This window comes from Elaeis guineensis, chromosome 6, assembly GCF_000442705.2.
Source record: "Elaeis guineensis isolate ETL-2024a chromosome 6, EG11, whole genome shotgun sequence".
Classification (NCBI taxonomy): domain Eukaryota; kingdom Viridiplantae; phylum Streptophyta; class Magnoliopsida; order Arecales; family Arecaceae; genus Elaeis; species Elaeis guineensis.
Genome location: NC_025998.2, coordinates 113,241,376 through 113,313,464, shown reverse-complemented (window position 1 = coordinate 113,313,464; position 72,089 = coordinate 113,241,376). Strand labels below are relative to the sequence as shown.

General features: G+C 39.5%; 2 protein-coding genes across 2 annotated transcripts; both read right to left on the bottom strand.

Moving 5' to 3' along the window:
• Positions 1-27,857: 27,857 nt before the first annotated feature.
• LOC105046780 (probable glutathione S-transferase parA) lies at positions 27,858-30,796 on the bottom strand. The gene is made up of 2 exons (XM_010925501.4): positions 30,397-30,796; positions 27,858-28,472 (listed from the first exon to the last, which is right to left on the bottom strand). Exons 1-2 carry the CDS (start codon positions 30,718-30,720, stop codon positions 28,128-28,130), a joined length of 669 nt encoding a protein of 222 aa, XP_010923803.1. The 5' UTR covers positions 30,721-30,796; the 3' UTR covers positions 27,858-28,127.
• An 11,258-nt stretch (positions 30,797-42,054) lies between these two features.
• Positions 42,055-44,131, bottom strand: LOC105046779 (probable glutathione S-transferase parA). Its single transcript, XM_073259624.1, has 2 exons — positions 43,733-44,131; positions 42,055-42,733 (listed from the first exon to the last, which is right to left on the bottom strand). Exons 1-2 carry the CDS (start codon positions 44,051-44,053, stop codon positions 42,389-42,391), a joined length of 666 nt encoding a protein of 221 aa, XP_073115725.1. The 5' UTR covers positions 44,054-44,131; the 3' UTR covers positions 42,055-42,388.
• Between the last annotated feature and the right edge of the window lie 27,958 nt (positions 44,132-72,089).

The window sequence follows — 72,089 nt, the reverse complement described above, 5'->3', positions numbered from 1 at the left end:
TTACATAACAGAAAATAACTCAATCAAAATAAATCATGAATATTCTTTTGGATCTAATCTAATACATTCATGATAAATTTTATAATTGAACCTTTATAATTAAGTCCTTTCGCTGCTTCGTCTACATGGGATATAATTGCTCGGCATCCCTATCGCCATAGGAGAACCCATCGAATGGGAGGAGAGGGCCTTACTTTTCTCCTATGACCGAACGACCATGGCAACCAACCCAATTAGACTACTTGCTACTTGGATCAAGTATATCTAAATATACCAATTTTAAAATTTAAATTTTAAATTTTAAATTTCAAATTTTAAATTTTGAATTTCAAATTTCAAACAAATTTTAAATTTCAAATCTCAAATTTTTGAATTTTAAATTTTTAAATTTTAATTTTTAAATTTTGAATTTCAAATTTGAAATTTCAAACAAATTTTAAATTTTGAATTTTGAATTTTAAATTTTTGAATTTCGAATTTTAAATTTTAAAATTCAAATTTTAAATTTTGAATTTCAAAATTAAAATTCAAATTTCAAATTTAAAATTTTAGATTACTACTTAATCTATGCATGCAAATGTATATCATATTTTAGAACCCACTCTGATACCATTTGAAGTGAATTTCAGTGCAGGGGTAAAACGATAATTTTAAAACTTTTTCAAAATTATAATTTTACAGTAAAAATTATTAATTAATCTAATTAATTAACATATATTAACCCTACACAAGGATCTAAATATGATATATAGCATGTATTTAAATTTAAAATTTAAACTTCTACAGTAAATATTTTACTGTTATGTGTTCAGAACACATTACCTTCATGCAGGTAGTCGAATGCTGTAGTCTGATCACCATCGAAAAGGTTTGATCATTGCAATGTAACCACACAGTGTGTCTGGCCTCTGTGCGGATCGTCCACACAAAGCTCCCAGTCTGATCGGCTCCTCACAAATGCTAGTTCATTGCAGAACCCTTTCGATGGCCGATACTGATCGAACTCCTTCGATCGGTATCTGTCGACTCCTCGGATGCTCTGAATCATCAGCAAAAAAACTTGAGAGATTGATGAAGCTCTTCTTGAAGTTTGGTGGGCTCACGACACTCGTAGCTCACCTTCTCACTTCCCGAACCCTAGGCAGTAACCCTAGGGTACTCTCAGAAAAACCCTGCGCCCTTTCTGTTTCTTCTCTTTTCTCTTCTTTTCTTTTCTTTTCTCACGCACAGAGCCTTTCTCACGCCACCCTCTCTCTTGGATCAGATATTCACATGCTCCACCTTCTCTTTCCTTTTAAAATGGTGCAAGACTGCATCTTTATAGTGTTTTCACTGCGTGAGAGGATAAAGCTAGGTGGTTGCTCACTTGAATTCAAATCGAATTTGAATTCAAATGCCAACCAACCTATCCTTATCCACTCAAGGCGTGAGAATAGAAGGGGCGTGGGTTCTTTGTGCATGGAGAATTTACATGAGAAACTTTTTCTCGTGTAGAGCAAGTGGCGCACAAGTGGATAAAGTGGCGCATGGGATTAGTTGATCATTCAAATTCAAACATCATTTGAATTTGAATGGCCAACTAATCAATCTTTATCCACTCAAATGGCGCACAAGGGAGGGGCATGGGAAGGCTTCTGCGTGGGAGAAAATTCATGAGAACTTATTTCTCATGAATTCAAATAGGCACAGGTGGGTGAGGTGGCGCAAGGAGATAAGTCAAAGTGGTTTCAAATATTAAATCAACCTAATTGAACCAACCTTATTAAAATAGGTTATGCACAATTAGACTAAGTTAAACCCAATACAATTAGGCTTAATTAGGCTCAATAAAATCCTAATCAAATCAGGAATTAACTAAGCCCAACCCCTGATCAGATCAGGGACCAAACCACCTCGACGATTAAGTCAACTCTTTACCTAATCGAATCAAACCCAACTAAATCCAATTCAATTGGACTTGATCCAAAAATAATTACTCAATCAAATTGAGTTAATTAGCGATCAAAATACTAATTAAATCTCTCATAAATACTGAGTCTAAATCTGATGAGCAATCGGGCATCAAAGTCCATCGATATGAAACCTTGATCGAAGAGTCTCAAACCAGTGGGACTCTTGACCCCAGTACCCAAAATGTGTGGAACTCATGATCAGAGAATCCTGATTCTCGATCACAAAGTTTCAGATACATAGGACTCAGAGTCTCTGAGCATTAGGACTCCTAGTCAAAGAGTCCCAGTCCAGTGGGACTCTTCACCAGCCATCAAATCAAATAGGAACCTCTAATGTGTGTGACTCCGCAGGTTCGAATATAAACCAGTAGCACAGGAACCAATTTCTATACTAATTGAAATGACCATCTAGCAAAGGTACCCGATATCTGGATAGGTCGAATAGTCACAATTGCAACACTCAGAACCTACACAAATATGGTTACTGTATAATTCATCTCTTTTGACCCCTATGTATAGGATGACTCAGGGTTAAACTATCAACTCTGATCAGATCATCCGAATTGTGCTCAACTCAATCAGTCCTGTGACTCCTCACTAGGACTATCCTGGTCAAGATTTTGCTAAATTGAAACACGACTGTACACAGCTCCTGAACTGGAGTGGTCAATCCCGTCTTAACACACGCACCGACAAGTCAAGTACTTGACTACACCCAGCAGCCTTCCGTCACTGAATTAAAAATTCAGGTAGTCCAGTGCCTAAGTGCAGTAAGTTGCTTGCAAGTCACCATGGCGGTCTCAGGTCGGAGGGACAGTTATACCCATATCCCATCAGAGCAAATCTTGACAATAGAAAAAGCTCCAGAGTTGATCACGTTCAATGCAGATGTACCCTTACATCTCACCTGTATGCCATACCAGTGTCTCCACACTCCTTGATTAAGAGGACAACCAACCCATATGACACACAACGATCTATGCTTGATAAACGTTGTTGTCTTTGGTAATAACGTATCATTTGGTCGCGAACAGGTTTAAAGACTAAATGACAAATCCTCCTTTGTCGAGTCTAAATAGTCCTAAGAACTTCACAACAACATAGGAGTTCATTAGAAGATGAAATAATTTATGATAAAAAATATCAAAATAATTTTTATTAATTTATAATTCATATACTAATATAAGAAAGAGCACAACCGTCAACAGGCTGACGATTGACTTTGGGACATTATTCCCAACAGTCATAGCTGGTCACGATCTCATGTCCAACTCATATGCACAGCTGTATGCTAACTCATTTACAGATGGCTCTTTAACCATCTAACAGACTCTCCTAACAACCTAACAAACTCTAGAATAGCCTCATCATTCTCTCTATAAATAGAGGATCGAAGATCCTCCATCGATAAGTCCAACTCTCAAAAATTAAGAGAAAATCTATCAGTAGGAAGTCAAGCCAGACTCTTGGCTCCTACTGAGTTTTTCTTTAGTTTCATTCAATTTCTCTTGCTCTTTCACTCTTTTCCATCTCTATTCTCAAGGCTCGGACTGACTTAAGTATCAGAGGGTCAAAAACTAAAAGATCTCCATCCATTTTCTTAACTGATTTTGTAGATTGGAGGAGTCTTCGTCAGACCGCAAGGATTACTCCATCCTTATCTCACCCAAGTCGATTCACTCTACTCCAAATTTTGAGCTCTGAAGTAATAGATTGACGCTAGAGGAAGGATTCCTGATTTTTTTTGTGAGAAAGATGATCAAAATAAGAGCTCAACATCCTTCTCCCCCCACTCTAGAAGGAGTACTAGAGGCACCACCACAACAGTCAATTACTGTTGATCCTCAACAATTCAGCTTCCTTGTCTAGTAAATCCAAGCCCCGACGGTAGCTGTTCAGCAGCTGCAAAAGAGAAAGCAGCCATCGAAAAAAGTTTCTCCCCCAAATATCTTATCTCAATATAACCCTCAACCAGCCCATCAAGATGAACACCACATTGATGAGGCTGACAATGAATTTACCTCCAGCACTCTGAAAGTTCAAAAAAGGGGTGACCTGAAGTATAAGATTGTGGATCTTGAAAGGCATATGATGGAGCTTCAAGTAGGAGATTGATCTCAAAATAAAGATAGTTTCAATCTTCGATCTTCTTTCTCTTATAAAATCTTGAGTAAACCTATTTTGAACCGATTCAAGATACCCACCATCGAGTCTTTTGATGGCTCTACTGATCTAATAGATCATATTGAGGGCTATAGGGCCCTCATGACTTTACAAGAGGCTTCTGATGCCCTATTATGCATTGCATTTTCTACAACCCTCAAGCAAGCAGCAAGGGTTTGGTTCTTCAGACTCCCATAGGGATCCATCTCTTCTTTTAAGCAGCTCGAAAGGTTGTTTGTCACTTATTTTGGCACTAACAAACCTTATTTGAGCATGTGGATAGTCTCTTCTCTATTCAGCAGTAGGAAGGAGAAGATCTTTGAAAGTATGTGGCTCGTTTCAATGCGGCCATCCTAAAGGTGAAAAATTTTAATGAATCTATTGTCATGTCTGCTTTGAAAAAAAAACTCTAAAACAATTGTCTGATTTTTTTTTTTGAATATGAATTTTTTGAATAATTATGATAAGATGCTCAATCAGATATGTAAATATGCCTAGGCCGAGAAGGAAGAGGCTATCTTAAGGCAAGCAAAAAAGGATAAGAATGAGAAAAAATAGTCAAAGGAGAGTGATGATTGAGCTGAAAATTCAAATCAACTCCAAAAAATCCGAGGTCAAGGAGCCCACCTCAGCATTTTAATTCATATACCTCTTTGTCCACTCTCCGAACTCAAATTATGATAGAAATTAAAGGAGAGAGATATCTTCGAAGGCTTCATCCTTTGAGGGTCCCACCAGAGAAAAAAGACAAATGAAAATATTGTCGCTTTCACAGAGATCATGACCATGATACCGAAGAATGTAGATAGTTGTGAGATAAGATAGAAATCCTGATATGTCGGGGTTACCTCGATAAATATGTCAGACCAGCTAAATCTGAAGAATATAGACCTTTGACAAAAGAAACTTCTAATGATCACAACCAACCAACTGCCAGTGTTATCAATATGATATCCAGCATCTTGCCTGGCACTGATGATCCGTCCCCTAAGAGACAAAGAATAGAAGATGTTATTTCTTTTTCTTAAAATGATATAAAGGAGATCCAAATCTCTCATAATGATGCTATCATCGTCTCTATGATGATAGTAAAATATGATGTAAAAAGAGTTCTTATTGATAATGAAAGTTCTGTCGATGTATTGTTCTATGATGCTTTCTCTAAAATAAATTTGGCCAGACAGCTTAGGCAGATCGGTACTCCCCTCATTGGGTTCTCAAAAAATTCGATAGCAGCTGAAGAAAAAATTACTCTACCAGTTACAACAGGACAAGAACTAAGACAATCAACAGTACAGCTTACTTTTCTGGTAGTCCGAGTCCCCTCTGCTTATAATGCCATCCTCGATCGATCTGGTCATAATGCTCTCGAGGCTATTATCTCCACTTATCATCTGTTGATATATTTTTTGACTAAGAAAAGAGTTGGTGCAATGCATGGTGACCAAATGGTAGCTCGATAATAATTTTATGATTTCTACTAAAATGAGCAAGAAGGTGGAGACTATACCAGTAAATGTGCCAGATACATTGGATGAAGTCGAAAAAATTCAAGGTGAACCGACGAAAAAGCTTGAAGCCATTTCTTTGAGAGATGATCCGAGAAAAATGGTCCAAATCGATGTGAATCTTAAACCTGACTTAAGAGAGAGACTAATTAAATTTCTATTAGCAAATTCTGACATCTTTGCTTGATCGGTTTCGATATGCCTGGCATCCCAATCGAGGTGATTATTTATAAACTAAATGTAGATCCAAACTTCAAGCCGGTTCTATAAAAGAAAAGAAGTTTCATCCTGAAAAGGCAAAAAGCCATTGATGAAGAAGTTGAAAAGCTTTTAAAAGCTAGCTTCATCAGGAAAGCTCATTACCCAAAGTGGATAGTCAATGTTGTTATGGTCAAAAAAAACCAATGGCAAATAGAAGATACGCATTGACTACAAAGATCTCAACAAAACTTGCTTGAAGGTTAGTTTTTTTCTATCAAGAATTGATCAACTTGTAGATGCTACTTCTGGTCATAAACTCCTCAGCTTTATGGATACTTTTTTTAGCTATAATCAAATTCAAATGGCTTCAAAAGATGAAGAAAATACTGTCTTCATCATCAAAAGAGGTTTGTATTGTTATAAAATGATGCCTTTTGATCTTAAAAATACAGGTGCTACATTCTAATGCCTCGTCAATAAGATTTTCAAACAATAAATCAGCTAGAATATGAAGGTCTATGTTGATAACATGATAGTAAAAAGTATCGAGGAGGATCGACACATTACCGACCTACAGGAAGCATTTGAAAAACTTAGAAGGCACCAGATGAAACTCAATCCCAACAAATATGCTTTTAGAGTTGGCTCAGATAAGTTCTTCGATTTTCTCATTAATCAAAGAGAAATAGAAGCTAATTCTGAAAAGATTAGAGGTTTATTGAAAATGAAATGTCCGGCTTCTATTAAAGAAATCCAATAGCTCATCAGGTGAGTGGCAGTTCTCAGTGGATTCATTTTTAGATCAGCAGAAAGATATCTTTCATTCTTTAAAGTATTGAAAAATATCAAAAATTTTAGCTGAATAGAAGAATGTCAGACTGCTTTTGAAGATCTGAAGAAGTATCTTGATTCTCCACCTCTTCTTTCTAAGCCGATCAAAGGTGAAGAATTGTACATGTATATCTCTGTCTCACCTTTAGCAGTCAGCTCGATTCTTATCTGGAAGGAAAGAAAAATTCAGAGACCTATCTACTACACAAGTAAATTGTTATGAAATGCAAAGATTCGGTATAAAAAGACTAAAAAAATAATATATGCATTGATCGTGGTGGCCCGGAGACTCAGAATTTATTTTCAAGCTCATACTGTGGCAGTATTGACAAATCAGTCACTCAGATCGATTCTACAAAGAGTTGATACCTCAGGTCGGATCGTCAAATGGGCCATTGAACTCAATGAATTTGACATCCAATACCGACCTCGAACTATAGTTAAAGGCCGAGTATTAGCTGATTTTATCATAGAATGTACTATCCCAGATGATGGGTCGATCCCAGCAGGCCTTAAAAGTGATGATTCATTCTGGATTCTTCACGTAGATGGAGCATCAAATTTTTAAGAAAGTGGTGCAAGTTTGATTTTGGCTAGTCTCGAAGGATTCATAATTGAGCAGGTCTTGAGGTTTAATTTTAACACTTCTAATAATGGCACTAAATATGAAGCCCTAACAGTGGGTCTCAAAATGGCAAAAGAGTTCGGAGTCAAAAAATTAAAGATTTTCACAGACTTACAGCTTGTGGTCAGCCAAGTTTGAGATTAGTTTGAAATCAAGGATTCCACGATGATCCATTATCTACAGAATGTCAGCAAACTATCTAAAAATTTTGAGGAGCTTGAAGTGCTCCAAATTTTTAGATCAGAAAATGCCCAGGCTGACACTCTATCGCATCTTACCACTTTTGATTTTTCAAAACTAAATCAAAAACTATTGATTAAACAGTTGGACAGACCTAGTGTTAAAGTACTATCCATATTTTAGATTGGTCATGAGCTGAGTTGGATTGATCCCCTCGTAGATTACATATATAAAAGTATTGTGCCCGATGACCCGATCAAGACCAAAAGTATTAAAAGACAAGCTCCATGGTATGTTATCCAAAAAGACTATTTATATAAAAAATCTTATTCTTTTCCTCTGCTTCGATGCTTAACGCCATATGAAGCTGACTACGCACTTCGAAAGGTGCACGAGGGTATATGTGAGAATCATCGGGAGACAGATCACTTGCCTATAAAGTAATCCGACAGGACTATTACTGACCAACTATTCAAAAAGATACAGCTAATCTTGTTAATAAATACGATCAATTCAAAGGTACGCTAATATCCAATATCAATCTGCTGCTGAACTTATCTCTGTTACCGCCCTTTGGCCTTTTGCAATTTGAAAAATGAAAATACTAGGGCCTTTCCCAGTGGTGGTAGGTCAGAGAAAATTTTAGATGGTGGCTATTGATTATTTCACAAAATGGATAGAAGCGGAACCATTAGCCCAAGTCACAAAGAAAAGATGTAAAATTTTGTCTGAAAATCCATAATATGCTAGTTTGATTTACCTCGAATCATTATCACTGATAATGAACGATAATTTGACAACCCCAAGTTCAAAGAATTCTGCTCCAGATTTCATATTGATCACCGACTCACTTCTATTAGGCATCCACAGTCAATGCTAAGGCTAAAGTAACCAATAAAACTATTCTTCATGGTTTGAAGATAAGGCTCACTGGTGCTAAAAGTTTGTGGGCTAAAGAGCTACAGAATGTGCTGTGGGCATATTGAATCATACATCAGATTTCAATAGAAGAAACTCCTTTCAACCTCACTTATGGGACTAAAGTTATGATCCTAGTAGAGATTGATTTATTATCTGATAAAATTAAAAATTTTTATGAGGCGACCAACTCTGACCGGTTGAGGACCGACCTAGATCTTTTTGATGAGGTAAGGAACAAGCCCATATTAGAATGGCGATCTATAAGCAGAGAATCACTAAGTATTACAATGCCCGGATGAAGTCGAAGTCATTTCAAAAGGACGACCTCATCCTGAGACAAGCTGAAGTTTCAAAGCCTAGGAGTAAGGTATATTGGCTCCTAATTAGAAAGGGCCTTATCGAGTCACTGATGTAATTCACCCAGGGGCTTATAGAATTGAGAATTTAGATGGATCTACTATTTCTCGCACTTGAAATTCTAAAAATTTTAAAAAATATTATCAATGAAAATACTTTAACGAGCTCTTTCTTGAACATCATGTCTTCTCATGTATCTAAATTCAGTTCCCAATCTGATAAAGCCCCGTAGGGCATGATACGTCAACCTGGATTCCAATCCGATAAAGCCCCATAGGGCATGATACGTTAATCCAGATTTCAGTTCAGTAAAATCCTGTAGGGTATGACATCTTAATCCGGATTTCAATCCGATAGAGTACCGTAGGGCATGATGTCTTAATCCAGATTTCAATCCTGTAAAGTCTCATAGGGCACATCTTAATCTGGATTCCAATCTGATAAAGCTCCATAGGGCACGATACGTCAACTCGGATTCCAATCCGATAAAGCTCCGTAGGGCACAATTCATTAATCTAGATTCCAGTCCAATATGGCCCTATAGCGCACATCTTAATCTGAATTCCAAATTGGTAAAGCCCTGTAGGGCACGATACGTTAATCTAGATTCCAATTTGATAAATCCCCATAGGGCATGATATGTTAATCTAGATTTCAATTTGATAGAGCCGCGTAGGGCACAACGTCATAATCTAAATTCTAATCCAGTAAAGCCCCGTAGGGCACAATACATTAATCTAGATTTTAGTCTGATAAAATCCCGTATGGTACGACATCTTAATTCGAATCTCAATACAGTAAAGCCCCGTAGGGCACGATATGTTAACTCAGATTTCAGTCTGGTAAGGATCCAAAAGGCATACATGTTCCTCCATGTTCCTCCGAACCTCGATGCGAAAAAGTCTCAGGAGACTTTATTCCCCCAACGATCGATGACTTATGCTAGATACAAAACCAGAGGAGTTTTACATCGATTTCTTACTGAGATTACATTGATATCTAGAATGAGATTATCTTTGGATTCTCTTGAAAACTCCAACTTTCAAATCGAATTTTAAGACTTCCAAATAAAGAAAAAGAGAAACAAAAAGACCTATATCAGGTTGGTACATCTCAAGAAGTGTCAGCAATGGCAGATTCTACAACTAGGCTACCACAGATATGAGCTTTGCAGTGATGGCATCTGTTACATTCACCTCGATAGTTGGTCGACTCGATTCCTCTACTGGCCCCTCTACCACTTTGGAGGATGATTCAAGATTCCCCTTCATGTCCATCCCAACGGCCACCATTGGAATGACCTTGGAGATATCCATCTTGGGATATAGCTTCTTGATCAGATTACGGCATTGGCTAAAGCCATAGTCATATGCACCCTCGGAGCTCTCGGACACTTCATCCTCGAACTCTTTGGAAGTCTTGTACAGTTCCACTATCTTTGCCACCTTATCCTGTTCTTTCTTTATTTGTCTCTTCAAGACCTCAATGGCCTTCTCATGGGCTTCATTGACTTTTTTCACCTCTTTAAGCCTCAGCTTCAGTTCTTTATTTTTTTCAGCAACAATGTGCAAGTCAAAGATCTTTTTCTCCTGATCATTTATTTTTCGTTGAAGGTCCAACAAATTCTGATTCTTTTCCTTCAAAGTCTTCAGCTTCTCTTTGAGTGGGTGTTTGAGTCCGACGGCAAGTTCAGACTCCTTCTTCTTCTCCTCTTAGAGGATGATTAAATTGGCATCCATGATCTCTTTATTTTTCAGTAGGTAGGCCATGTTCTCATCCATGACTTTAAAATCTATAGCGACCTGCAGGACAAAAGATTCAGATCAGTCATACATCCAAGTAAAATTAAAAAAAAAAGGAAGAGAAGAAAAAAGTACTTACATGCATGAGTTGTTCAAACCCATGGTTGGTGATCTCCTCAGACTTATTCTTCCGATGCACCTCCAGATCGATGGTCGGTATGATGGATTTGAGGAGATCTTGATCTAGTCAGGGTCGCTCCAAGAGTGACATCCTTGTGACAGCATCCCCTTCAACCGAACTTGACGGTGCCCCAAAAAGTGTGGATGATTTTTGTCCGGACTCTTTGGAGGGCGATACAGGTCGGGCGCTGTTGTTCTTGATCCTTACCATAGTGGGTTGGTGAGCCGGCTCCAACAATAATGCTCGGGGAGAGTTTGTGATCCCCAGGAAGCTTCACTTCTCTTCAAGGTGATTGGGGAGGGAGTTGCTGAGGACAATCGAGATGGCCCCGGGGCAAGAAGAGGATCCGCACCTTTAATTCTTTTTGGCATGGGAGCAGTAGCAGATGATTTCGGTTGATCCTTTCTCTTCGTCTCCTCCACCTTTGCTGGATTGAACCTCATCTCTGTATCAAATATACATTTTAGAATGTTCAAGATAAAAAAGAAAAAAGTAAAAAATAAAATAGTTTGATCTTACTCCGAGGAGAATACATACTGATTCCAGCATCATATAACGCCTGATTGTTTATTGAAGTGGAAAGCTTGGGTGTTCTGATGGTGATCAGGGTTGAGTGAGCCATCTCATCCCGAAGGAGAATTTCATCATAAAAATTATGTTTGATGTTCGGACGCCCTCATAAAGTTTTAAAATCCCATGGGATTGGAGCCCAAACAAAGAAAAAATGGCCTTTTCAGCCATAAATAGAAGAAGGCAAGCTAGGTCTGAATTTACAACCCTTCCGAGGTGAGAAGTACCACCAGCCCTTCTCACTCAGATGCCTTTTTAAGAGGACTTGAGATCTAAACAAAGAGATCCTAAGATTTATATGAAGTCGCATATGATAATGAATACTATGATCATTCTACTGGTATTTGAAATTATTTGAGTGGGGTGGACTCTATAGAAATCAAAAATATTACAAAAAAAAAGATGCAATGAAAATCATAGGTCAGACCAAAGAGACTCATCATAGAAGGCTATATAGTCCTCAGAAGGTTCAAAGATGAGACCTTCCGGATCTGGTAGTAACATTTCATATTCATCGGATATGTTGTATTTGTCTCTAAGTGCTGTGAGGTTCTCCTCGATCAAGATAGATCCCTCTATCTCTGGATCAAAGTAGTCTATGAGATCACGCACGAGAGATTTCATACTATGATCTGAAGTCCCCTCATCTAACAAGTCGGTCTCAAGGTCTCAGGATGCATTTCCTAGCTCTATGGCCAGTAAGGGCTGGATCAATGTAATCTATGGCTCATCTAGGGTCTCTTTTCCTTTTCTAGTTCTGTGAGACATGTTTCTCAAAAAAAAAGTATGAAAAGAAAATAAAAAGACTCGAAAGAAGAAGGAAGGCTACCTTATGGTTAAAAAAGTGCGAGTGAGGGAGAATTGGTACCTAAAAGAGATTGATGAACTTTCCAAGAGATAAAATGGACTCCTCCTCTCTCACTCCGATGAGGCTTCTCATAGTCTCTGGTGATCATTCTACATTGAGAAGCTTCTGAAAATGATTCAACAGCACTTCTGCAAGGTTATAGAGAAAATAAACAGTGATCGAGGGGTAGAAAACCTTTTATAGGTTGACTGACGGTCAAGATTAACTGATCCCCTTATTGATTTATGCTACTTGGCATCAATCCAGCACTTGGTCAGATGGTGGTTAGGTGCACCTCCCCTCAGATCCTGCCATGTCGGATCGATCCATGCCCAAACTGACAAGCCAATCGGACATTGACATTTGCCACACTCTTATTTGATATTTTCAAAACGCTCATCTAAGCAATGATGAGGGAAGGTACGGCGGATCATTTTTTGAAAGGTCAAGTTTCTTTATTTTCAATCAAATAATTAATTTTTATGCTCTCGAGGTATGGTACATTTATTCCAGGTGGCAGCAACATCAGTCTGGAGAATCTCGAGATAAAAAGTGAAGATAAGATCTCTTGATCGGTAAAAATCAAATTAAAAATTCAAGTATGGAGATAAGATCTCCTAGTCGATAAAAAATTGATCCAAAATTCAAATACAAAAATAAGATCTCCTGACCGATGAAAATCAGATCAAAAATTCAAGAATGAAGATATGATCTCCTAGTCGATAAAAAAAATGAGCCAAAATTCAAATGCAGAAATAAGACATCCTGGCTAGTGAAATTCAGTTTTTATGGTGAATACTTTTCAAATTAGTGAAAACTCTATGAAGATATCCTTACTTTCTAGTTTGATCAGAAAATTATCATCTCGGACATAAAAAGTGGAGGGCAAAGTGTTGGTGTATTAAACCAATCTCGAGACACGTGGTATCATCATATGAAATCAAATCTTAAAGTGTCAGATACCAGTATATCAATTCACCTACAAAGTAGATTCAGATTGATATTTTATCGACCTGAATAAAAGATGCCCTTACACTCTCCAAATCTTTGCTAACAGAAATGTTCAGGTTGAGTATATACCGATCTGAACCCTTCTTTATCCTGGAATGTTACAACATCCTTATTTCATCCCGATCTTCTATCGAGGTGAGCTATTTTTATGATGGACTTGACTATTCTGCAAACGCCCACAGCGATTTCTTCAACCAAGCTACAACTGGCCACGATCTCATGTCCAGCTCATATACACAACTGTATGCCAACTCACTTATAGGTGGCTCTCTAACCGTCTAACAGACTCTCTTAACGGCCTAACAAATTTTGAAACGGCATTATTATCCTCTTTATAAATAGAGGGTCAGGAATCCTCCATCGATAAGTCTAGCTCTCGAAAACTAGAAAAAATTCTACCAGTAGGAAGTCAAGCCAAACTCTTGGCTCCTCCTGAGTTTTTCTCCAATTCCATTCAATTTTTCTTACTTTTTTTCACCTCTGTTCTTGAGACTCGGACTGACTTAAGCATCGGAAGTCAAAAATCGAAGGATTTCTATCCAATTTCTTTACTGGTTTTGTAGATTGGAGGAGTCTTGGCCAGATCGCAAGGATTACTCCATCCCTATCTCGTCCAAATCAATTCACTCTACTCTAAATTTTGATTCCTGAAGCAACAGTTAGGTTAACTTGGCACCTGCATACATGAGGTATTGTCCGCTTTGGCATTAATCATATTCGCACTTCAGTGGACCTTGGCCATTTGAAGTCTCACAGGTTTGCCCTTTAAAATGCACCTCATATGGGAGAGAATGTTTCAATCCATATAAGCCATACTCCCTCTTGATTTATAATCGATGTGGAACTAAAGATGTCATCCCCCCACAATAGATACATAAATAATTTTCGTTATTCTATATATCAAAAATTTGGAGAAATTTAACTTTATAAGTAACAAGCCAAAGAGTTAATCCTTTAAAGAAATGAAAATATTTGTGAAGAAAGAGACTAAGAGACCAAGAAGGTGTTTTCATGATGAAGAAGCACAATAGGGTTCAGATTGGGATGGAAACCATAGGGAAACTCCAGTAGGAAATTACCAATAGTAGCAAAGATTTGCTAGTAGCCTAGTAATTGGTTCCTCATTTTGACAATGGTTACTCATCTTATTGGCTATGGTGAAAATTATTAATAGTGGCATAGACTATAGTGGCAGAGATTATCAGCGGCATCGGATGGTAATATTGTGTAGTCATGGTATATAGAAAGAGAGAATAGAGGTGTAAGCGGTTCTCTTCCGCCCTTTCTTCTCCCTTAACCTATCTTTAATTTGAGGTAATGATCGTAGTGGGATAATAGCTAAAGACATCTTTGTCCAATAAAAATTGATTGCATGCAATTGTAAAAAACATTAATCCTACCAAGAATTGCAAAATTTGAAACATGGTTTTATGTAAAAAATTCCTCTTGATGAAATATGTCAAAAATATGTCAAACAAACAAATAATCATAACATTATGTTGTAGACAGTGGCCATTTAATTATTGACATATGATTCTAATGTTCATTATGCTATATATCAAAACTATCATGATTGTTTCCAAATTTAATTACATAAAAATTATGATATTTTCTTTGGCCTCAATAACCAATTATTATTCTTGGCTCCACATGTGGAGGGAATGGTGCCATTGCCTCTTGATATGTGAAGGCAATATAGGATCCATGATTGACATGGATGACCTCAGTTGTGGCTGATTTTTTTTGGTACATATGTCATCAAAGTTCATAATCCTTACTATCTTTTATGTGTTGACTTTAATTTCAGCCTATATTTGGTTGGGAGCAAGAATATAGAAATCATATTTTAGCTGAGAGCTAAGGTGTTATGTTGAGCAGTCCACTGCATGAATATAACACACTTCGGAACATATTATAGCAATAAAATAATGAAAGGCCAACCATATATGTACCAAAAAAAACAAGCATTACTTTTAATATGCAGACCGCAAGAGCAGCAGCCAAGAGAACCAAGGTCTTTATGGCAAGCGAAGCTGCCGGTTGGAGGGATATAAACAAAAAGTAACGAAGACGATAGATCAATGAAGATGGCATAGTAGGAGGAAAAAGGGGTACCGTGAAGGGAGAAGAGGCTTCCATCCGAGGTTCTTATTTTGGCCAATACTGATTTGTATCCATATCGGCATATAGCCAATAGAGTATGATTATATTATAAGTTGTTAATGGATGAACTAGTGCGCATTGAAAAAATGTCTTATATATTTAAGCATTTCCATTAGATTGTATCAAAAATGAGAATAAGCTAATGATGGTATTTGTGGGGCAACGATGGTGGTGGGGTGACTAGGATCCGACAAAGGAGGAGGGACAGGGTGGCCAGCAAAGGTCGAAAGCCCGTGTGGGATGGGAATCCAAAAAAAGGAGAGAAATTTTATGAAAGGAAGAAGAAAAGAAAGGGGAAGGTACCTGATAAAGAAGAAGAATAGGGTGGCGAGAGGGCTGGCAGGAAGTGGCATGGGATTGGGTATAAACAAGTAGAAAATGAAACAAACAGAAAGGACGAGAAAAAACCATGGACAGTGGCCGGCAGCAAACGGTAGGGATCTGATTGATAAAGATTGAGGGTGTTTGATGACATTGGTATTTAAATACTTGATATAAAGATTGGTAATCGAATAGAGAGAAGATTTTGAAAGATTCTGATCAGATTTATTCAGTAAGGACTTGTTTCGTTTGTAAAAGAAAAAATTTACTTCACCGGTATGTTTTTCTTGGACAGCTGATATCTCAGAAAATAATTTTGACATGTTTGAATAACCATAAAAAAAATGACACATTATAGAGTAATTTATATTTGATTGAACATATGAAAAAATTATATAAAATATTTATTATATTTTTAATAAAAAAAGTATTATCTCATTCTATTCATAGCTTTAAGGATATTTTTAGAAAAAAAAACATCAATTCTCAGCTCGTGTGTAACAAATTAGGACCTCATCCAAAAAAATTAGTTAGAAGGTATTAGTTGGATATTCTTTGGTATAACTGATGTAGGACTAAATACACGTCTGTATGAATCCTCACATACTCTTCTCATTTAAGTTCTATTGTCCTCGCAAGCTAAAGATCCAAATCCATAAATCTATTCACAAACATCACGATTGGCCCATGGTCAACCCCAGTGAATCCATTTTAGATTATCTCCTGTTATGTATAAAATACCTCCAATCGAAGTTTGTAAAAGACTGACCCTTCTAGGACTGTTCCGGCTTCCGACCTTGTGTGGCGTCTTTCTGAACCTCCTCGACTGTCCGAGCTTCCATAATACCGTCCGAACTTCTCCGACAATGAGCTTCTCCATTCATCTACCGGGCCGCTCCAAAGGCTCTCTGGGCCTCACTATCAGCCGACCTTCTATAGTGATCAACTATTCTCCGAATCCCTTTCAGACTTCTTCCGACCGCGGACGACCCTACTCCGAACTTCTTTCGGACTTCATCAATATCCGAGCTTCTCCGACAACAAGATTTCTACAGTAACCAGACTCCATCCAAGTTTCTACGACGATCGATCACCTTCTGGATTCCACTCGAGCTCCTGCGAGAGCCGAACTTCTACAGCAAGCAGTCTACTCCGAACTCCTACTGCAGGCGGTCTACTTCGGATATCTACTCCGGATCCCGGACGAGCTTCTACAATGGGACAGGTTCCACCGGTCGGGTCACCACTCCGAGCTCCACGACAATCGATCTTCGACCGAGCCTCTACAATAAGCGGCCTCCTTTCAGCCTTTTGCAAGAACCGGACTCCGTCCGAACTTCCACAGCGGATGGATTCCGGACGAGTTTCTACAACAGACGGGCTCCAGCAGCTGGATATCTACAATGGCCGATCGCCTTCGGTGTCTGCCGAACCTCCCCAGCCATCAGCCTTCAATAGCGTCAGCCAGACTTCCACAACGCCATCCAGACTTCCACGGGATCCCCAGACTCCTCCAACAGACGAACCTCCCCGACGCCCGAAGTCCACCGTCGGCCGACCCTCCACCAGATTCTTCATGAAACCAGACTTTTTCGACGGATAATCTTCAGACGAGCTTCCACATCAGGCAAATCTCAGACGGACTTCTCTAGCAATCGGACTCCTACCGGACTTCACCAACAGAAAGTCTCCTTCCAAGCTTCTACAGTAGATGACTCTCGCCTGTAGCATCAGCGTCCGAGGCATCCGACAACAGTAGACTTGTCAGCAACCTCGCAAATATCCGAGCTTCTCCTAGACCGACGAGATAGAGAGCCATTCCGCTCTGTCAAACATCCCAGCCGAGCTCCCGTCGACAGATCCAAACTCTCTGGCAAGTCACGACAACGGACACCACTCCACTCTCCGAGCTCCACAACTCTCTAGCAAGTCGTGACAACGGACACCACTCCACTCTCCGGGCTCCACCACTCTCTGGCAAGTCGCGACAACGGACACCACTCTACTCTCCGTAACAAACTCCACGTGACCCTAAACGGCCCCTGATGCCACTATTCTCCGTAACAAACTCCACGTGGCTCTGAACGACCCACTACCAGACGGTTACAGACGCCGCTGTCAATCAGTTACGCTCTCCGTCTATAAAAAGAGACCCCCAGATACGTTCTTCTCTAAGCTCTAAACTTTATCTCGAAACTCTGCTAAAATTTTCACTCGAACACTCTATTTCTGTTGAAGCAGAGTACTGACTTGAGCATCGGAGGATCTTGCCGGAGCACCCCCAACTCTGATTTAGACTTTCCTTGCAGGTCCCGACGGCGGCCACGATCATCTCAGCTCCAGCTTCTCCAGCTTCGACAAAATTCTACACCAACAGAATTGACGCTAGAGGAAGGGGGGCTCGTGTCTTCGCAGTACCCTTGTTCTTAAAGGAGTGCTCAACAGGACTATCTCCGATCATCTTCTTCGACATCCTCTTCTCCTTCTCCTACTAGATCTCCACCTGATGCCTCCCCGAAAGGCATCCACCAGGCGATCCACGACCTCCGCAGCCAGATCTCAGGCTCCAGTCTCGCCTCCAGTTTTTCAGGCTCCTCCTCTGGCAACGGCGGTCGGCATGGAGCAGTTCGACCTGCTGGTTCAGCAGGTCAGAGGCCTCACCGAAGCAGTGCAGACCATGCAACAGCAGCAGCAATAGTTACAGGAGTCAGTGCAGTTGGAAAGAGCATCGCCGGAGTTCCAAAATCCGGCAGTAGGGTGGGCCACTTGGGCCAGTCACCCTGTCTTCCCCGGAAAGAAAAATTCGAGGGTGGAAAGCCCTCAGTCTAATCACGATTCCACTCCCGAAGGATCCATACCTCCATTCTGCCAGAAGACCCTCGAGACTTGCAGCCGAGAGGACCTCCTGGATTAAAGGCTCCAGGAGATGAACCGACGGATCGAAGAGCTCCACCACGCTCCCCCTGCTTATGGTGAGGACATCTGTACTGACCCTCCTTTCTCTCAAATGATCATCAACACCATCTCTGGAGGGCCCCGGAGGGGAGCGGCTAGTAGATCGGCCGGACCGCTCAAGCGGCAAAGATCTGAAGGATCTATAACCTTTACTGAAGAAGATGCCCGAGAGATCCAATTCTCTCATAATGATGCGGTTGTAGTTTCTTTAAATATTGCTAATTATGACGCACGCCGCATTCTTGTTGATAGTGGAAACTCGGTCGATATTTTATTTTACGATGCATTCTGAAAAATATCCATCTCTGATGGTCGGTTGGGGCCGATTAGCTCCCCGTTGGTAGGATTTACTGGCGATGCTGTGCCAGTGGAGGGAGTAATAACTTTGACTGTACTTACAGATCGATATCCGAAGCAATCTAGAGCGCTAGTGGATTTTCTGGTAGTGAGGGCGCTGTCCGCCTACAACGCAATACTCGACTGATCTGGTCTCAACGCCCTCCGAGCTGTAGTATCGACCTACCATTTGAAATTGAAATTTTCTACTAGCCAGAGGGTCGGAGAAGTCAGAGGAGATCAAGCCCTGGCAAGACATTGCTATAATATAGCCCTACAAAGAAGTGGTCAGCCTGACCCCTATCCGGTTGATGGATTGGACACCCACGATGACCTGACTGAAGAACGAGGTGAGCCAATAGAAGATCTTATCTCAATTCCTTTGAATGATAGGAATGAAGAGCACGTGGTGAAGATCGGCTCCAACTTGGGGAAAGAAGTGCGAACACAGCTTATCAATTTTCTGCAAAAGAATGTCGATGTTTTCACTTAGGCTCCGACGGACATGCCAGGGATCGATGCTGAAGTTATGGAGCACCGCCTGGCTGTTGATCCCAGACACCGGCCGACAAAGGAAAAAGTTCGAAGTCATGCACCGGAAAGACAAATGGCAATAGCCGAGGAAGTTGATAAACTCCTGAAAGCCGAGTTCATCAGAGAGGTCAACTATTCGAGCTGGGTTTCCAATGTGGTCCTGGTTAAGAAGGCGAACGGTAAATGGAGGATGTGTATAGACTTCAAAAAGCTGAATAAAGCCTGCCCGAAGGACAGTTATCGTCTACCCAGAATCGACCAATTAGTGGATGCAACCTCGGGCTACGAGCTTCTCACTTTCATGGATGCGTTCTCCGGCTACAATCAAATCAGGATGGCACCAGAGGACGAAGAAAAAACTGTTTTTATTACTAACCGTGGCCTTTATTGTTACAGGATCATGCCTTTTGGCCTCAAAAATGCAGGGGCGACCTATCAGCGGCTAGTAAACAAGATCTTCAAATAGCAGATCGACCGCAACATGAAGGTCTACGTGGACGATATGCTCGTGAAAAGCAAATCCTCGATGAACCATGTCGCCGATCTTGAAGAGACCTTCAGCACCCTCCGAAAATACAAGATGAAGCTGAACCCAGCCAAGTGCGCTTTTGGAGTAGCCTCAGAAAAATTCCTGGGCTTTATGGTATCGGGGCGAGGGATCGAAGTAAATTCGAAAAAGATTCGCGCCATCCAGGAAATGACCGCCCTGAAGTCAATAAAGGAAGTTCAGCACCTTACTGGGAGAGTAGCGGCTCTAAATCGCTTCATCTCAAGATCGGTCGAGCGATGCCTACCTTTCTTTCAGATCCTCAAGCAGTCGAAAAACTTCTGTTGGACCACTGGATGCCAGCAAGCATTCGAAGAACTGAAGAACTACCTCGGCTCATCTCCACCATTGGCAAAGCCTGAGCCTGGAGAGGAGTTGTTCCTGTACCTGGCGGTCTCCCCTATAGCCCTCGCAGCAGTTCTGATTAAGGAAGAAGCAAAAATTCAACAGTCGATCTACTACATAAGCCGAGTATTGAGAGACGTCGAAATCAAGTATACTAAATTAGAGAAACTAACTTACGCTTTGTTGATTGCAGCTCGAAGGCTTCGACCTTAGACACCGAAACCAGGTATACTAAATTAGAGAAACTAACTTACGCCTTGTTGATTGCAGCTCGAAGGCTCTGACCTTACTTTCAAGGACACACCATAATACTGCTCACCGACCAGCCGATCAAGGCGGTTCTGCATCGAGCGGATGCCTCTAGGAGGATAGCAAAGTGGGCAGTCGAGCTCATGGAGTTCGACATCGACTATCGACCTCGACCAACGATAAAGGCCCAGATATTAGCGGACTTCGTGGTGGAATGCACTATCCCAGAAGAGGCCAAACTTGGACGAGATGAAGCCGACAGCCCAAGGCCCCGGCCGAACTCCCCTAAAAAAAGAACAGATCTCCCTGATGGTTTTTGGGCCCTCTTCGTGGATGGTTCCTCCAACATGTCAGGCGTAGGCGCGGGTCTAATCTTGATCAATCCAAATGGAATTATCGCGGAGTATGCACTGCGTTTCGAATTCTCTGCGATAAATAACGGAGCAGAATATGAAGCTCTGATTGCGGGACTGAGGATCGCCAAAGAATTAGAAGTAGATCGGCTTCAAGCCTACAGTGACTCTCAATTAGCAGTGGGACAGGTCAGCGAAAATTATGAAGTTCGAAAGAACAGTATGGCCAAGTATCTCAAAAAGGTAAAGGAGATCATCCTTACCTTCGACAACTTTGACATCAGGCAGATTCTAAGAGCAGAAAATACCAGGACCGACCTTCTCTCCAAGTTGGCTATACTGGCTCCGGCCGAACTACCTAAGAAAGTCTTCTTCGAAATTCTGAAGCACCCAACTACGAAAGAATCACAGCTTGTGATGGAGATCAGCCATGAACCCAGTTGGATCGACCCACTGGTTGCATACCTCAAGGATGGGGTTCTTCCTCCTGATGCAAAAGAAGCTCGGAAGCTTAGGAACCAGACCTCCTGATATATCCTTTACGAAGACAAGCTATACAAGAGGTCGTACTCTTTGCCTCTCCTGAAATGTCTCTAGCCTTCTGAAGCCGACTTCGCCTTGAGGGAGGTACATGAGGGAGTCTGTGGAAGTCACCTGAGGGCCAGATCTTTATCCCACAAACTGCTCCGATAAGGCTATTACTGGCCTACCATGTACCACGACTCCGTCGAATATGTCAGAAGGTGTGATCGGTGTCAAAGATATGCTAATATCCAAAGGCAACCTGTCTCCGAACTTACACCATTGAGTGCCCCATGGCCGTTTGTGCAGTGGGGGATGGATATCCTCGGACCTTTTCTCATGGCATCCGGACAGCGAAAGTTCCTCTTGGTGGCAATAGACTATTTCACCAAGTGGGTCGAAGCTGAATCTTTGGCAAAAATCACAGAAGCTAAAGTGCAGGACTTCATCTGGAAGTCAATTGTTTGTAGGTTCGGCTTATCCAGAATCCTCATTACTGATAATGGGCAGCAATTTGCTGGTACAATGTTTGTTGAATTTTGTGATGACCTAAATATCTCCCATAACTTCACTTCAGTAGCCCATCCGCAGGCAAACGACGAGGCCGAGGTGACTAACAGGACTCAAGGTGAGATTTGAAAAAGTAAGGAGAACTTGGGCAGATGAGCTTTATCATGTGCTATGGGCATACCGAACTACTCAGAGATTGCCTACAGGGGAGACCCCCTTTGCCTTGACCTTCGGGACAGAAGCCGTGATCTCGATTGAACTCAAGCTTCCATCGGCATGAGTCGTGGCATTCGACGAGCAGCGCAACCCACGGGATCTCAAGGCCAACCTTGACTTGTTAGAAGAAAAGCGGGAGACAGCTCAAGTTCGGATGGTGGCTTACAAGCAGAAAGTAGCCCGCTACTATAATTCCTGGGTCAAAAGCAAAGCTTTCAAAGTGGGGGACTTGGTACTTCGGTAAGCCACTGTCTCACAACCTCAGAATCAAGAAAAACTTGCCCCAAACTAGGAAGGCCCGTATGAAGTCAAGGAGGTAGTTCGGCCCGGAATATACTATCTAAAAGAGCTCAGAGGAGTAGAGCTTCCATGACCATGAAATTCGAAAAATCTATGGATGTATTACCAATAATTTTACCTTAAATAAAAGTTTCATATTTGCATATTTTTTCTTTTAGCACGGGCTTATAACGACAGGAAGTAACTCCCTCATTTAATCGAAATTAAGCGTATTAGGAATAGGAGGAAAACCTCATCCTAACATGAACAAAGTCGAAGGTCTGGTTACTTAAATACCGAATGGGGGGAGAGGCCCTCGCAATGGCCCTTATGTGCCCCCACAGCCTTTTTAGGAATAGAAGGAGAACCTCATCCTAACATGAGCAAAGTCGAAGGTCCGGTTACTTAAAGATCGGATGGGAGGAGAGACCCTCACAACGGCCCTTATGTGCCTCCACAGTCTTGTTAGGAACAGGAGGAGAACCTCATCCTAATATGAGCAAAGTCGAAGGCCCGGTTACTTAAAGATCGGATGGAGGGAGAGGTCCTCGCAACAGCCCTTATGTATCCCCACAGCCTTGTTAGGAACAGGAGGAGAACCTCGTCCTAACATGAGCAAAGTCGAAGGTCTGGTTACTTAAAGACCGGATGGGGGGAGAGGCTCTCGCAACGGCCCTTATGTGCCCCCACAGCCTTGTTAGGAACAGGAGGAGAACCTCGTCCTAACATGAGCAAAGTCGAAGGCCCAGTTACTTAAAGATCGAATGGGGGGAGAGACCCTTGCAGTGGCCCTTACGTGCCCCCATAGCCCTATTAGGAACAGAAGGAGAACCTCGTCCTAACATGAGCTGAAATTGACTGTCAGGAACAAGAAGAGAACCTCATCCTGACACAAACAAAGACCCAGTCGATCATAATCGGACGAGGAGGAAAGCCTCCTCAATGGCTCCTCTATGCTCTCACGATCCCGTTAAGAGCAGAGGAAAAATCCTCACTTGAACACAAAAAAAAGGGAGAGATGAAAAGAAAAAGCGACGAACTACACCAGCGATAAGTGGAAAACAAACTACATCAAAGACACAAGGAATCTCGTCTCAATAAGAAAGGATACTCCTATCAAAAACCCTCAGTCGCTAAGAGGAAACTTGACACAGGCCGAGGAGAAATCGACTTCCTTAAAGTAACGAGAAGTTCGGATCTCCAAGCTCGAGCATCGGGAGGAAGCGTCAAACTCAAATGGCCTCGAAAAGACCTACGATCATGAATAAAAAAGGCAAATCAACACGGCGATGATCGGAAACCTTCAAACAACGTCGGTATCGAACAAGACAAAAGATAAAAGAAGTTCGATAAACAACGACTCAAAGCAAGAATAGACGAGGAATTACAAACAACGCCGACGCCAAACAAGACGGAAGATAAAAGAAGTTCGATAAATGACAACTTAATACAAGAATAGACAAGGTAATAAAAAATTTTCTTTTCATTTCATTAGTGAAGTGTACATTACAAAGCCTTGAAGGCCAAAAAAGAGAAACAACAAGAAAGGAAAGGAATACAAGGCAAAAGAGCTCCAAGGAAGCTCGGTATCATCAAACTTCGAACTCTCGATTTCAGCCATCGTCGAGGATTGCTTTAAGTACCCAACTTCTTCTTCCAGTCCCCATTTGGATTAACAATTGCTCCAACATTATCTTCAAAGTACATGTAGACGCCATCCTTTTTGCACCATGGCTTCCGCTGCCTCACAATGACGGCAGGCATGACCTTCTTTCTGAGATCGGATTTCTTTTTCTTTCTGACTTCTTCTTCCAGTCTCCCTTCGGCTTCCCCCTTCCGCAGGATCGAGAAGTACTTGCGGTCGAAGATGTGCCACAAGCGTGGGCTCTAGGTGATCAAGGCGAAACACGGCCGGATCTGTCTCTTCTACCCTCGCCTTCTTCGCCAACCCGGAAGTTACAGCGCCTTCCCTCTTGTGGGCTTTGAGACTCTTGGCTGACATCCAAGCCGCATCCGCATCCATATCTGTAACGAAAGAGAATCGACATCATCTAGAAATAGAGCCGCGAAAACAGAGAAAGTTCTTGAGCTAACCTAGGCTGGTATGAGGGATGCAGAGAGGCAGAGATGGAGACGACTCGAAGAACGCCGAAGGCCGAGAAGGATGCTGAGGAAGGACGAAACTCTCAGAAAGGAGGGACCGAAGGAACTCCCGTGCAAAGTGAGATCCCCGAAGGGGGGAGGCAGGTTTAAATAGGCGACGGGGTCCGATGCAATAATAGTTGCAGGTCTCCTCTGACCGATCTATAACCGCCGCGTGGCCCACTCACCATGGCAGGCAGCTGAAAACGGCTGACAGCTGACAAAATCATTATTACGCCGTACCTAGAGCCACGCCCCGACGGGAATTCTAAAAAAATCTTTTCAGATCGCTTTGATTTGAAAAGACTCCGGCACCAGTGCGCCAAACGCCAAAATATCTGGCAACCATCGAGTACGGAAATCGAGGGAGGCAACTTCAGTTGTGAGAATTTTTCTGTACTTCCTTCATTCGAAATCCGAACTCAGAAGTAGGGGGACTGGTGTTGGGTATAAAATACCCCCAGTCGAAGTTTGTAAAAAACCGATCCTTCCAAGATTGTTCCGGCTTCCGACCTTATGTGGCATCTTTCTGAACCCCCTCGACCGTCCGAGCTTCCATAATACCGTCCGGACTTCTTCGACAATGAGCTTCTCCATTCATCTACCGGGCCGCTCCAAAAGCTCTCTGGGCCTCACTATCAGCCGACCTTCTACAGTGATCAACTATTCTCCGAATCCCTTTCGGACTTCTTCCGACCGCGGACGACCCTACTCCGAACTTCTTCCGGACTTCGTCAATATCCGAGCTTCTCCGACAACAAGATTTCTACAGTAACCAGACTCCATCCAAGTTTCTATGATGATCGATCGCCTTCCGGATTCCACCCGAGCTCCTGCGAGCGCCGAACTTCTACAGCAAGCAGTCTACTCCGAACTTCTACTGCAGGCGGTTTACTTCGGATATCTACTCCGGATCCCGAACGAACTTCTACAACGGGATAGGTTCCACCGACCGGATCACCACTCTGAGCTTCCACGACAATCGATCTTCGATCGAGCCTCTACAATAAGCAGTCTCCTTTCAGCCTTCTGCAAGAACCGGACTCCGTCCGAACTTCCACAGCGGATGGATTTCGGACGAGCTTCTACAACAGATGGGCTCCAGCAGCTGGATTTCTACAATGGCCAATCGCTTTCGATGTCTGCCGAACCTCCCCAGCCATCAGCCTTCAATAGCGTCAGCCGGACTTCCACAACGCCATCCAGACTTCCACAGGATCCCCAAACTCCTCCAACGGACAAACCTCCCCAACGCCATCCGAAGTCCACCACCGGTCGACCCTCCACCAGATTCTTCATGAAACCGGACTTCTCCGGCGGATAATCTTCAGACGAGCTTCCACATCAGGCAAATCTTAGATGGACTTCTCTAGCAATCGGACTCCTACCAGACTTCACCAACAGAAAGTCTCCATTCGAGCTTCTACAGTAGATGACTCCCGCCTATAGCATCAGCGTCCGAGGTATCCGACAACAGTAGACTCGTCAGCAACCTCGAAAACATCCGAGCTTCTCCTAGACCAACGAGATAGAGAGCCATTCTGCTCCATCAGACATCCCAGCCGAGCTCCCGCCGACAGATCCGAACTCTCTGGCAAGTCGCGACAACGGACACCACTCCACTCTCCGGGCTCCACCACTCTCTAGCAAGTCGCGACAACAGACACCACTCCACTCTTCGAGCTCCACCACTCTCTGGCAAGTCGCGATAACGGACACCACTCCACTCTCCATAACAAACTCCACGTGACCCTGAACGGCCCCTGACGCCACTACTCTCCGTAACAAACTCCACGTGGCTCTGAACAGCCCACTACCAGGCGGTTACAGACGCCGCTGTCAATCAGTTACGCTCTCCGTCTATAAAAAGGGATCCCCAGATACGTTTTTCTCTAAGCTCTAAACTCTATCTCGAAACTCTGCTAAAATTCTCACTCGAGCACTCCATTTCTATTGAAGCAGAGTACTGACTTGAGCGTCAGAGGATTTTGCCGGAGCACCCCCAACTCCGGTTTAGACTCCTTTGCAGGTTCCGACGGCGACCGCGGTCATCTCAGCTCCAGCTTCTCTGGCTTCGGTGGAATTTTGCACCAACATCTCCTAATCTACATAGGTTATGGGCAAAGTTAACTCTGATACCACTTGTAATAATAAATGATTTCAGTCAAGAAGGCTAGTCAGAAGATATTAGTTGAATTCTTTACTCTTGTATAAGTATTTAAGATCTTCTCAACAAATAATTGATATAAACTAAAACCAGTCCTATGAATCCTTACCATTGGAAAGCAAAAATTCTATGTCCCATGTAAGTTTTCTTTCCATGTAACATGAAAATTTTGTTCTATATGAATGTCACCTTCAGCTCTCTCACCTTTGAAAGCTCCAATCACATAAGAAAAATTGCCTTATTTCTTTTGTTGATCATATTATCCCTCCACCTCCCGCAAGCCAGATGGGCCTTAATATGTAGAGCGTGTTTGGTTCGCAATCAGAGTCTGTATTGGAATGGATTAAAATAGAAATCTAAAACATTATATCATCTGACATTTTTAGTTGAGGACCGAAATTAGAATAAAAATAAAATTTGAATATTTGAAAATAATAAGGATTAAATTTTAAAAGATTGAGATATTTCTATTTTTCTATAATTTTGAAAAAAGAGTGAAACTCCTCAAATCAAAACAGATGAAATACGAACCACTCATTTCTATTCTCATTCTAGAGTCCAACTCTTCCTAACTAAACATGTTCTTAATTAATTTTAAGTAATCTTAATTCATTAATAAATTAAGATCTTGGTCATTCAAAAATATATCATTTATGTTGACTTATCCTAACCTTTCATCACAATTGCGATAAAGCGAGATCCTAACTCATCCATATATACAAACCTTGCATCCATAGCCTATTTACACACTGACTTTCCCCATTGCCCAGTATTCAATGGTAAAATAACAGAATTCAATGTTAAATTATGCTTACACAGTTGTATTGATCAATTAGTGGCTATAATCTTGTCTACGAGCAAGTAAAATATTTCCTCTATATTCACGAAACGGTTCTACAGCACCAAGCATGATATGTAACACTGCATGGTTGCTTCATTGTTCAAGCCAGACTATTCACCTGAGTTCTTGGAATACATTTGACCACAGCCCAACCTGAATGCAATATTCATATCCTGGCTTACCTAATCTCCTCCTCTTTAGATCAAAATAAGCGTAGTTTACCTGCCCAGGATCAAGGCTCTAGGATATTCCACACCTTTCTAATTAACAATGTTAACATTGATTACATTGAAATATAACACTGTAATAGATTACTTTAATCATGAGCGAAGGACCACAGGGCGGTCGTTGGACAGAGGCAACGGGAATTGCCCACGTCCAACCTCCAAACGCATACTACACCTCAAAAGAAGGAACAACAAACACACACAAACAAAGCAAACACAACTAACCTTCAATGCACTCCTGCTCCTACTTAAACCGTGGACTCTTTCATCCCCTCTTCTATCCATATACCATGTTTTTCTTCTTCTTCTTTGTTTTTTTTTTTTTCTTCTTTTACTCCACTCCAAACTTCTTCTTGAGGAAGCATACGAACTCGTAGACCTTATGGGGATCATGAAGGGACTTGGCCACGCTCTCCCTCTCCATGCACCTCTTGCCCCAGGCCACCAACTTAGGGCACTCCTCCTCGATGCTAAAGTTGGCACAGGTCTCGTAGGAGTAGAACCAGGCTGTGAAGGGCACCAATGCTACATCCACAAAGCCAAAGATCTCCCCCCCAAAGTACTTCTTGTCTCCCAGCTCATCCTCCAAAAGCTTCAATACCTCAATCATTTCCTTCTTGGCCTCCTGTTGTGCCTCCCCCTTGAGCTTCCACAGCCTTGACCCACAATCATAGATCTAACGACAGAACAAACCCAAGCTTGTAAAGCTTTTATACAAAGAGATCGATTTCTAAAGAAAGACAGGCAAATCTTGTAAACCTTGTCAGTGTATCTTCTTAATTAGCATCATTCATCGTACATGAGAAAAGAAAAGCGAGAAATACAAACTATGTGGCAAGTAATCAAGAAAAGAAAGGGAAAGATTGTATTAGGATGTCATGCCTTCAAAATAAGGAAATAATCTCTGGCTGCATATGGACTCTCCAATAGCAGAAGCCACGTTGATGTCATGTAAAGTAGTAGCTTCCCGGCTACTACAAAGAAAGCATTAAATATCAAAGAATTATCCAAAGATCATTGGGTTTGGTCACACTTAATCAGCAATTAAATGGTCTGACAGAGATTTCAATTTCACCTTCATCAAGAGAGCCCTTGTGGTTTCACAAGTCTAGGTTCCGGTGAAAATTAAGGATTCAGGAGATGCTTAAATTTTATCAAATGCCTAAAAATAATTTGGAGAATAAGATGAAACAAAAAAAAATTGTCAAGTACAAAAATATTTCCGTACATGCCAGCAATCTTATGCGAGAGAAACATCTTCAATTGATAGCCAATGCCGTATCCAGGGATAGCAACTGTAGCCAATCCATCTGGTACCTACTCAGGCCCAACCCAAATAGAGCAAATTTTATCTAATCCAATTAAAATGTGAACTGAATATGAATTTTAGATAAAATATCTAAAGCAAATTCAAATCGAATATTGATAATGGTGTGATGTGCTTCACCCGGAATTCGATTTGATATAACCTTAATTTGAATCCCATATTTCAAAATTATAATTATTTTATAATATTTGCATAATAAATTTTTTATCCAGCTCAATTTTCTTTCTTATCTATCCGATCAGACCTGACTTGTATTACTACTTGATCCGATCTGACCCAACCTGAGATGGATATTGCTATGGGATTTTTAACTATAAATATAGGTTCCGGTCGATCAGACCATATTCGTCGTATATCATAACCAAGTTTCCCTAGAATATTCTCACTAGTGCCCTGAATTATCCCATAATATAATATTGAAAGCATACGCACTCTCTTATATAGTATTCAGTAAGATATCAAATGAATATTCCTTCTGTGTAAATTACAATAACCTCCTCCAAGTTTATATGTAAGCATATATTTTTTTTTCTCTTTTTTTATAATAAAGAAACGCTAGCAAAGAGCCACCCAGTGTTAAAAAATAAAAGAATATATATATTGGAAGAAAGAACAAGAACTGTTAAAAAGATTAAAGGGAAGAATAATAAGAACCCCAATGAAAATCAAACATTAGCACGAGAGTAAGAAATATTCTTGATTTTGCCCAAAAATTTTGGGTGCAGATGTAATTAACCTCTAATCTCAGAAAGATTTTGTATTTTCTTTACTCTGTTTTAACAAACCCGCATCTATAACTTTTCCTTTTTTTCTTTTCCGTTCAATTAAACTTAAACTAAGCTGAGCAGTTGGCGATAAAAGGACGACTTGCCGGCAAGACCAAAATCCATTCAGGATTCCAGTAAACCTCCCTAATCTCTCAAGCAAATTTGCTCTAATAGCTATCAGTTTTAAGATCAATCTGAATATTTTTACTACCTATCTTTGTACTCTAAATTTCCAAATTTTATAAATAAAATTTGCTCTTTTTTCTGTTGTTCATATCTCCTATTATTTCTCCATCGTAACCAAAAGGAAAAGGGACAGGGAAACGAACAAAGACAGAGACCAGAACATTATCAAACTTCTTTGGAGGTATCCACCATCCACCAGCAGGGAACTGCGGGCACGAAACCAATACAACCAAACAAGCAAAAAGCAAAAAGAAAAATGAAGCCCAAAAGAGAAAAATATCAAAGCGAGGAAATTAAACTTATAATAATTAATCAATTACCTTCTTGTCGACGAGGTCGGCCCAGAAGCGGGCCTCGGCGCGTTCGTAGGGATCGGAGGGGAGGAGGGGGTTGTTGGTCCAGACCTCGTCGATGTACTGGACGATGATGAGGGACTCACAGACGGGCTTGCCGTCGTGGATGAGCACCGGGATCTTCTTGTGGATGGGGTTCATCTTCAGCAGGAGCGGGCTCTTATGCTCGGGAATATTCTCCTCCCGGAACTCGTACTCCACCCCTTTCTCCGCCAGCGCGATCCGGCATCGCTGCCCGAACATACTTACCCATAAGTCCAGCAGCACCACCCCCTTCTCCGCCGTCGCCATTGATTTCTCCTCTATACTCTCTCTTCTTCCCCCTCTCTCTCTCTCTTTTAGGATCGCCGGTTTTGGTTGGCCTGGGAGAGAGTGAGGTAGCCTTTATCTAGAGAGAGGGATGGGACAGCATCCCGCAGGAGTGAGGTAGGAGGTGGGTTGTATCTTTCGCGCGAAAGAATGATTGCTCTTCCTTCTCGTCGTGAACCGTTGGATAGCTTTTTACACAGATTTGATTGGGGGAGGGAGAGATTGCTTTGAAATTGCACAGTATGATTCAATGACTAATATCCCAAAACAAAACGATCATTATTCCACCAAAACGACATCATCCAAACATAAGTGACATAATGTCTCACGTCATTCTTCCACATCTCGATAAGTAAAAAATGATTGAATTTTTTTTTCACGGCATCAACTATAAGATTGTACCTTACATATATTTCAAAATATTTTAATCACTCTTTTATATGTCTGCATGAAATAGATATTCTATAATTCATTAGTTGAAATTATCAAAGAAAGAATCTTGCTTCTCTAGAAAGGATACAATTCGAACTCGGATGAGGGATCTAAAATGGGTTTGGATTGTAGTCATCGCAATGTCACTCATCAAATCGCGTTCAGCATAACTCCCAATTGCACCTCGGATCTTTTTCATTAAAAAATACTCTGGATAGGTTGGTGGAATTTTGACCTATAGGCCCTCATAATTCTGTTTAACGATGATGAATGAATGTGGCGATGAATTGATTTGCTTGGAGAAAGGTCGGTAAGCCTAAGTACTCACACAGTTATTGGATTCTCTAGTTGTTTCAGGTGGTTTGTTTAGAAGATTGGGGATTCCACTTTCACCATTTTAGTTGGTTGGTAAAGCAAATTCATGATCTATTATCGCAAAATTATTTATATTGAAGATGATTTGCTTTAAATTAATTCTAGATATGTTGGATTCTAAATGAGTGATGAAGCTTATGTAATGATTTTAAATATAGAAATAAAATCAAGATTTAATTTTGGTATGATATGTTTGAAGCATAGTAAGAATAAAGGAACTCAAAATTTTACTCTAATTCTATTTAAAAATTTGAAAGGTTAAATCTCTCTTGAGTTCTGATGTAAAGTAGTATTTTTATTCAAATTCATTCGATAAATCTACAGAACTCAGTAAATTTAGATCAGAGTATACAGCGAAAGTGTGGTGGTTCGAACTGACTCCAAATAATTTTCTTTGATTCAAAAGTTATTGTAATGGAAGATTTGAGTTAGCAAAAAAAAGATTTATTGATAGTGAAAAATGAAATATTTGGCTAATTTGGATATAGCTATACAATTTGCATTAGGGTATTAAAGTTAATGAATTGATCGTTCTTTGGTTCGACATTATTACTCTATATGATTGTAGAAGCTTGAGGTTTTCCTAAAATAAAAGTCTAATTATGAACATGAATGATGCTAAGAGAAAAAACAAGGCAACCTATACTCAAGCCTTTTATTAAGGGTAGATTGGGCCAATAGTGTTTTTCGAGTGAAATAAATCAAAGCAATTAATTTAAGAGCAAGCAATTATGATATTTGAATCAAAGGTCGAGACACTAATATTTTTTTGAAAGAGACTAAGAGAATTTTATAGGTACAATAAAACAAAAAGAATCGAGTTTTGGGATGTCACATTTTTTTTTATGTCGAGATATTGTGAAGTAGGTATGATAAATGATTTGGAAGGTAAAGAATAATATGATGATTATGTATTTTCAATGTTCGAAACTCGAGTATGCTAATTTCAATGATGAAATTATTTTAAGAGGAAAGAATGTAATAGCCTATCCAAAAAGATCAAAAAATATTTAAACCTCACATATGGTGCAGTAAGGCAAGGAACGAAAGATTCCCAATGGGAGTCTTTCTTTTCTCCGATTGTGATTGGAAAAAGATGTCTTAGGGGCTTTAAAACATAGATTAAATCCTAGAATCCCATCTATAAGAAGCCTCCTTCCCCCTCCCTTGGATTTCCACCTTAAATTCCTTGAAAAATCATTGTGAATCGTCAAGATTTCTTGAGGTTATCCACGGGGTGCCGCTAGGGAAGAGATCGCCAGAAATCTCCTATAGCTCTGTTGGACCATAATAACTCCTTCCTTTTCCTCCTTTTCTTTCTTTTCTCGATCATCCCCTCATTGTTGATGCATAGATTGGAGCTGGCAATCACCAGATTTACCTTTAAACAGTGCAGCTCCTATTTTCTTCTTGATTTCACCTATCGTCATCGATAACAGCCACCATTGGAGGCCGTCGTCGGGGCCGCGGCCGTTGGATGTATGATCTGAAAAGTCAATTATTTGCTGATACATTGTATTAATTTCAAGACATATTTTTGTATTTGATTTATTGAAATTGATAAAATAGATAATTATTTTCATTCTAGAGCAATGTGTCCTAGAATCGTCCAAGGAGTTAATGATCAATGACACATATTCTCAAGAGTTAAGAATTTGAGACATGTATCATTAGAGATTAACTTCTGAATTACTCTCGATCGTTGAATCATCATGAGGACGGTGATTGATCCATCAAGATTGATGCACGAATCGCTTCTCTTTAGATAGATGGATCTTGAGTCTACAGTGTGGAAACACTAGAGCTAAAGTACAGATGATTGTTAGAGAATAATGGTATTGAGTATGACCAACAACGAGAAGTTACTTGGATGTCTACTTACTCGTCAGTGACTATCTCAATGCTGTAGTTGTGTAAGTAGTTCTTAGACCTACAGAGCTTCGGCTGCTTACAGTAAGGTTGCTGTAGTTTGACAATATATAAATATGATCCCTAGCCATTCAAAATTTTGCAATGATCGTTAGCTGCAATAGGTTCGCTGTAGGAGTAAGGTGTATACTTATAGGAGATCTATCAACTTTAGTAGTTAAGAAGTAGTTCTATGCGACCTAAGAGACTGAGTCCTTAAGTTTGTGGCTACAGCAGTGTGATAATAAAAAGGAGCTTTCATGGGACATGATTGGACTCAAACTAAGTAAGTCTTGCATATAATGGATGCTTAGGATTTGATGAGTTTCTATGATCTGCATCCTGTCAGAACTCTCAATAGAAAAATTCGATCATACGGTAACTACACCAAAGGATTCATCTTTTTGTTCTACTAGATTGTTACTACTTACTGCTAGGCATCATTGATGGATTGTGAGAACTCATTAGGATCATTTTTGGATCAACGATCCTTATTGGGGTGAGTTGAAATTGTTTCAGTCTATCGGAAAGAGTTTCGACGATACTATAATGGAGATCATAGTATGTCTCACTACCAGATAGAATAAATCTGAGGGGTCACATATAAAAAAAAACTTGATCTGATCAATAGTTTGAATCATAATCAAATTATTAATTGAATTGATGGTTTGAATTAAGAAACTGCTAATTATATTAGGGTTATATATTTAATAACTGCTAATTATTAGCAAAGGGATTTAATTGCAAGTGTGACAATATAATTGAGCTTAATTAAATTATAGATCAAGTCTTAATTAATTTAAATCAGATTTAGTTTAATTAGTTGATTGAATTTGAGATTAATTAAATTTTATAATTCAAGTAGGATTTGGATTCAAAGTCTAATAAGATTAGGTTTGACAGCTTTTTGAATTTGATTCGAATTAGATTCGAATTAGATTCGAATCAAAATTAAATTCAAATCTTATTTAATTAGGAAGCCAAATCCTTTTTTACTGGGCTTCTCTCTCTTCTTTCACATAGAAAGAGAGAGGGCACGCATGAAGATGTGTGCCCTTTGTGTGTGTGAAAGGAGAGGAGCACCAATAGTTGGCACCCTTACTCTCTCGATCTCTCTCTCCCCTTTTGGACTCTACTTTCTTGTTTAAATTTGATTCAAATAAGGAAGAGAATCCTATCCTTATCTGGAAGGGGCGTTGGGGTGATTTTGTGTGACAAAAAATAAATAAATAAAAAGGGTGCATGAAGGCGTGTGAAAAAATAAGGGTGTTCCTTCCTTGCCGTAAGAAATAATCTCCACGCCCCCTTCTCCCTTTCCTTCCTGCTTTCTCTTGACACCCCACCTCTTTCTCAAATTAGATCTGATCTAGGAGAGATTAGAGAAAGAGAAAAAGAAGAGAAAGGTTCTCATCCCTTCTTGGCATCTTAGAAGCCATCTCCTTCGATTTAGTGCGAAAGAGTTCGCACAGAGATCTTCTCTTTCTATATCTTGAAGGAGAAATCCAGATCCCAGTCAAAGAGCGAGGCCTGTAAGGTGCTAGCACTTCAATGGCCTTGATGCTTCGATCAAACTATCTCCGTATGGATACTAGCAGAAGTCGGATGTTTCGCGGCTACTACAAAAATTCGAGACATTCGACGGATCCAATCTGAGAAGAAGAAGGAAAAGCATTTCAGGTAGGTGATCTGATCACTGGTTCTTCTTTTGTTTTATTTGATTTCATTTCAGATATGAAATATTTATTCCATAGCATGCTTAGAAAGATCTCTAAGTGATTATAGTATTAGATCCAATCATGTATTAGATTAAAATCATTTCAATCTTACTCTTCTGCTGCAAACTTTCATGAGATGAAAAATTCTGCATACTGCAAATCACCTAACCCAACAATGACTTCACCATCATTGGGAGCCACAATGGGTGGTAGGCCTCGGTCTTCCATGGCCGTGCATGGGAGAGGGACAATAAGGAGCAAATCCCATATTTGAAGAGAAGAAGAGGAGAAGAGAAGGCTCTTCTCTCTCTCTTCTTTGGTTTATTTTAATAAAATAATTCTTTTTAATAATTGATCAGTTACTTAATTAATTAATTATTTTCTTTTTAGATGGGGGAAATTCTAGAAGGAAAAAAATTTTAAGATAGGATGTGGACCCACGTGAACCCTGATAGAGGTTTGTAGGTATTTAAGTTGATTTATTTGATTTATTTATAATATTGATTTGAAATTTATGAGAGAGCAATCTATGAAAATAAGAGGACATCGAGTAGGATTTGATACCCAAATCATAATCTAGTGAGTTCAGTTTATCACTAATTAAAAAATTTCTATACATGATCATCATTATATATATTACTTTTATCATTGGATTTATATCATTGGTTTTGTATCATTGAAGTTTTGTTGATGGATTTATCATGTTTGAGATACTATTATTTTTTATATAATTTTTTAGCATGAATACATTATATTTGACTATAAATGTTTATCAGTGATTGATAATGAGATGACATAAGAATGATATACTTATTTTGATCACACTGTAAATTAAAATTGATTTAATGAAATCAATATGAAATAAATGGATGAAAAAGATATAGTTTGAACTAGTCTTGTCATGGAAGAGTCCATCAGAAATTTATACCTAGAACAGTCTTCAGGAGCTTATGCTTGAGACAATCCGTCGGGAGCTTTTGCTTAGGACAGCCCCCATGGGCTTTTATATATGGGACAACTGACCAGGAGCTTATGCTTGAGATAATCCATCAGGAGCTTATACTGGGACAATCCTCATGGGCTTACGCATGGGATTTTGGGCAGACCAAGATTGAGATATGATTTTGATTAGTCCAAAGCCAGAAAGAAAAAAATTAAAAAAAATTGAATATGTGATAAGAGAAATGAATGATAAGATATGAAACTAATATTGAATAAAAGACTTTCACTTGCTGACATATGATAACAAATCTTTTTTGACAAGATAGATATTTGACATATATTTATATGGATGTTTACATTATTTTAGATATTGAATATGAAATTTTATACTTTATTTTATACTATTATTTTCAGATTATATTATTATATTAATGTGATATACGAAAATTCTTACTAGATTGTAAAGCTCACTACCCCTCTTTCTACTCTTTTTTTTTTCAGAGTTATAGGATACATACATTTAGCTATAGTTGAAATTATGATTGAAAGGATCAATTAGATAGAATACCATTAATGATTGCTAGATGATCATGTTTTGTGAATTATAGAAGATTTGACATTTGTTAATGTGGAATTTATTATAAATTGAGATCGATATTAGTGTTAATGAGATGTTGAGATTGTAAGAAATTAATTTTGTAAGTCTTGTATATTTTTAGAATTTGCTCTGAAGAGTGTGTGGCTATTACATATCTGATCCAGATGTTGGATTAGGGGTGTGACAGGAGTACAATTTACTATTACAATTATCATTTGAAAAATGAAGCCAAAGAATCAAACTCAAACTTTGAATCCCAATGCTAATAACCAACTATTGAGCATTGTTTATGCCTTAATGAATGAAGATTTTTTTTATTAAAATTTTTATATATACATGTTCTATATATTTATATTTTATCTAAATTTATGTTATATAGGAAAGTACTATTTAAGCATTGATTCACAAAGAACATGCTACGTAATTCAAGAATATCCTCATCGAAGGAAATTTATATTTTTTTGAAAAATTTAATATCACTTTTAATAAAAAAGTTTTAGTAATATTATTCAATAATATATTATCTATATCAATAGATAAATAGTTGTATAGAAAGCTGCCAACAATACGAGCACCATACCTCTTCAAAAAATTAATTATATTAGTTTTGATGAATTATTGGCTAAAAATTATAATGATCTTTATTTAATAGGTATGCATATATTTTACCTACTACCTTTTGAAATTTAAATTTTAAAAAATTATATATTATTTTGTTATATTAAAGCATTTATTTGGTAGACGTTATTGGTCATGTAACAACTTTTGGATCTCTTGAACAGATGTATGTTAGACAAAATTAGTTTATAAACGAATACTAAAAGTAGAAAATCTAGAGTAATATACATCAGCCTAATTTCTTTTTTGATTACTAGAAGCAAATACTATTATCAAATTATTATACTTACCTATTTTTAAACCATATAATATCATTATATATGCATAAATTCTTGCAAAAATGGATCAGAATGTGATTCATGAAGAACAAAAAGAAGGCTCTGCTATCATTATTTTGATACATATGACTATAAGAATATATAAAGTTAATTTTTTCTATACAATATTTTTTTTATAGAAGAATCAATATTCTTATCATCAAAGTAATTTGCATGTTCTGCATTTATATAAAAAATATGCTTATCAATGTGTTTGGAATCAAGATTTTATATGGACATGGCCATGCTACAAACAAAAGAATACCAGCACAGCTTGACATGTAAAAATTTATCACATTATGTCTAACAAACATTGGAATTATTTATTTTGATCGGAACATATATCTAGGATGAAGGCACTGATTGCTCTGATTAAATTTATGGAGTAAGAGTAACAAATTATTATTGATCTATCGTAGCCACTACCAATAAAAAAATTATTGAAAAAATATTGAAATTAAATCTGTATGAATTTCAGGTATATTCTTGATGTTTGATTATAAAATTACCGTACACTTTGACACAAAAATTTAGTTTTCTCTCTTTTTAAGAAATGGAATTTACATGCAAAGCAAATTTAAAAGAAAGCTAAAAGAAATAGATGCATATTATGATCAGTGGCACAAATCATACTATAATTGTAGAATCGTGATAAAACTTATGGTGATAATTTTTTGTAACCAATGCAGTAAGAATAGTCAACCTCCGATACCATGATGTAATCATAATATTTTTTTAATTATTCTAATTTATTTCTTATAGATCAAATAAATTTTTTAACCAATGAAAAGTAACTATGATATATCTAATCTTATCAAGCATAAATTGAACACCGTTGTTGATGATGGTATCGATATAACAAACTTTAAAAATTAAAAAATTAGCTAAACAGTTAATTAATATTTTAGTATTGAATCTTGCAATAGATGCAGTATGTGAAAGATTCATTCTTCTAGCTATTATTAAAAACACTCTTAGCAATCTCTATATTTTTCAGATAATATTTGATTTAAAAAATTTTGATAATAACATCTTTAGTTTTAAAGTAACTAGGATGTTCAGAAAAGATGAATCTAAGCCGCATAATTTATATGAAAGTACTCTATTTGCACCTCCATCTCAAATTCTAAAAGAATCTATTTCTAAAATGTAGGTTCAAAATAATCTTTTTCGCCAGAGTACTCGGCCAATAAAATCACTAAATGTGATAATGTAAAATATGCTAACTATATATTTTATTTTATATATTTTTAATTTTTTTAAAAAAATAATTTTAAATTGATCGTGCAGAAGATCCGTTGACAATGTCATCCATAAAGAAATTATAATCGAGATGATAAGTTGTTTAATAATCTAGCTATTGATTGTTTATCATCCCTGTTTCTATCTAGGATATTTTTAATTAAATTAAAATTTTATATTATTTTCATAATTTAAATGAACAGTATGCTATTGATGCAAATGGGGACACGATCAAGAACTTATTTTCAAAGTTTGGGTCAAAACCCGCTACGCGGCTCATACAACAACGACGTACCAGAAAGTCAGGCCGGACGTGATTGCAGGGGAATGTATCATGACACGCCGCGGAAAGAGGGAGGACAAAAGGGAGAGAGAGGGGCCGGACGTGATTGCAGGGGAATGTATCATGGCAATCGATTCGAATTAGATCGTAAATGAATCCATCGATATATTGTGGATCAAAAAATTATCAATTTAAATTTAATTTATTTATTAAATAAATTAAAATTTTAAATTTAAATTTAATTTATTTATTAAATAAATAATTTGATTTAATCTATTTAATATATTTATTAAATAAATTAAATTAAATTAAACAGATTAAATAGATTAAATGAGTTAAATAAATTATGTTAAATAAATCAAAAATAAATTAAACAGATTTTAAATAAATTAAATAGATTTTAAATAAATTAAATAAATTAAATTAAATAAATTAAAAATAGATTATATAAATTAAATAAATTATCTTGATACAATTCAATCTGAATATTAAACGAATTAAATGGATTAAATATTTAAAATTTAAATTTAATTTAATTATTAAATAAATTAAATAAATTTATTTATTTATAATTTAAATTTATTTATAACGAATCGAATAAAATTTTCGGGCCTGATCATATTTTGCCTTGATTGTAGTTAGGACCTGAGAGGGCGGCAAACAATGCGGGTCAGAGGAGACAGATAGGACAGTCTTGGGCGGTCAAAAATGGCCCACGTGGCCTCTGGACCAGCCTTCCATACAATCTCACACTTTCCCAATGACGAGGCTCAGATAGCCAGACACGAGCCAACACCAAATAATCAACATGGGGTTGGGTTCTTGACTCGTGCCTGCCGCCTAGTTGATAAAAAAAATAATAATAATGTGCGCCTCGTGATCACGGAAGTAAGAGATTACATGAAAGATCATTCCAAAAGTGAATTTTCTACCTATTCTCTCTTCTATTTAGTGAAAAATAATTTCTCCTCTTATTTGATATAAAAAATAATAATAATAATAATATTTATATGATAATTTTATCAAACTATTTTTTAATAAAAATTATTATCACTAGAGATATCAGTAGATTGAAAAAAATCCAAAATCCAAACCGATCCAAATCAAACTAGAGGATTGGATCAGATTTTTGGATTTTGATTTTGGATCTAAAATCAATTTTTAAAAATTTTAAATTTTATATTTAGATTTAAATTTAATATTATAAAATTTAAATTCAATCCAAAGTCCAAACTATGAATCTAAACCAAATCCGATCCATTCTTTTAGTTTGGATTTTACATATGCACGCGCATACACACACACACACGTATATAGACACACACGCACGCACACACACATATACATATATATATACATATATACGTATATACATATACATATATATATATACATATATATATATATATATATATATATATATATATATGTATATATAATATGTGTTTGTGTTTCAAGTTTAGTTTCTTTTTAATGTTATGGAACTTATTATATTTTAGTGATGTAGTTTTTTTTGAAAATCTAGAACTTATATTTTTGACATGATGCTATTATAGCACAATTTATTGAGATCTTTAGTATTGAAATTTATATTTTTTATTTCTCATCTATTGCTATTATAATATTAGTTATTAGATATAGAGCAATGTTATAGAGTACCTATAAGTAATATATATTTCGAATTCATATAACTTGTTTTTGCACTATGATCCAAATTGCAATCTAATATATGTAAAAGTTTAAAAATCCAGTCCAATCCAATTCAAACTTTTTTGATTGGATTGGATTGGACTAATAGAATATTTGGTTTAGTTTTGGAGTCAAATTTTTAAGTCCAAAATATTTTGTATTGAAGTTGGATTTAGGTATAATCCAATCCAATCCAATCCAATCAATTTACACCCCTAATTATCACAATTAATTTATAATATTTATTTACACTAAATAAGTACAGTAACATATAAACTTATAATCTTTATAATTTATAACTATAAAAAAATTATATAAATATTTTAATTTAATTTAACTATCTAAATAAATAATTTTATAAGTTAAATATATAAATTAATTTATTTATATATTAATATAAATAAATAATTAATTTATAATTTTATTTAAATAATCAATTAATTTAATAGAAATAGTTTACTAAAAATGGTAACTATAAATAGAAAATAAAAAATAATTCTAATTATTTAGTTATAATTATGAAAATTATGTATTAAAAATTAAAATACATAAAAAAATTAATTATATAGAATTAATAATATAAATAAAATAGAGATATATATAAATAAAAAATAAAAAATGAAAGTTTTATCAAAAAAATTAATAAGTGATAATTTTATGAATATATAATTCATTATTTACATGCTCCATCCATCTTTCATTATGTCTTGATACAAATTAGTAGATTAGGATGGATGAAAAATTCCTTCTTTCATCTATCTTTTTTAAAATTTTTTGAAGCAAATGATTGACAAAAACTATCCATCCTTTCTCTTGTGATCCCAAATAGATATAGGATCAATGCTCAAATAACCATATTCAATGTTAAAATATGCTTTTACAATTGTACTGGATTAGTGAATATAATCTTATCTAGGGGCAAGTAAAATATTTCCTTTACATTCATCATAGGTTTCTACAGTTAACAATGCATGGTTGCTTCGTTGTTCGAGCTAGACTATTCACCTGATTTCGTGGAACACGTTTGATCACAGCCCAACCTGCATGCGATATTCATATCCTGACTTATCCAATCTCCTCCCCTTCAGATCAAAATAAGCGTAGCTTACCTGCCCATGACCAAGGCTCTGGGATATTCCACACCTTTCTGATTAACACTGTTAACAATCAATTCATGACATTGATTAAATTGAAACATAACAGTGTAACAGAGTGCTTTATTCAGAAGCGAAGGACCACAGGACGGTCGGTGGACAGAGGCAACAGGGATTGCCCACGTCCAGCCTCCAAACACATACTACATCTCAAAAGGAGGGAAAAAAAAAAACAGGACAGTCGGTGGACAGAGGCAACAGGGATTGCCCACGTCCAGCCTCCAAACACATACTACATCCCAAAAGAAGGAAAAAAAAACCACACACACAAAGCAAACACGAGCTCCTGCTGAAACCATGGACTCTTTCATCTCCTCTTCCCTCCATATACCATGTTTTTCTTCTTCTTCTTTGTTTTTTTTTTTTTTTTCCTTCTTTTACTCCATTCCAAACTTCTTCTTGAGGAAGCATACGAACTCGTAGACCTTATGGGGATCATGAAGGGACTTGGCCACGCTCTCCCTCTCCATGCACCCCTTGCTCCAGGCCACCAGCTTAGGGCACTCCGCCTCAACGCTGAAGTTGGCGCAGGTCTCGTAGGCGTAGAACCAGGCTGTGAAGGGCACCAATGCTACATCCACAAAGCCAAAAATCTCTCCCCCAAAGTACTTCTTGTCTCCCAGCTCACCCTCCAAAAGCTTCAATATCTCAATCATTTCCTTCTTGGCCTCCTGTTGTGCCTCCCCCTTGAGCTTCCACAGCTTTGTCCCACATTCATAGACCTAACGACAGAACAAACCCAAACTGGTCAAGATTTTATACAAATATATTGATTTCTAAAGAAGGACAGCAAATCTTATACACCTCGTCAGTGTGTCTTCTTAGCATCATTCATCGGACAGGAGAAAAGAAAAGCGAAAAATAGAAACTGTCACTATGTGGCCGGTAAGAAAAGATATGGCAAGAATGTTTTGGCATGTCATGCGTTCGAAATACGCAAATAATCTCTATACACAGATAAGCTGCATGGGCCCTCCCATAGCAGAAGACGTCACGTGGACACCATTTCAAGTAATAGCCTCCCAGCTATTAAAAATAAAAAATTTCTCGAATTCCGTTTCTTTACACTTTCAGCAAATAGTCTGACGACAAACTTCACCCTCGTAGAGAGAGCCCTCGTGGTCTCCAAGTCCCGGGTTCAATTTCACTTTCCATTTTAACGAATCCTCATCGACAACTTTTTCCTTCTTTTTGTTTTAATTAAACTTAAATTGAACTGAGCAGTTTTTTTTTTGGGTAAAATTTGAGCTGAGCAGTTGGTGATAAAAAGATGACTCGGCAAAATCAAAATCCATATTCAGGAAACCTCCCTCATCTATCAATTTTAAAATCAACCCAAATATTTACCACCTTTGCACTTTCAATTTCCAAACTCTATTTAAAAAAAATATATTTTTTTTAATTTAAGTGTTCATATGTCTATTATTATTTTCCTGACAAGGAAAAAAACAGAGAGAGAGAGATTAGCCTACACATAAAAAAAATAGAAAAATAAAAAAAAGGGAAGGAACAACTTCTCTGGATGTATCCGGCGTCAACGAGTAAACAGTCGGCATAAAACGACGCAACGAATATCACAATGGTAGGGGACCAGTGGTCCCGTCACCAACACCAACTTCAACATTTAAAGAAGCAAAAGAAAAAAGAAAGATGGAGCCCAAAAAAGAAAAAATAAAATAAATCAAGAAAATTGAACGCATAATAATTAATTAATCAATTACCTTCTTGTCGACGAAGTCGGCCCAGAAGCGGGCCTTGGCGCGTTCGTAGGGATCGGAGGGGAGGAGGGGGTTTTTGGTCCAGACCTCGTCGATGTACTGGACGATGATGAGGGACTCACAGACGGGTTTGCCGTCGTGGATGAGCACCGGGATCTTCTTGTGGATGGGGTTCACCTTCAGCAGCAGCGGGCTCTTGTCGGCAAGATTCTGCTCGCTGTACTCGTACTCCACCGCCTTCTCCGCCAGCGCGATCCGGCATCGCTGCCCGAACGGACTCACCCACGCGTCAAGCAGCACCACCCCCTTCTCCGCCGTCGCCATTGATCTCTCCTTTATACCCTCCTCTCTCTCTCTCTCTCTCTCTCTCGATTAGGATCGCTTCTTTCGGATGGCCCGGAAAAGAGTCTGAGGTAGCCTTTTTGTAGAGTGATGGGATTCCGTTAACGATGAGTGACGTAACATCTCACGTCATCTCCTCTCGTCTATTTCCTCTCTCTTTTGCCCGGGGGACGGGGGGATATAAAAATGGGCCCGGGTTGTATCAGCCGGTCGTTGAGCGATCCAACGGTGGATTCGTGTGAGAGAAGGTGGAAGATGCAGCCCTGTCCTTCTAAATTTTTTTTTTCCCACCCGCTCTTTGGATGGTCCCGCTTTCCGGAGAGTTCTAGGTGGGAATGTGTCATGGCTTGCGTCACAGGGATTGGGAGAGTCAAGAGGAGAGCACCGTTGGTTGGATGATGGAGGGTTGAGATTTGAGAAGGCGAGGCGGTGTCAATGTGGGGCGACTTGGAATGGGTCGTTGACACGCTGTAAGTTGGCGATCGAATGCGAATCGTACGATTAGGCGGGCGTCAGTGGCCCGCCGGCGTAGAAGAATCGCGAAGTAAGGAGTAGGTTGTTTTGGTCATCTGCCTTGGTTACACCAAAAGTACGTGTTAACCGGACCGCTCTCGGTCATAGAGCCGGCCCTTCACGAGCCGGGCTCATTAGAATCGGATCAAAATTTTTTTTTTTTTAATAAGCGAACCATCAAATAGACAGTCCAACTCTAATCCTTATAAACGAAAGATCAGACGGATCGATCCTTATAATTTATAAAAAATAAAAATAATTTAAAATTTTAAAAATTTATTATAAATTAAAAATTTTTTAAACATAATATTCCATCAAATAAATAAATAAAATTAATTTTTATATCAAATAATAAAATATCAAAAATAAATATAAAATAATTTTAAAAAATTTATAATAATATCATAATTTCTATTTTTTTAAAAAATATAAAAATATAAATTAATTAAATTTTATAAAATCAAATAAACTCATAAATAATAAATATTATCCAAATAATATTGAGTCAAACTAGATTTATATCAAAATTATAATTTTTTTTAAATAAATAGATCGATCCATGAATTAGACAGACTAATCCTTCATAGATTGGATCATAAATAAATTGTATTAAAAAAAATTTTATTAAATAAATTGTTAAAATATTAATTAAATGTTATTATTTTTAGAGCCTAAATAGATTGACCCACGGACCATGATCTTTTGGACAGCTCTATACGATCATCTTTTGATATTTTTTATTAAATTAATATTTTTTTATTATATTATTAAATAAGTTTGAAAAGGCCGAAAGTTGAACGCACGATGGACGGAGTTAGGAGTAACAAAAGAGTAGGAAAATCATGCGGGCAAAAGTGGCCTGGGCATGATCGCGAATGTAAATTGGAAGTGAGATAGTGATGATGTGGTAAGACTTTGACCAATCGCATCCGATGAAATGTATACGTTGTACTTTCTGATTGCATGCTACAAGTCTGGAATGGATTTTTTTTTTTTAATAAGATAAATTTGAAGTTGGGGCTGCACAAAGGTCAAATTGTATGGCGGCGGCGTGCTTGGCCCTGACTTGACCGGTTTTCATATCGGGATCATAATTTTGGATCTGAACCTAATCCATCAGCTGCTCAGGTCAAATCCATGAAAAGGATTTTAGAGCTAGCAGGTTATTCAGATCAGATTATGGTCAAATATGATCTGTTCCGATCCAAAATGTTGGAATTTAGGTCAAATTTTTAGTTTGAATTAAACTTCAAACTATTCTTTTCTAGTTAAAATATAATAATTAATAATTAAATATAAATTATTAAAAACTAGATTAAAAAAAAGAACCAATAAAACTTATTTGTTAATAATTTTTAATTCCATATATCAAAGTAACCGGTCATTCTTATGTTTACAAACTATATTTTTTAAATATATATTGATATACTTAGGGTATTTTAAATAAGAATCTAAAAAAATAACAATGAAATATGTAAAACCATGGGTATAGCAAATATTGTGTATTTATAAAAAGATTCTTCGTTGAAAAATTAATTATTCTCTTATTTTATATAGATGATGCGTTAATTATTGGTCATGATACTAAAAAGATTGAAAATTTGAAAAATGAATTGAACAAGTCTTTTGCCATGAAAGATTTGAAGTCAGCTAAACAAATTGTAGCATAAAAATTCCTTGCGATAGAAAAAGCAGAAAGCTTTAGTTATCTCAAGAAAAATATATCGAAAAAAAAATTAGAAAGATTCAATATGAGCAAGTTTATACCAGTTTTATCTCTGCTTACAGATTACTTCAAGTTAAGTTCAAAACAATATCCTACAAGTGAGAAAGATAACAAAGAAATAAAAAAGATTCCTTATGCATCCGCAATTGATAGTTTGATGTACATCATAGTTTGTATAAGGTTAGATGTTGCTCATGCAGTTGTTGTTGTAAATCGATTTTTCTCTAATCTTGGTAAAAAATATTCGACAGATGTTAAATCTATCCTTAGATATTTCATAGGTACTTTTATAGTCTGTTTGTGCTTTAGTAATGATAAATTTATATTGGATGGGTATACAGATATAAATATAGCTAATAATATAGATTTTAGAAAATCTACATTAGGATACCTAAAATAACTTTTCAGGGGAAGAAGTATCATGGCAATCTAAGTAACAAAAATATGCTACTTTATCCACTATAGAAGCATAGTATATTATAGTTACAGAAACTTATAATAAACTTTTATGGATAAAAAATTTTCTATATAAGTTGAGCCTAGAACAAGAGAAATGTATATTTTATTATGACAATCAAAGTGTTATCCATCTTTCAAAGAACTCAATATTTCATTCGAGATCTAAGCACATTGATGTGATATAGTATTGGGTTGGAGATATTTTAAAAATAAAGTTGCTATATCTCAAAAAAATCCATACCAAAGATAATGGGTCGGATATAATGACTAAAACATTATCCATGAAAAAGTTATTATTTGTAGAGAAAAAATGGGCTTAATGGAACCTTCACGTGAGTTAGAAGGGAGAGATTTGTTGGTGTAGTCCCTCTTCATATGAAATCCATATCTTTTAAAAATAAATAAAACTTTATCAAAAAATTAAATAAATAGAAAAATAAAGAAGAGTATGTGGCCCTAATTAGTGGTAAGGCAACAGAGACCATGCGAAAGAAAAGATATAGGTAGTGAGAAAAACAAAAAGTGAAATAGTGGAGGAGGAAAAGAAAAAAAAAGATTTTGGTGCTACTTTGTTTAATTATTTTCACAATAATTTATGAAATATCTCGAAAAGATGACTCATTATCTACTTAACTATCAAGCTTATTATTATTTTTTTTTTTCAGATTCAAATTCTTAATTGTCAGTGAGAATCATGCCGGGAGGGGAGATGAAGATTGTGAGGGAGAGCCCCACCTCGACCTATGTCTAGTTTTGATTGGGATTTTTATCTGAAATTTTGTATGAGTTGTGGTGCTTTGAGTTGGTCCCTTGAGTTTTTATGAGCTTAACCTTAGTAGAAGCATGATACTTTGTGGGATTTGGGGGATTTTTTATCAAAAAAAATCCAGGATTAATCTTGATTTGATTTATGATATCAATATTTTTTTTTTTGAGTGTATAGTATCAAAGATAAAAAATACAAGGATCTTAATGAAGTTAAAAGACAGTCTCAAAGACTGGATGGTGCTACCTCAGATGTATTAAGAACAAGGGCTTCAGATATAAATGCCAATACTATAAAGTGCCAAAATATTTTTCTTGATATTCTACATAATGTAATTATTCATCAACATTCTACTTGATATTCTAAATTTATCAACATGATGTAATATTTGTGATGCAATATTTGGAATATTAGTGTTTGTTGTTAATTGTTGTATATGTAATATTTATAAGAGTGTGATATAATGAAACTCTCTGCTATTTATCATGTTTCTTGTATTAGTATATGCTATTTATCCTATTTCTTTTATTAGTATAGAACTAAAACATGTCCAAGGGCCATACTTGGATATATAATTGATTAACTAATGGGTATATAAATGCTGACTGTATTTCGAAGGTTGAAGAGTTTCTTGATTTTACCTTTTTTTTCAATCTATGTACCAGAGTGAGAATAAAATAAGATGTCCGTGATCTAAATGTCACAATCAAAAGTGGAGTACTCATGATGAAGTGAGAATACAGTTATATAGAAAAAGATTTATTGAAGGATACTGTATGGCTTTTACATGGTAAATCCTATGAAAAACAATGGGTGTCGGAGAACCTTCAATAAGCAGAAATGAGAATATATATATATATATATATGAAAGGTGATGTGAGTCTATATAGAACAATGGTAATAGATGCAGCAAGTAATGATTATGAGGCCTACGGATAGAGTTGATGAGATTAGGTATGATTATGAACCTCCTAATCTTGAAGCTTCTAAATTTTATGATTTACTATAAAATACTGATGAGCCATTGTGGGTGGGTTGCAAAAAGTATACAAAGCTATCTGTAATTTCATAGCTTCTAAATTGTAAGTCTGAATTTAATATAAGTAAAAGTTGTTATAATCATCTTTTTTTCATAATAAACAATATGTTACCAAAGGATGAGAAGTTGCCATACAATTGTTACGGGACAAAAAAGATGATTGCAAAACTTAGACTTGGATATATGAATATAGATGTTTATCCTAATATATATATATGTTATACTACAAAGAAGATGAGAATAATGGTATGCTCGATTTGTTCATATCCACGGTATAAATCAAGGAGAAATATTAGCGGCACAAAAAGCAAAGGCATATCTTATAAAGTCTTGCACTACCTTCCTCTCGCAGAGAGACTTTAGAGACTTTACATGTCTTCAAAAATTTTTGAGTATATGACATGGCATATGGCGAATAAGTATATTGATGGTACTATGGCACATTTATGTGATAGTGAGGTGTGAAATATTTCGATCAAATCTATCCTAACTTTGCCTCTGATCCAACAAATGTGCGACTTGGACTGTGTACGGATGGGTTTAATCCATTTATCCACTTATTAACTCCTTATTCTTATTGGCTAGTGATTATAATCATAAATAATTTGCCTCCGTGGATGTACCTCAAATAACTGTATATGTTCCTAAATATGGTTATACCAAGACAAAAAAATCCAAGCAAGCATATTGATGTATTCCTTAGATCTTTAATTGATGAGTTAAAAATATTATAGAGTACAGGGGTCAACACTTATGATATTCATCGAAAGCAGAATTTTCAAATGAGAGCAGTACTTTTGTAGACAATCAGTGATTTTTTTACCTATGGTATGCTATCAAGATGGAGCACACATAGAAAATTAGCTTGTTCTTATTCTATGGAACGTACCAAGGCATTTACTTTAGAGAAGGGTGGAAAGGTATCTTTTTTGATTGTCACCGCTAATTCTTGCTAATTAATCACTCTTATAGAAAATAATGGATATCTTTAAGAGGGGTACAATTAAAAAAATCTCTTCCCCCTCCTTGGTTATCTGATGATGAATTATTACAAAAAATATGGAGTCTCCCTGATATCACATTTGGCATCCAGAGTAGTAAACAAAAATTTTCTGATTTCAGTACCTAACATAATTAGATGAAGAGAAGTATTTTTTGAGAATTACTTTACTGGCATACGAATCTAATTCAGCATAATTTAGATGTCATATACATTAAGAAGAATATTTTTGATAATGTATTGAATACAATAATAGACATCAAAAGAAAGTCTAAAGATAATGTAAAAGCTAGATTGGATCTTGCCACATATTGTAAGCACCCATATTTGGAGTTGCAAAAAGATTGTACAGAGAGAGTATACAAATCTAAGGCCACCTACAGTTTGATTAGAGAATAGAAAATTGATGTTTGTAATTGGATTAAGGAATTAAAGTTTCTAGATGACTATGCCTCAAACATATCCCAATGTGTGAATGTAGAGAAATATAAATTTTGTGGGTTAAAAAGTCATGATTGTCATGTGGTTATGGAGAGATTGTTACCTATTGTCTTTCATGACTTATTGCCAACTCATGTTTGCGATGCATTAGTCGAGCACAGCCATTCCTTTAGGAACTTATACTCTACTGTCTTATGTGTTGAGCATATAGAGACATTGGAGAAAAATATTGCAGAGACCTTCTATAAATTAGAGAAGATCTTTTCTCTAATTTTTTTTGATTTGTTGGAGCACTTGCCAGTCCATCTTGCTTATGAAGCTAAAATTGGAGGACCTATTCAGTTTTATTGGATATATCTGTTTGAAAGACAAAGTTGGTAATTGAGTAATCATAATTTTTTGAAAGTAGTTAAATAAGATAATTATTTGTACACCTTGCTCACTTGTTGGAGTAACTATTTTATTGATGATTCATGTATATGTTCTATTTAAAATAAAAAATATGAAATAAGACTTGTGTCGAGAGATCGATTTACAAAGCTTATATTATAGAGAAAATCTTCACTTTTTGCTCACTTTACTTTGAATCTGAGGTTCAAACATGATTGAATAGAATTCCATGGAATGATGACATGAAAGTTGAGGGGCCTGTGGGACTTTTGTTTGTTTTCTCCCGTTATAGTTGACCATTTGGTCTTGACAAATCTAATAGATCCATGGATGATTTTGAATACAATGTAGTATACATTTACATCTTGCTAAATTATGATGAGCTCGGATCTCTTATCGAGTAAGGATATAAATTCTTATACCTTCATAATGATTATTTCATTAGAAAGATAATTTGCAGGTACTAATTGAATTCTTATACAATTATAGGCAATATGATGATTATGTGAGGGCATGCTATTCTTCGATAAGCAATGAAGAGGTGGAAAGATCCCATGAATGGGAGTTTATAAATTGGTTAAAATAGATGGTTAGTGAATGAATATTTCATAAAAAATTATTTTTTATTCATATATGGATTATCTATTCATTAATATTTTTATTGAATAGGCAAACACAGTTGAAAATAGATTTGATGACCATACAGTGGACATAGCACAAGATCCCTCATGGACAGTGAAAAGCTATAAGAGATACATTGTCAATGGATTCAAATTTTATACAATTGACTACGACCAAGATAGAAAAAATGAATAGTGGAGTTTGTGTCAAAGGAAGTTGTTACAATGATTATGAGCACAAGTATTACAAGATATTACTTGAAATTATAGAGCTACAGTATTATGGTGCTGGGAATAAGATTGTACTATTCAAATGTGATTGGTATGATACAGAAAGAAGGATTAAAGTTGATAAATATGGTCTTATTAAAGTTTGACATAATTCATGTCTTTCTATAAATGAGCCATTTATTCTAGCTCAGCAAGTGCAACAAGTTTATTATATAATTTATCCATCAAGAAGGAGGAAAAGATGTGATTGATGGGCTATTTGCAAAATTAGAGGAAGGAGCACATATAATATCTCGATTGCCGTCGTTAATGAAGAAAATGTAGCTATGATTGACAATATCTACCAAGAGGATGAGATGCCCATTTCTGCTCCAGTTGAAGCAATAGATACACTTAATGGTGTTGATATCCTTGTATATTTTAGTATATATAAAGAAATTGATGGAGATGAGTTAATACAGCTGCAACAACAAATAGTAGAATTGGAACAAGAGTATAATAAAGAAGATAGAGAGGAGGAAGAAGAAGAGAAATTTATTAAAAAAAATGAGACTGAAGAGGACAAAAATGATTTTGAATTATTTGATAGTGATGATGATTAATTTATAAAAATGATGTACAATTTTGGATTTTTGTAAAATGTATTGATCTAAATTACGTTGTTAGACGATTTTAATCTATATCAAATATTGTAAAATTTTGAGGAAATATTTTTCAAATTTAGTCAAGGTATTATCTTTGCTAAGTAACTGATTTTATTATGATATTTATTGTCATTATGCAATTTTCACCATATTTCAATGATATCTGACTAATAATATTTTTCTTCCAAACAATATGGTAGTATGAGATAGTGTAAATGGCTCACAGGAAGGTAGGAGAGATGGTAGAGGATGAGCACTGCACCATCATCATACTACTTTGGCTGATGGGGTTGGCAGGAGACTACCATTATACCCATGAGATATTCAGGACACTCCTATATCACATATATAAGGCCTACATGATACTTCTCCCTATCATTAGAGACAGAATGATACTAATATTGTAGATGATACCACTTGCTCTATAAATGCTCTAGATGGTGATCTATCACTAGATTAGATATCAGAGATCAATCCACTACCGTCTGCATCATCTAGAATAAGAGAGATAAATCAAGAGACTCCAGAGCCAGCAGATCTATCAACAAGGCAATGTATGCATGGTAGAGGATGGAAAGTATGTGATGGTTAAATTACTTTTAGTTTATAAAAATTACTAATATTATATATTGATCTTATGCAAATAATTATGTAGATTTCATAATCCTAAGGTCACCAAGACGATCACAACCATAATCAAGGAGTTGTACTCCGATCCTTGGCCTATATGAAGTTTGGTGTCAGAACGCACCAAACATGAGATTTGGCGATGGTTTTAGGTGAGTTGTAAAATACAAACATAAATGTTTATGTCACATTATACAAATCACTACTATTCATTAATTTATAATTTTTTATTAACATAATAATAGGTCACATATACATGGACTCTAGAAATGCATGCATAGATTCTTGAAGTGTATCATACGATAACATATAAAAAAATTAGAAGTGTTGGGTACAAAATACCCCCTCAACCGAAGTTTGCGCCAGGAGTGACCCTCCGGGGATTCTGCCAACTTTCGACCTTCGGCGACATCTTTCCGAACCTCTCTGGCGGTCGAGCTTTCGCAGCATTCCCGAGCTCTGCCGATGGATAAACCCCCACCAGCGTCGACCAGAGTCTCCACGACAGACGGACTCCTACGGGAGTCGGACTTCGTCCCCGACTTCTATCGCAGGCAGACTTCGTCCGGACTCCTACGGGAGCCAAACTTCGTCCCTGACTTCTACCGTAGGCAGACTTCATCTGGACTCCTACGGAAGTCGGACTTCATCCCCGACTTCTACCATAGGCAGACTTCGTCCGGACTCCTACAGGAGCCGGACTTCATCCCTGACTTCAACCGCAGGCAGACTTCGTCCGGACTCCTACGGAAGTCGGACTTCATCTCCGACTTCTACCGCAGGCAGACTTCGTCCAGACTCCTACGGGAGCCGGACTTCGTCCCCGACTTCTACCGCAGGCAGACTTCGTCCGGACTCCTACGGGAGCCGGACTTCGTCCCCGACTTCTACCGCAGGCAGACTTCGTCCGGATTCCTACGGGAGCCGGACTTCATCCCCGACTTCTACCGCAGGCAGACTTCGTCCGGACTCCTACGGGAGCCGGACTTCGCCCCTGACTTCTACCGCAGGAAGACTTTGTCCGGACTCCTATGGGAGCTGGACCTCGTCCCCAACTTCGACTGCAGGAAGGCCTCGTCCGGACTCCTACGGGAGCCGGACCTCGTCCCCGACTCTGGCTGCAGGCAGACTTCATCCGGATTCCTACGGGAGCAGGACTCCGCCCACGACTTCACTTGCAGGTAGACTTCGTCCGGACTCCTACGGGAGTCGGACTTCATCCCCGACTTCGACTGCAGGAAGACTTCGTCCGGACTCCTACGGGAGCTGGACTTCGAGCTCCTGTTGCAAGCGACCCACTCCGAGTTATCGCTGCAAACGATCTACTTCAAGTTCCTACCACGAGCAACCTTGGTTGAGACTCCTCGACAAATGATCCCCGTCCGGGCTTCTACGGAGATCGGACTCTAACCAAACTTCAGCCGACAGGCCTGGACCCTCTGGCAGGCCGCAGCAACGTCCACGACTCCACTCCACTTCCTGCGACGGATTCCGCATGGCTCCATCACTCCTTGGCAGGCCACAGTAACGACCATGACTCTGCTCCACCTCCTGCGATGGATTCTGCACAGCTCCACCACTCTCCGCAACAGACTCCACATGGCAGGCCGCAGTAATGACCATGAATCTGCTCCACTCCCTGCGGTAGATGCTGCGCGGCTCCACCACTCCCTGGCAAGTCGCGACAACGGACGTCGCTCCACTTTCTGCAACAGATTCCACGTGGCGAGCCATGGTGACAGCCATGACTCCACCCCATTACTCTTCATGATAAATTCCTCCTGACCCCGTGCGGCCCATGACGAGGCGGTTACGAACAATCGCTATCAATCCGTTGCTCCCCCCGCCTATAAAAAGGGGGCCCAGATACGTTATTCTCTAAGCTCTCATTTTCTTACCTAAAAACTCTGCTAAAATTTTTGTTCGAGCACTCCATTCTTGTTGAGGCAGAGAACTGACTTGAGCATCGGAGGGTCTTGCCGGAGCAACCCCACCTCCGGTTTAGACTTCTTTTGCAGGTCCCGACGGCGACCGCGACTCCCTCGACTCCAGCTTCTCCGACGTAGATGGATTTTTGCACCAACAGGATTGGCGCTAGAGGAAGGGCGTGTCTTCACAGTACCCTTATTCTTAAAGGAGCGCTCAATGGGATCGCCTCCGGTCATCTTTTCCGGCATCCTCTCCCCCTTCCCCCACTAGATCATCGCCCGATGTCTCCTCGCAAGGCATCCACACGGCGATCCGCGGCCTCTGCGGCTAGGTCTCAGGCTCCGGCCTCACCTCCAGTTTCCCAGCCTTCTTCTCCTCCTCCGGCAATGGCCGTCGGCGTGGGGCGGTCAGATAATCGGCCTCCGATGGATTTCGCCAACACCATCCCGGGAGAATCCCGGCAGGGAGCAATCAGCGTATTGGCCGTACCCTCCAAGCGACAAAAGATTGAGGAGTTCATAACCTTTACTGAAGAAGATGCTCGAGGAGTTCAATTTTCTCATAATGACGCGGTTATAGTTTCCTTGAATATAGCTAATTATGATGTCCGCCGCATTCTTGTCGACAATGGGAGTTCGGCTGACATTTTGTTCTACGACGCCTTCTCAAGAATGTCCATCCTTGACGGCCATTTGGGGCCGATTGGCTCCCCTCTGGTAGGGTTTACCGGCGATGCTGTCCCGATGGAGGGAGTAATAACTTTGACTGTAGCTGCGGGACGATATCCAAGACAATCCAGGGCTCTGGTGAATTTTCTGGTGGTGAAGGCACCGTCGGCCTACAACGCAATCCTCGACCGACCTGGCCTCAACGCTCTCCGGGCCGTCGTATCAACCTACCATTTGAAATTAAAATTTTCTACCAACCAGGGGGTCGGAGAAGTCAGGGGAGACCAAGCCCTGGCTAGACACTGCTACAACATAGCCTTGCAAAGAAGTGACCAATCTGACCTTTGTCCAGTTGATGGGCTGGATGCCCGCGACGACCTCGCTGAGGAGAGGGGTGGCCCAATCAAAGATCTGGTTTCGATCCCTTTGAACGACGGGAATGCGGAGCATGTGGTGAAGATCGGCTCCAATCTGGGGGAAGAGGTGCGGATGCATCTCATCGATTTTCTACGAAAGAATGCGGACGTTTTCGCTTGGGTTCCAGCAGACATACCGGAGATTGACACGGAAGTCATGGAGCATCGCCTGGCCGTCGATCCCAAGCATCGACCGACGAAAGAGAAAATTCGAGGTCATGCACCAGAGAGGCAGAAAGCGATAGCCGAGGAAGTGGACAAACTCCTGAAAGCCGAATTTATTAGAGAAGTCAATTATCCTGATTGGATTTCCAATGTTGTCCTAGTCAAAAAGACAAACGGCAAGTGGAGGATGTGTATAGACTTCAAAAAACTAAATAAAGCCTGCCCAAAGGACAGCTGCCCTCTGCCCAGAATTGATCAACTGGTGGATGCGACCTCGGGCCATGAGCTTCTCACCTTTATGGATGCATTCTCCGGCTATAATCAAATCAGGATGGCACCGGAAGACGAAGAAAAGACTGCTTTCATTACTAATCGTGGCCTTTACTGTTACAGGGTCATGCCTTTTGGCCTCAAAAATGCAGGTGCGACCTATCAGCGGCTGGTGAACAAAATCTTCAAGGAGCAGATCAGCCGCAACATAGAGGTCTACGTGGACGACATGCTCGTGAAAAGCAAATCTTCCATGAACCACATCACCGAGCTCGAAGAGACCTTCGACGCCCTCCGAAAATATAAGATGAAGCTGAACCCGACTAAATGTGCTTTCGGAGTGACCTCAGGAAAGTTCCTTGGCTTCATGGTATCAGGGTGCGGAATTGAAGCCAATCCGAAGAAAATTCACGCCATCCAGGAGATGGCCGCTCCGAAGTCGATAAAGGAGGTTCAGCGCCTTACAGGGAGAGTAGCAGCCCTGAATCACTTCATCGCGAGGTCGGCCGAACGGTGCCTACCCTTCTTCCAAACCCTCAAGCGGTCGAAGAACTTCTGCTGGACCCCTGAGTGCCAACAGGCATTTGAAGAGCTGAAGAGCTACCTCGGCTCGCCTCCATTGTTGGCGAAGCCCGAACCTGGAGAGGAGCTATTTTTGTACCTGGCGGTCTCCCCTATGGCTCTCGTAGCAGTCCTTGTTAAGGAAGAGGCAAAAATTCAACGGCCGATCTACTACGTCAGTCGTGCGTTGAGAGACGTCGAAACCAGGTATACTAAATTAGAGAAACTAACTTACGCCCTGTTGATTGTAGCCCGGAGGCTCCGACCCTACTTTCAAGGACACACTGTAACATTACTCACCGACCAGCCAATCAAGGCTATTCTACACCGGGCAGATGCCTCCGGGAGGATGGCGAAATGGGCGATCGAGCTCACCGAATTTGACATCAACTATCGACCCAGACCGACGGTAAAAGCTCAAATATTAACAGATTTTATAGTAGAGTGCACAATCTCGGAGGAGGCCGAACCGAAACAGGATGAAATGGACGACCTTGAGCACCGACCGAACTCCCCTGAAGAAGAAGCCGACCTCCCTGGTTGCTTTTGGGTCCTCTACGTGGACGGGTCTTCCAACATGTCGGGCGCAGGTGCGGGCCTGATCTTGATCAGTCCAGAGGGAATCGTCGTGGAGTACGCTCTGCGCTTCGAGTTCCTCGCGACAAACAATGGAGCTGAATATGAAGCTCTGATCGCAGGGTTAAAGATCGCCAAAGAATTGGGAGTAGATCGGCTCCAAGTCCACAGCGATTTCCAATTGGTAGTGGGACAAGTCAACGAAAACTATGAAGCGCAGGAGGACAGCATGGCTAAGTATCTTGAAAAGGTAAAGGAGCTCGTCCCCGCCTTTAGTAGCTTCCACATCAGGCAGATTTCAAGAAGAAAAAATACCAGGGCCGATCTTCTCTCCAAGCTAGCTACGCTGGCTCCAGCTGAATTGCCCAAGGGTGTTCTTTTTGAAGTTCTGAAGTGCCCAAGTACGGAGGAATCACGGCCCGTGATGAAAATTGATCATGAGCCCAGTTGGATCGACCCGCTGGTGGCATATCTCAGGGACGGGGTTCTCCCTCATGATGCGAAAGAAGTTCGGAAGCTCAGAAATCAAGCCTCCCGGTACATCCTCTATGCGGACAGGCTGTACAAGAGATTATACTCTTTGTCCCTCTTAAAATGTCTACGACCTTCGGAAGCCGACTACGCCTTGTGGGAGGTGCATGAAGGAATCTGCGGAAGCCATCTGGGGGCTAGGTCCTTATCCCACAAGTTGCTCCGCCAAGGATATTACTGGCCGACTATGCATCGTGACTCAATTGAGTACGTCAGAAAGTGCGATCGATGTCAGAGATATGCCAACATCCAGAGACAGCCCGCCATCGAGCTTACCCCCTTGAGTGCCCCATGGCCGTTTGCACAATGGGGGATGGATATCCTTGGACCCTTTTCCGTGGCGTCAGGGCAGAGGAAGTTCCTCCTGGTAGCGATTGACTACTTCACCAAGTGGGTCGAAGCCGAACCACTGGCGAAAATCACAGAAGCTAAAGTGCAAGACTTCATCTAGAAGTCGATCGTTTGCAGGTTTGGCCTGCCAAGAACCCTAATCACTGATAATGGGTGGCAATTCATGGGAGCGAGATTCATCGAGTTCTGTGAAGACCTAAACATCTCCCACAACTTCACATCAGTAGCCCACCCTCAGACGAACGGCGAAGCTGAAGTGACCAACAGAACTCTGCTGCAAGGGATCAAGACAAGGCTCGAAAAGGTGAAGGAAACTTGGGCAGACAAATTTTATCATGTGCTGTGGGCGTACCGAACTTCCCAAAGACTGCCCATGGGGGAGACTCCCTTCGCTCTAGCCTTCGGAACGGAGGCTGTTATCCCAATTGAGCTTAAACTCCCATCGGCACGAGTCATGGCATTCAACGAACATCACAATTTACAAGGTCTTAAAGCCAACCTCGACTTACTGGAAGAAAAGCGGGAGGTAGCTCAAGTTCGGATGGCAGCCTACAGATAGAAAGTCGCCCGCTATTACAATTCCAGAGTCAAGAATAAAGTCTTTAGAGCAGGAGATCTAGTGCTTCGACGAGCCGCTGTCTCGCAACCTCAGGATTGAGGGAAGCTCGCCCCAAATTGGGAAGGCCCGTATGAAGTCAAAGTAGTCCGGTCCGAAACTTATTACCTCAAGGAGCTCAGAAGAGCAGACCTCCTGCGACCATGGAGCTCGAAAAACTTACGAATGTATTACCGATAATTTTATTTTAAATAAAAGTTTCATATCTACATGTCTCCTCTCTCGGCACGAGCCTATATCGATAGGACAGTCAAAACAAACCGTGTCGGGAGTAGGAGAAAAACTTCATCTCGACAAAATTGAAGGCCCGATTCTCCTTAGATCGGATGGGGGGAGAGGCCCTGCAACGCCCATATGTGCCCCCACAGCCCTGTTAGGGACAGGAGAAGAACCTCGCCCTAACTTGAGCAAGATCGAAGGCCCGATTCTCCTTAGATCGGATGGGGGGAGAGGCCCTGCAATGCCCATATGTGCCCCCACAGCCCTGTTAGGGACAGGAGGAGAACCTCGTCCTAACTTGAGCAAAGTCGAAGGCCCGATTCTCCTTAGACTGGATGGGGGGAGAGGCCAAGCAGCGCCCATATGTGCCCCCACAGCCATGTTAGGGACAGGAGGAGAACCTCGCCCTAACATGAGCAAAGTCGAAGGCCCGATTACCCTTAGACCGGATGGGGGAGAGGCCCTGCAACGCCCATATGTGCCCCCACAGCCTTGTTAGGGACAGGAGGAGAACCTCGCCCTAATTTGAGCAAGGTCGAAGGCCCGGTTACACTCAAACCGGATGGGGAGAGAGGCCCCGCAGCGCCCGTATGCACCCCCATAACTCTGTTAATGACAAGAGGAGGACCTCATCCTAACCTGAGCTAAAATCGATTATAGGGGAAGAACCCCGCCCTGACGCCAGTCAAGATCTGGTCATTTAAGACCAGATAGGAAGAAGAGAACTTTTCCAGCGATCCCCTCGCGCTCCCGCGACCCCACCAAGAGCAGAGGGAAAACCCTCACTCGAAAAAAGAAAAAGAAAAAGGGGAGGAGAGTTAAAAAGGAAAGCGACGGACTGCATTAGCGACGAATGGAAAATGAATTGCATCAAAGATGCAAGGAACCTTGTCTCAGCAAGGATCGGGGTTCTTATCAAAATTTTCGACCTTCGAGAAAGCTCTAAACACGAGCCGGAGATAAGATGACTTCCTCGGGGTGACGAGAAGCTTGGACCTCCGAGCTCGAACTCTGAAAGAGGGTATCAAACCTGAGCGGCCCCGGGCAAATCTGCGGCCATGGACGAAAGGATGGGTCAATGCGACGGCAATCGGGTACCTCCGAACGGCATCAATTTCGAGCAAGGCAAAAGCCGAAAGAAGCTCGGCAAGCGATAATTCAACACATGAGTAAAAGAGGTAGCGAAAAATTTCTTTCTCATGTCATTTATTAAATATGCATTACAGGGCCATTAAGGCTGAAGAAGGATGACTGAAAAAGTGAGCCGACGTGGCAATGACCAGCGACCTTCGGACGACATCGAAAAAAAAAAAAGAGAAAAGAAAAAAGAAGGGAATACCACAATAACAATGGCAAATGAAAGAAGTTCGGCAGGCAGCAATTCGACGCAAAGTACGGATGAAGTAACAAAATCTCCTTCTCATTCTTGATTAACAAAGGTGTACGTTACAAGGCCCTGGGGGCCGAAAAAAAAACATTACTACAAGACTCAAAAGGAACACGTTGGAGACCACTTCAAGCTCCCAACTTCTCCTTCCGGTTCCGTCCGTCTTGACAGCATTTTTCAGTGCGTGTAATAAATCCCTCAGCTCTCACCCCCCACCTTGTTCCGCTCCATCGTCGAAACCCCAGCCCTAGGGGGAAAAGGATGGGATAGAATTTAGGGGGCAGCGACGGCAACGACAGCGGCGACGATGACCTGCATCAAGAAGAACCAGAGGTACCCTGGGGGCCGCGATGGCACCGAAGGTGTGCACCATCACCGTGTGCTCCACGACCACCACCGTCCTAGGTACTTCGGCAAGGTCGGCATGCGCAACTTCCACCATCCCCGCAACAAATTCTATTACCCCACCATTGGCGCCGGTCGCTTCTGGTCCCTCGGCCCCGACAACGTCAAGAATCCTGCCACAGCTTGTGACGACAACTCTGCCCTCTTGACCGGTGTCGCCCCGATCAACTACTCCAAAATTCTCGGGCAAAATGCACTCACCGGTTGCCCCCGTTATTAAATCCCTGTGGATGAAGAAATTCTCCCTCGAGCCCCCTTTGAGGCGATGGGAACCCCCAGTGACAGTTCAACAGCCAGAGAATTCGCAGGCCACTGTTTTCCCCCTCATACTCCTCTTGGTCCGTGGCATCCTCTCGAGGTTGGCCTCCGGGGCAGAGGCCCCGGTGGGAGAACCCCTCGAAGGGGCTCGGAAGATTGAAGGCGGCGGGGAGCTGGTGGGGATGGCAGAGACTGGTACGAAGGGTGCTTGGAGTCAAAAAGGGGACCGATAGGGGTGGCTAAACTCTCAGGCAGGAGAAGGATGCCAACTCTCAGGCGAAGTGAAGCCCCTGGAGGGAAGGAGGGGGCTTAAATAAGCGACGGGGCCTGGCGCAATTATGGTGGCAGATATCCCTAGGTCAACCAGTGCCCGCCACGTGTCCCACTCACCGCGGCATAGGGCTGACCGTTGGCAGGACCATTATGGTGTGGCGCTTGGGACTACGCTCCGGTGGGAATTTCGAAAGGACCCTTCGGATCGACCTGGTTGGAAAAAGGCTCCGGCACGCGCGCATTAAATGCCAAAATATCTGAGGGCGATCGTGCACGGGATTCAAGGGGACAACTTCGGCTGTAAAATTTTTTTGTACTTTCTCCATTCGAAACTCGAACTCGAAAGTAGGGGGACTGATGTTGGATACAAAATACCCCCTCAGCCAAAGTTTGCGCCAGGAGTGACCCTCCGGGGATTCTGCCAACTTCCGACCTTCGACGACATCTTTCCGAACCTCTCTGGCGGTCGAACTTCTGCAGCATTCCCGAGCTCTGCCGATGGATAAACCCCCACCAGCGTCGATCAGAGTCTCCATGACAGACGGACTCCTACGGGAGCCTGACTTCGTCCCCGACTTCTACCACAAGCAGACTTCGTCCGGACTCCTACGGGAGCCAGACTTCGTCCCCGACTTCTACCGCAGGCAGACTTCATCCGGACTCCTACGGGAGCCGGACTTCGTCCCCGACTTCTACCACAGGCAGACTTCGTCCGGACTCCTACGGGAGTCAGACTTCATCCCCGACTTCTACCGCAGGCAGACTTCGTCCGGACTCCTACGGGAGTCGGACTTCGTCCCCGACTTCTACCGCAGGCAGACTTCGTCCGGATTCCTACGGGAGCCGGACTTCATCCCCGACTTCTACCGCAGGCAGACTTCGTCCGGACTCCTATGGGAGCCGGACTTCGCCCCTGACTTCTACCGCAGGAAGACTTCGCCCGGACTCCTACGGGAGCCAGACCTCATCCCCAACTTCGGCTGCAGGAAGGCCTCGTCCGGACTCCTACGGGAGCTGGACCTCGTCCCTGACTCTGGCTGCAGGCAAACTTCGTCCGGATTCCTACGGGAGTCGGACTCCGCCCACAACTTTACTTGCAGGTAGACTTCGTCCGGACTCCTACGGGAGCCGGACTTCATCCCCGACTTCGACTGCAGGAAGACTTCGTCCGGACTCCTACAGGAGCCGGACTTCGAGCTCCTGTTGCAAGCGACCCACTCTGAGTTATCACTGCAAATGATCTACTTCAAGTTCCTACCACGAGCAACCTTGGCCGAGACTCCTCGACAAATGATCTCCGTCTGGGCTTCTACGAAGATCGGACTCTAACCGAACTTCGGCTGACAGGCCTGGACCCTCTGGCAGGCCACAGCAACGGCCACGACTCTGCTCCACTTCCTGCGACGGATTTCGTGCGGCTCCATCACCCCCTGGCAGGACGCAGTAACGGCCACGATTCTGCTCTACCTCCTGCGATGGATTCTGCGCAGCTCCACCACTCCCCGCAACAGGCTCCACGTGGCAGGCCGCAGTAATGACCACGAATCCGCTCCACTCCCCGTGGCGGATGCTGCGCGGCTCCACCACTCCCTGGCAAGTCGCGACAACGGATGCCGCTCCACTTTCTGCAACAGATTCCACGTGGCGAGCCATGGTGACAGTCATGACTCCACCCCATTACTCTTCATGATAAATTCCTCCTGGCCCCGTGCGGCCCACGACGAGGCGGTTACGAACAATCGCTATCAATCCGTTGCTCCCCCCGCCTATTAAAAGGGGGCTCAGATACGTTATTCTCTAAGCTCTCATTTTCTTACCTAAAAATTCTGCTAAAATTTTCGTTCGAGCACTTCATTCTTGTTGAGGCAGAGAACTGACTTGAGCATCGGAGGGTCTTGCCGGAGCAACCCCACCTCCGATTTAGACTTCTTTTGTAGGTCTCGACGGTGACCGCGACTCCCTCGACTTCAGCTTCTCTGACGCAGATGGATTTTTGCACTAACAAGAAGCATTCTCAATGAAAAATGAAAAAGGGAAAAACATAAGGTAAAGAAATAGAAGGACTAGGATTATAAGGTTTCTATGGAGGAGTGCAAAGGATTACATCCTAAATGGATGAAACCTAGCATATGGGAGAAGCTCATTGATGATTATTGTGCTAAGGAAAAATGGATAGAGAAGTCTAAAGTGGGCCATGCTAATCGGATGATGGAAGAGTGATCTATTACGAAACATTCATGTGATTCAATATCCATTGTGACACATAAGAAACAAATGGTGAGTTAATAAGTTATAAACATAATTTTAATTATTTTAAGAACTTGATCTTAAATCTTTTTATTATTCTATCATGTGTTGTTAAGTGTAGATACAAGAGTATCGTAAAGAATCGAATCATATGGAGCTAATCAGCTGCACTCATATATTGAAGGAGAAATCCGAATTTGTTGATGCCAAGTCAAATAAAATTGCTATGAGTCATGAATTTATTTTATTTCAATATACTACTTACTACTTAAAAATTTATATATTTATTGAACTTGTAAGAGTCTCATGCATCGATCATTTCAGCTAAGTATGGTGATGATACCTTGTTGTAGTCTTTTTTGATGATGATATTAGATGAGTACCCTAGAAGTTAATTGTTGGTTGACATATTTTATAATTTTAAAATTTAATTTTACACGTATAATATTTTTATATTAATAAATTTTTTTTATTTCAATTATATTTATGTGTCTATGATTTGTTCTAGAAATTAACAAAGATGATTTTGTATATTCTCAAGGTGTTGAGAATTTGAGACATATATTATTAGTGATTAATTTTTAAGTACTTCTGATCAAAGGATCATCATGAAGGATCGTGATCAATTCATTTAAGATCGATTCATGGTTCACCTCTCTTATAGGAAGATGAATCTTGGGTTTGTAGTGTAGAGACATTGGGATAAAAGTGTGGGTGGTTGTTAGAGAATAACTTATACTGAGCATGACCATCATGAGAAACTACTTGGATGTTTACTCACTCATCAGTAGTTATCTCGATGCTATAGTAGTTTGAGTGATTCTTTGATCTATGGTGTCATCGGTTATTCGTAGTGAGGCTACTGAGTTTGACTGCATGTTCTCTTGGTCCTTAGCCATTCGGATCCTTACCATGTATGTTGGCTACAGTAAGTTCAGGTTTGTTATTAGGAATATAATGCACCTAGAAGAAATCTATCGATCTTGATAGAAAAGGAGAAGTTCTATGCGATTTGCGAGACTGAGTTCAGAAAATCTTTGACCAAAGCAAGTGTGAATACTGAAAAGAAGTTTTCATAAACTTCACAAGTGAACTCGAGTCGAGCCAATCTAGCATATGACTGACGATGGGGTCTAATAAGTTCTCCATAACCTCCATCAAGTTGGAACTCACGATAGAAGGACTGAATCATATGATAACTGCACCTAGGGGTTCATATTTTTATTCTACTGGGTTGTCACTACATACTGCTAGGTGTTACTGATAGATTATAGGACTCATCAAGCATCATCTTGATGATCGATGACTCGTGAAGGATAGAGCTAGAATTGCTCTAACCCATCGAAAGGAGTTTCGATGATATTGTGATGGAGATCATAATATATCTCTCTACCCGATAGAATGAAACTTATGGGATCACACATTAAGAGATTTAATCTTGAATTAACTAATTGAACTTATGAAGTTCTAATTGGGTTAGAATTTATTAAAATTCTATTGAGTTTAAGAGAACTATACTAGCACATGGTTAAATCCAATTCTTCTCTGGACTTCAATTTCTTATTAGATAAGGATTGGATCAAGTCCATTACCTTGAACCTAATCTAAATCTATTTTGATTTGGATTTAGTTGGGCACCTATTTGAGAGTCTAAAAGGATTGGATCAAGTCAATAAGTTGGCAAACTAATCTCCTTATTTTTTTCCTTATTATTTTCTAATGTGATGTGGAAATATTAGAAAGAAGAGGAGGCGTAAGCCTCCCCTTTTGGAAACTCCAAAGGGCGTCATCCCTTGAAAAAGGCGTGAGAGAGAGAGAGCCCCCCCCCTCTTTTGTTTTGGGGTGGAAGGAGAGAGAGAGAGGGGCCACACCCCCTCTCTTGAGTACTTAATACCCTAAGGGGGCGCAACTCTTGGTGCCCCAACTATCTGCCTATTAAATCAAGTGCCGCCCCTCATTTTGCCTTATAAGATGAGGATGCCACATCCATTGGACTTTTGAGGCAAGGGTCTTTCCAATTAGGTCTAATTTTTTTAAGAAAAAAATCATATTAAAAGATAAAAAATCTTATGAGATAAGATCTAACCTTTTTTAGCCTGATTGGATATTAATTGGAATCAAGAGAAGGCCTATTTAAAGAGATGGTCTCCTAGGGTTTATTATTATTGAATTTGTGTGAATTAAGACCTTTTCCTCTCCTTCTCCATCCCACCCCTTCTTCCTCTCTTTCCAACACCCAAGTATTGGGCATCCCATCTTCCCACACGCCCAAGGTGAAGGGTGGTTGATTCTACATCAAAGAAAAGGAGAAAGGTTACAGTTCAAGCGTTGAGATCACGGCCAAAGATCAAGAGTTGATCAAAGATTCAAAAGGCTAAGATTCTACTTGGAGAAAAAATATCTATAATAAGAAGAAAAGTTTAAGATTGATCCGGTGGATATCTATAGAGGTCGGATACGTGTGTGACTTAAGAACCTTTTGATCGAGGATCATTGGTTGCGATGTATTTCAGCCCGCGTAAGGTATTGAGATCTGATCTTAATTTTATTTTAATTTTTAGATTATATACATATCTTAGATCCAGAACACTGGTAGATGTAGATTAGATCTATAGCATGTAGGGTTAAAAGATTTAACCTAGATCATTTTTGCTGTTACTTCAAAAAGGTTTTGAAATCTATGCATGCAATCTTACCCAATTTTCTAACAGTGGTATCAGAGTCATAGATTTTTAAGATATGTATAATCTAATTTTTAGTCTTAGATTTGAAAGTTTAGATAATTTAATATTAATTTTGTGCTGGTATAAGATTATCCTGATATAGGGTTTATCCTCTAGATTGAAAAGGTTGTCCTAGCACAAGATTGATCGATTTTAAAAATTATTTTCAAAATATTTAAATTAATCTTTTAGATCTAAAAATTGATGTATATGATATATCTTTATTCACATTAGATCTAAAATTAGAATAATTAAAAGTTCACATCAGACTGGTATAAGGTTGTCCTAGTATAGGGTTTAACCCCTATATTGAAAAGGTTATCCTAATTTGATGCGAACTGAATTTTTTAAAATTATTTTCAAGATATTTTAATCATTATTTTAGATCTGATTTTACATATATTTGATATATATAATTTTTATTTTAGATCTATAATTTAATATATATCTGATATATGTTTATAGTTTAGATCTAAAACTTAATATATGTGATATATAACATTAAGTTTAGATCTGAAACTGTTTCAAGATCATAAGTCACTAATACATGCAATGAAACATAATCTAAAAAATATTTTTAAAATCTAAAAATTATATTATTTTTTATGGGTATGGGTTGAACAAATTAGGTCTAGTGATCAAACTACAATTAGGATCAATTAATTAGATTAGGCTAGAACCTGTTGTCGATTTTGAGTAGTTGATTGAACCTAATCAATGATTGATTAGGATTAGATCAAAGGGGCTCAAAGTCGAGTTTAGTTGTAGTTAGTCGAATCAATTCATATTTTGATGTAAATTGATTAACTTAAGATCAAATTTGGCTCAGTGGTTCTGATCCATTTCAATAGGTTAACCTGATCGATTCTGATCGATCAATTTGGTGTCTAAGACAAGTATCTAGATGGTGGTTATTTAATTGGTTCTGTTGTCTAACCTGATCAATTTATTGATATCTAAGAAAAATAATGGGGGGACCTCCACTTATCTTAACTTATCTAGCCACTTTAGGAGATTTAATTTCGTGCTAGATTACTTGTTGACTCGGGTTCATCCATGCCGACTAGATAGGTCAGACATATGAATGTGCTAACCTGAACTTGATCAGTCGGATGTCATATCTGTTGATTTAAAAAAGACTTAAACATAAATTTTTTCACTAAATATTAAGTCTAGAGGTCTTCCATCATTGTAGAGATGTGGGTTCTTTTTTGATGTTGATCGTTCTTGACTGATTACAGTGGTTTGATTACATCGAGAAGAACAACCACTCTATTGGCATTTGATACTCCAGGATAGAGATGGGGTTAGGCCCAATAACTGTTAGGTAAGGGTTCTAATGACGGCTTTGCATCCGTTAGTGAATGATGAGTCTAACTTAACCAAAAAATGTACCAATAACTATTAGGTGAGGCCACAGAATTTAGAGACCAAACTCGCTACATCTTGCATAGTGAAGCAATGGATAAGGTGTTGTCCACTCATTGATCTATGCTCACTAATAACTATTAGGTGAGGTGTGAATGGATCAGTGGGATTACAGTATCTACTAAAAATTGATTGCGTATAGATTTCCATTTCTCCACCAGAGGAGTGTGAGAGATTGAGAAAATAGTAGGAGCTTTTGTTTATTTTTAAAGTTCTTAAAATAAATATTTAATAAGTATAAATATCTAATTAAAAATTATTTTTTCTACAGATAACCATATCGAGTGCCAACTCTTTAGCTTGTACCCTTGACACAAATAGATTGACCAGAACAAACTATAAAGACTAGCTTCAAAATTTGAAAAAAATTCTCAGTTCCAAGAAACTAACCCATGTCCTAAATCAGGATGCGCCTATGTTACTAGCTCGTTCATCTCCTGATCAACGAGCTGTACTTGAAAAGTGAGTGGATGAGGATAATAAGATGAAGTGTTACATTCTAGCGTCTATGTCCAATGATCTTCAATGATAGCATAAAGACATGAGGACTGTCAAGGAGATGCTGATGAAGCGAAAATTCAGTGCAGGGGCAAAATGATAATTTTAAAATTTTTTCAAAATTATTATTTTACAGTAGAATTATTAATTAATCTCATTAATTAATACTAATTAACCCTACACTAGGATCTAAATATGATACAATAGTATGCATTTAAATTTAAAATTCAAATTTGAAACAGTAAACTTTTTACTGTACTGTGTTCAGAACACATCACCTTTTGCGGGTAGTCGATCACCGCAATCTGATCACCGTCGGAGGACTCTGATCATCACGTCACAGCCACACTAGTGTCTGACCTCTGCAGATCATCCACACGAAGCTTCCGTCTGATCGGTTTCTCACGAATGCTAGTTCGTGATTTCATCCTTTTGATGGCTGATGTTGATCAAACTCCTTCGATCGATGTGTGCTGACTCCTCAGATGCTCTGGATCATCTACATGGTTGGTTGAGAGGCTGATGGATCTCTTCCTAAAATTTGATGGACTCACGACACTCGTGGCACACCAATCTCACTTCCCGAACCCTAGGTAGAAACCCTAAGGTACACATCAAAAACCCTGCGCCCAATTTTCTTTCTTTTCTTTCTTTTTCTCTCAGAAGGTTTTGGACCTTTACCTCACGCACAAGACTTCCTCACGCCCCACTTTCTTTCTCAAAATTTTTCTATGCACGCCCCAGCTCCCTATCTCTTTTAAAACAGTTCAAAACGTGCCTTATCCGCGTGAGAGGATAAAGATAAGTGGTTACACATTTGAATTCAAATCAAATTTGAATTCAAACTAAAACCAACTAATCCCTATCCACTTGGGCATGAGAAGACAAGGTGCGAGTCTGCTTTGTGCATGGAAAGGTTTCATGAGAAACTCTTTTTTGTGTGAGATGTGGGGCGCTAAAGTGGATAATGTCATGTATGCGCAAGAGATAAGTTATCCATTCAAATTCAAACATGCTTTGAATTTGAATGGCTAACTAATCATCTTTATCCAAATATTGGCACACAAGAGTGGGTGTGAGAAGGGCTTTGCGTGAGGAAAAATTCACAAGAAGTTTCTTCTCGTGAATTCAAATGGATGCAGAGATTTAAGGTGGTGCAGGGATTCAAATTCAAATGATGGTTTGATCTTAATTGAACCAACCTAATCAAAATAGGTTAAGCACAATTAGACTAAATTAAACCTAACTTAATTAGGCTTAATTAGGCTCAATAAAATCCTAATCAAATCAGAAATTGACTAAGCCCAACCTCTGATCAAATCAGGGACCAAACCATCTCGACGATTAGGTCAACTCTTAACCTAATCGGGTCAAACCCAACTGAATCCAATTCAATTAGACTTGATCCAAAAATAATTACTCAATCAAATTGAGTTAATTAGTGATCAAATCACTAATAAAACTTCTCATAATTATTGAGTCCAAATCTGATGGGCAATCGGGTATCAAAGTCCATCAATATGAAATCCTGATCGAAGAGTTCAAATTTCAAATTCAAAATTTGAAATTCAAAATTTTGACCCCGGTACCCAAAATGTGTGGAACTCATGATCAGAGAATCCTAATTCTCAATCATAGAGTTCCAAACACATAAGACTCATAATCAGCCATCAAATCAGAAAGAAACCTCTAATGTGTGTGACCCCGCAGGTTCGAACCTAAGCCGGTAGCACAGGAACCAATTCCTATACTAATCGAAGTGACCATCTAGCAATGATACCCGACGATCGGATAGGTCGAATAGTTGCAATCACAATATTCAGAACCTACGTGAATATGGTTACCATATAATTCATCCCTTTTGACCCTTGTGTTTAGAATGACTCAGGGTTAAACCGTCAACCCTGATGAGATCATCCGAATCGTGCTCAACTCAATTAGTCCTGTGACTCCTCACTAGGACTACCCTGACCAATATTTTGCTAAATTGAAACACGACTGTACACAGCTCCTAAACTGGAGTGGTCAATCCCATCTTGACACACGTATCGACAAGTCAAGTACTTGACTACACCCAGCAGCCTTCCGTTACTGAATTAGAAATTTAGGTAGTCCAGTGCCTAAGTGCAGTGAGTTGCTTGCAAGTCACCATGGCGGTCTCAGGTCGGAGGGACATTTATACCCATATCCCATCGGAGCAAATCTTGACAGTAGAAATAGCTTTGGAGTCGGTCACGTTCAGTGCAGATGTACCATTATATCTCACCTGTATGCCATACCAGTGTCTCCACACTCCTTGGTTATGAGGACAACCAACCCATATAGCATACAACGACCTATGCTCGATAAACATTGTCGTCCTTGGTAACAACATATCATTTGGTCGCGAACAGGTTTAAGGACTAAGCGACAAATCCTCCTTTGTCGAGTCTAAATAGCCCTAAGGACTTCACCACAACACAGGAGTTAATTAGAAGATGAAACATTTGTGATGAAAAAATACCAAAATAACTTTTATTTATTTATAATTTATGTACTAATACAAAAGGAGCACAACCATCAACAGGCTGACGATTGGCTTTGGGATACTATTTCCAACAAACTCCCACTTGGCCTAAAGCCAATCAGTGCAGTATCTAATACCCATCTTCGACTTGTAGTCGTTGAACTCCTTCACCGCAATGGCTTTAGTGAATGGGTCGGCCAGGTTCTCCTTTCCATCGATCTTCTGAAGGTCGACGTCACCTCGATCCACGATCTCCCGGATGAGATGGTAGCAGCGCAGAATATGCTTCATCCACTGATGTACCTTCAGTTCTTTCGCTTGAGCAATGGCTCCAGAGCTGTCACAGTAGAGCAAAACTGGACCAACAAGGGAGGGTGCTACTCCGAGCTCGGTGATGAATTTTCTCAGCCACACCGCTTCTTTGGTAGCATCTGATGCAGCAATATACTCTGCCTCGCATACTGAATCAGCTATAGTGTGCTACTTGGAACTCTTCCAGCTGACAGCCCCACCATTAAGGGTAAAAATAAATCTTGACACACTCTTGCTGTCATCACGATCAGACTGGAAACTAGAGTCTGTAAACCCTATAAGTCTCAAGTCTGATTCACCATATACAAGCCACTGGTCTTTAGTATTTCTTAAATACTTCAGGATAGTTTTAACAACCTTCCAGTGATTCTCCCCTAGATCAGATTGGTATCTACTCACTACCCCTAGTGAGTATGCCACATCTGGTCGTGTACATGTCATGGCGTACATGATAGATCCCACTGCCGAAGCATATGGAATCCTACCAATACACTCTCTCTCTTGAGGTGTTATCGGACAATCCCTTTTCGAGAGAGAAATTCCATGGCCTATCGGTAGATAGTCTTTCTTGGAATTCTCCATGCTAAACCTTTTCAGCATAGTATCAATGTACGTAGACTGGGATAAGCCAAGCAACTTTTTGGATCTATCCCTATAGATCCTCATCCCTAGGATGTAGGAAGCTTCTCTAAGATCCTTCATGGAGAACTGTGACGATAGCCAAATCTTTATTCTCTGTAATGCAGGGACATCATTCCCGATTAAGAGAATGTCATCCACATACAATATAAGAAATACTTCTACTGGACCATTAGCCCACTTATAAATGCAGGGCTCTTCTCCATTCTTAATGAAGCCATACGTTTTGATTATCCTATCAAAACGTATGTTCCAACTCCGAGATGCCTGCTTAAGTCCATAAATGGACCTTTGTAGCTTGCATACCTTAGACTCATCTGTGGATGTGAACCCTTCAGATTGTATCATATACACCTCTTCATCCAGCTCTTCATTTAGGAAAGCTGTCTTCACATCCATCTGCCAGATTTCATAGTCTAGATGGGCAGCTATCGCAAGCATAATCCGAATGGATTTGAGCATTACCACAGGAGAAAACGTCTTGTCATAATCTATACCATAACGTTGACGATATCCCTTGGCAACCAGACAGACTTTATAGGTCTCCACCTTTCCGTTTGTGCCCCTCTTCCTCTTGAAGATCC

What these genes read in the sequence shown, in the direction of transcription:
- LOC105046780 (XM_010925501.4), bottom strand. Translation starts at nt 30,720, where the DNA reads ATGGCGACGGCGGAGAAGGGGGTGGTGCTGCTGGACTTATGGGTAAGT. An exon ending in CCGACCTCGTCGACAAGAAG is followed by an intron (nt 28,473 to 30,396) that starts GTAATTGATTAA and finishes TTCTGTCGTTAG; the next exon opens with ATCTATGATTGTGGGTCAAG.
- LOC105046779 (XM_073259624.1), bottom strand. Translation starts at nt 44,053, where the DNA reads ATGGCGACGGCGGAGAAGGGGGTGGTGCTGCTTGACGCGTGGGTGAGT. An exon ending in CCGACTTCGTCGACAAGAAG is followed by an intron (nt 42,734 to 43,732) that starts GTAATTGATTAA and finishes TTCTGTCGTTAG; the next exon opens with GTCTATGAATGTGGGACAAA.